We start from the raw sequence: 72089 nt of genomic DNA, 5'->3' as shown, positions 1-72089 counted from the left end.
AACTCTTACCGTTGTTAACGCTGCCAGTGTCAAAAGGCTGACTCTTTAGGAGTCTATTTTGTTCTTTTTGGTAGGGGTTATTTTTGTCTAATGATGTCTCCTTTTAAAAAAATGACTTCTGATCCATTATCTCTTGACCTTTTTCTGCATTTTACATCTTGAGAACTTTTGCAATGTCTTCCTAATACTTTTCACTAAAAGCACCTTATGTATGGAAAGGTTTTATACTTTCCTCATTTTTCTAAAATGTTTTCTGAGTAAAAATAAAAAACTTTGAAATAGTATCAGTTAGTATTATAAGTATTCAATTTTGTGAAAAAAATGACATGGGTTTTGTTTCTCAGTTTAGTACTATAGTATTAATCACAAGGCAATTGTTAATAAAACTAAATAAATTGGTGTGACCATTCTCTAAGAGAAAGCAATAAAACACCTAACAACAGGTTTAATGTGACTTCTTCATAAGAAACATTATCAAACATTTATTTAAAGCATCTAGTATGCAAGCTTTTATACACAGTTCATACTCAACCCGATTAAGGTGTTAAAGGGTCTTTGAACTTTATTTTTTCTTTCATGAATAATATTATTATTTTATATCAATGCTGTCATTGGTACGTTAAAATTATTAAAGAGTATGAAAACATTTCAAATTTTAAAACAGGAAAAACTGCAAATTATTTTTCTGTATTTGAAGTGCATATTTATAAATACACTTATAAATAACATCTATTATTATTATTATGTTAGTAATTTAAAAAATAAAATTTAAAAATCAGTGAGAAATATGAAAAAGCAAACTACTGCTGAAATTATTTTGCTTTCATTTTATTCTTCCTTTCTTCAAAAATCTATGGTAACATTTCTTGAGATTCGGTCACTCACATTTGTCTTTTTGAAGGATATTGCTTTCAGATGTGGAAGATAAGAATTTAATTTTTTGTTTTCTTCTTTTCAAATAATTTTGCATTCCTATTATAAAGAAAAAGTCAAGGGAACAACTTTGATTTAAATAGTATTAACATATATCTTAACAGATATTAAAACACATCACTGATGCATGATTATAAAAAGTTAGTGAAATTTAATGATGGAGTTGCCAATAGATTTCAAAAAATAAATGAGTAGTAACTGTGGATAAAAATGATGATCGTGTTTTGAGAGAAAAAAATAAAGTTTAAAGTATTGCTGAAAGATCAAACCTTCTCAAATGAGGTTAGTGTTAATTGCATGTGTAAGGATTGAAGAAAATATACTTTAAGAACAGAGATTAAATCATAAAATGAAGTTGTTAATAATAAATAGTAGAATTCGACTTGAATTTATCAAATTATACAATTGCAATTCCCAAAAAAAATGTATTGTGAAAGGCATGATAGAACATGATAGTGTTTTAAGCATAAACAGATTTAGGACCTATATTTCAGGAAAGATCTACAATCTAAATTATATACATAGAATAGAAATATATATATTGAAAGCCATTGTGTAAAAATAACAGTAAAGAAAGAATGTTAGTTATGTTTATTCAATATTATCTTAAATGAACCTATTGAAAAAAGAATTATTTGGTATCACATAAAACTAAAATAACTACACTAAAATAATAAAAGAAATCCTCACTATCATGAACCCATTTTATATCTTTGGTACTGCTTTAAATTTCCTTTGAATATTTGATCCTAAACTAAAAAAAAAAAAGAAAGAAAAAACAATGTAGTGATTTTAATTATTCGATGATAAGAAGGAATCAAGGTAAAAGAGGTTGCTTTTATTTCAAGGGCACAGAACCTGATATTTACACTTTAAGTAATTATTATTGAGCTTATAGATGTTTTTAATTTAGTGTGAAATATTTCAGAAATAGACTTTCATAGGGAAGGTAAACCAGTTAGCATGATTGTTCCCCACCCTGTTTCTGTTAGTCTTTTGATTCCTGTTCAACAAGTCATAATTAGACTATTCTTTCTACTAAAAGCACATGGAAATTAAACACATATACATGAATCACATTCATAATTGTAGTTTTTAATATTTGCTGAAATATTTGCTGAAAATATTTTATTTTGCATAATATAATCACAGAACTAAAATCAGCATCCAAGTAGAACTGATTTCTAAAATTTACATCAACAAATTTTACTTAAACTTAACAAAACTAGTTTTTCACTACTTGCTGATCTCATCCTACAACTGCTAACATACCTTTAAACGGGTAGTAAGATCCACCGTCCTTTAGTGAGCATATTTGTAACAATGGATTGATCTATTCAGAAATATTGATTGATACAATACATTTATAAAGATATATTTATGGCCATAATTAATTAATTATTTTCCAGGTTTTATAAACTATAGAAAAACTATTCAGAAAATTGTGGACATGAAGCAGAGAGAACACATGCAAGCTATGAGGGTCCTACCTTCTTTTCCTCAATCCCCCGTAGTCCAGATGGCCAGAGGATATTTTCCGATTTTATGTGTTAGTGGTCATGACAATTTTGGGGCTATATGAGAGTCAAACAATCTTTTTAAATACATAATTTTACAACCGTGTTCTAAATCTAACATCTGTAATATGATCATATTCATCAGTGCTTGCTATGGAAGCCCAGTTCAAGACCCAGCAGGAATTCTTACTAACTGAGAGAACTAACCGTGATTGAAGTATGATTCAGAGCTCTGACAAAATCACTGAGCAAAATAGCAAGAGTGTGGAAGCAAGTCTGCTTGAACTCTTCGAACACCAATGTTCAGTCTTTCAATTTTACAAAAGGCTTCTTTACTTTAGATGCAAAGTCCAGAAAACTGGTTGCATTACTGACAACTTTTAAACATTCATACTTAATAATTAAAAATAATGTTGATTTTCTGAGGCTTTCTTGAAGCAATAAAATTATTTAAAAAAACATATAAATATCTAAGTACTAGTTAGACTACTGCTTCCTCTAATATTAGCAGGCAGTGACCTCTTTCATGTTTTTTCTCTTAATTATGCTTTTGAAACTGACTTCCTAGAAGGAATGACTTTAAAACCTCAGTTATTGTGATAGTTTATAACTGGAATTCTGATACTTTCTTTTCACTAATTTGATATCAGTTTTTGATATCAAAAATTTTCTCATTCATGAATTTTAAATAATGGTCCTGAAAATAGGAAACGTAGCTTTAACTTGCTATTAGGAAAAAAAATCTTTTTTTCAACTGATTTTGTCTTTAAATTATAAGTTAGAGTCATGTAGTAAGTTGTTTATAAAGGAAATCAGAAGTTTTATTTGTTTGGCTGAAAGGCAGGATGTCAGATCTTATATCCATGGATAAAATCCCACAAATACATAGGTAGAACTGCACAATCACTCATGGAAAAAATTCGTGTGGTTCCTGGGACTTCAAAGAGAATTTTGAAATATCAGTTAAATATAATCTATCACAACGTAACATATATGTCAACATGTACTTATTGGAAATCTATAGAGGCATATATAGGCATGAATATTTGCAAATAAAGTAATCACATTAGCATATAAAATATATGTACATGCATATAACTGTATGTAAAATTAAACCAATTTTTGGAAGAGTTTTATATAAGAAAATATAGGTTTAAAAATTTCCTTAAACTTAAAAATATCTGTGATATCTGCATGATGAGATTCAGTATTTTTAATTCTACACTAATGCTAATATTTGAAGAAATCATTTGAAGTGAATCTGGAGATATTTATCATTTCTGCAAAGATTTCTTTTCAACATATATTTGTAATTTATTCTTATGTCTTAATATAAGCTTTAATGTGATGTGACAGTATTTTCTTCAAATACATTTCAGAAACATTGGTAAAGAAATAATAGAATCTACAAGCTTCTGAAATATTCACACTTCACTTCACATTTATGTGCATTCTCTAAAATATAAAAGTGAAAGCCATGTCTAGTCAGTATTTATACCACAGACAAATCCACCAGGAAGTGTTGATACAGAAATTAAAAATAGAAGTTTCAACTTTTGTTTTGTCCTCACGGACTGATGAAGCTGCTTTCTCTCTTTGAGAAAAGTACAATGGAGAGAACTTTCAAGCCCCCATATGTTTATAATAATTAATTCAATTTAAATAGTTTTAAGTCTAAGCTCAATAATTACATTTTGTAGTGCCTGATGAAATTTACTTAATATGGCTAAGGTAGGCTAAAACTGTGAGGAAATGGAATGACAATGTAAATAATACATAAAATGAATTAGCATAAGTTTAAAGTCACACTTGATGATTCCCCAGGTCTAGTCCCTATCCTCAGGGTTGCTCTGATTTTAGAGAGTATTTAACAGATATCTGTGCCTGATTGTTGTGTTTTTTCAAATAAAAATAAAAAATTAAACTATTTCCCAAAATTTTTCAATGCAGCTCAGTGTTGCTTCAAGCGTCCCAGCACAAGCCTACTACGTATGTATTTTATGTTTTCTATACATATACCCACATACAGAGTATGTGCATTTAGTGATCTACTACCTCTCCCATAAACTTGGAATTAATTTCTGTAGTGCCACCACTCCCCTGTATGAAGAAGAAGGTACTAAGAAATGACTTTTCAAAAACTTTAGAAACATCATCTTCTTACTGAATGATTGTGATATCAATTTTATCAAAAGCCCATTAGTAGTGAAGAGGCAGACAAACATAAATGTATGTGGTTTTCTTAGAAGATAAGTATGATAATAATAACAATCATATATGGCCATTTTGACCCAATTAATTAAATGAACACTTTGTTACTAACTGATTAAAATTTCCAGTAAGAGCTATCATATTTAAGTAATTTAACAGGTTTAGTAATTATCAGAAATTAAACTTCAGCACCTTTCTCTGAAGTACCCATGTTCTTTGCTGTGTGAGAGGTATCAACTTGATAGCTTGTTTAAAAATATCTATAATCATTTCATCTGTATGGCGAGAACCAAGATAAAATTAGATTTTTCACAAAACTAGCCACCTTATTAACTGAATTCCAAGCCTTCTTGATACTGTGTAAATCTACCAGAAATATACTTACAAGGATGCAGTTAGGAATTGTTCAACTATCTGATGACTTAGAACACGATCACATGTATTGTAAGACACACATGCACAAACATCTAATTCAAATAATTGCTTTACTAATTTTCCAAAGGTGTCTGGTCTATCTCTGGGTGGCTTAACTATTTTATATTAATCTGTATCATTTTAACTACTAAAATATGATACCTAAATGAGACTTAATTGGTATTGTTCAAACTACTTAGAGATAATACTGTGTCACATTGTAATCTACAGGGAAACATAACAACTGCAAAGATACTGATTGTGCTGGAACTGATCAGCAACAAGATCCAGTGTTGAGTTCAATGGCCCTGACACCACTGAAGCCTTTGTTGCTCTATCTGTAAAATGGGCAGTACATTTATCTCTCAACTGAACGATTATCTTCTAGGATGCATCACTTGGGATAAAGTTTTAAAATATATGTAGAGTGGCAGATATCTTTCCAAATTACTATTGCCATCTTAATGTTTGTCATAAAGACAGTAAACACTTACTTTTGAATAGATACACTTGATTTGTTATTTGAAGACTTATAGGTTCTAAATTTTATATAAATGTGTATATAAATATTTACAGAATAAAATTTTATATAATTTTAGGGAAAGAGGAACATTCATTCTACAGAGTCTCTTCAAAGTTCTGCTAACTTTTGTCGAACTATTTTAGGAAATAACTATGTCTCTCTATTTTAAGTTTACAGAACAAAAATTTAGTTGTATTCAACCCGATAATGTTTACTTAATTTTAGATTCAAGTTTACACACACATACACACACACACACACACACACACACACAGTCATTAAAATTGAAGCACACTGACATGTTTCATGCTCTGCCCCACTCCCCCCCAAAAGCATTGGTTTTAATGCAGCTCTTATTCACCATAATCTCTCAACATGGACATAGCTGATATTTTTATATGTGTAGGTTTAATTGCCCATTAATTTATAAAAGAAACAATTTAGAAATGTTCCATGAAAGTTAAAAAAAGACCTTACAGAACTGAAAATTTGAGAGTTATACTTTAGCCATATTTCAGTTCATATGCCACTTTTTTTTCATAGATAGCAGGAAATGCAGTGTTGCTGATAGAGCAAACTCCTTACACATATTCTTTCCTAGAACGTGATTAAATCCGGATAAATGAGTGTTAGGTTTCTTCTACTACCGTTTTCCCGTGCTCCATCTGCTGGATGTGAGTGTATCTCCTGCAGCAAGTGAGGACCCCTCAAACTAACATGAATTAATTCAGCAGGTGGCTTCAAAAGGCTCGGAAATGTGGCTTGTGGAACTTCTAATCACTTTTACATTCTTCTGTTCAATCCGAGTTCCTATATTAATGTAATGGGAAAAGGAAAGGGGAAAGGCAGTCTATAATCTCAGGGAAGATACATTTCGCAAAAGGTGAGTATTAGAGACAAGAAATAGGCTATCAAGCCGCTTTGAGCACTGTTTCCACTCTACTGTTTTTATTGGTGTCTGTGTGACAGGTCCTAAAGCCTTCCTCCTAACCCAGAAATGGAAATTGTATGCCAACAACTTTTTTAGAACATTTAAAAGATGACAGGCAGAAAAATATATCATGCAACCGTGACACTCCACAGAATTAACCAAGTTATAGGGTGTCATTTGCTTACTGACCCCGCAGCGTCTATGTAGGCAGCTCTTGAGTTCACTCCTGGACAAAGCAGCCCCCGCTTTCCCTCTTCTCCTGGTCTCAGACAGGACCACATGCAGCTGCGACCACCAGCCAGGCCTCCTTCACTGCCACCACTGCTGCTGCTGCTTCACACTGGTGGTTGCTGCTACTGCAAAGAAAGGGTTACTCCTCCCTGGGAGTCAAGTGCCTGCAAACTTCCCCTGTTTTCCTGTACGTTTTCCCTGCAAACTTGTAAGCCCTTTCCTGCAGAAGGGCCAAGAAAACCCTTGACAAGCGTCACAGTCAATAGCATCGTAACCGACACCCCCAGAAGGTAAAACCTGCGATTCTATCCGAAAGGCAGTCTTCATCCAGATGGGAAGCACCTCTTTCAGCATCAACTGTCCCCACTCGGTTCCTATCAGCAAATTTTCCAGTAGGAGCAGTCTCCACTGCCACCGAGTGTGAAGGTGGAGGTAAAGTTTGACGAATGGTGACCACCCCTGGCTGGGAGAGGATCTAGACATCTACCTACCACGCGGGCTGGGAGGCAGGAGATGCCTGTAGGAAAAGTGTCACGTACCTTTCTCCGGTTACCAGGTTGCAAGCCCAGGACTCCGAGAGTCTGCGATGTGGCGGGGCGAGCGTCCAGCACTGGCCGCGGGCTCCTTTCCGGGGTGACCGGAGCCGACTCCGCCGCTGCGCCCGGGCGCGGGGCCGAGCAGCCTGCGACGCGCCAAGGGCGCCGGGCACTGCCAGTCACTTGGCCCAGAGAAGTTGGGTAGAGCCTCGGTGGCGAGCCTTGGCCACCCGGGAAAGCAACACGTTTAGTTTGAACTTTCCAGCTCCAGTCCCAGCGAATACACACTCACGCACACACACGCGCGCGCCGAGAGCCTGTCACAGGCGAGCGGACTGGCACCGGTGGCTCTCTGGCCGCGTCTTTCTTTCTCCCTCGCTCTTATTGGCGCGGAGGTTATTGTTTTATTTATTTATTTCCTCCTCTTGGCTCCATCCCCCGCCCCTCATCTCCCGCCCTGCCTTTTCCTCCTCCCTCTCCTCCCCCCCCCCAAGTGTCTCTGAGCCCAGCGGTGGCTGTCGCTCCAGCTGCGGCGATGCGGGCTTGCGGGCTGGTCCCCCCCGCCCTCCTCGCGTGGGGGCGCGGGGACCCAGGCGCCCTGGGAGGGCGGGGCACCAAGAGGGAGAGGACACCCAGGGGTCTTTGCTTGCTGTGAAGGAGGCGACGAGTGTCAGTAGAGGTGAGGGGACTTCTCTTCGGGTTCCCCGGAACAGTGCTGTGTGTAGCTCCACCGCCCTCTAAGAGGGAGAAGCCGGTGATCGCTGCACAGAGACTCTCCACCCTGGTGGTGGATGCTCTTGAACCGCGGCGGCTGCCTCTAAGAGCGCAGATGTACCAAATCCAGCACCCCACAGGAGAAAGGGTTCAGTCTCCAGCTGCTGGGCTGCCAGCCTCCCCGAGGGCTTTCCCAAACCCCAAAGAGAAGCTCCCATTCCCATGTGGGAGCTTAACCTACAGCGATTCGAGTTGTCATTTTTGTAAATGGTGGTTCAAGTGTACGTAGTTAGGCTTCCTCAGTCCCTTGCCAGCCTCTCCTCCTACTCTCCGGAAAGGTGCCTTCCACCCTCAGGTGTAGCACCCATCGCTGGGGCGGCCCAATCCTTCTGCCTCTAGGCGCAGCTTGGGACTCCTACATTATACTCCAAACGGACCTACAAGAGTTGATCCGGCATGCAATGTGTTTGGGGCTCCCGTTGGCTTCCAACATGAGTTCTTAAATGGCAATTGACCGCAGGTGCCCCAGTTTTTTAGTCACAAACTAACCTTTTCCCAAACCTTCAGAAGAGATGATGACCTTAAAGCCAGCCGCCCTCCCCCACCCCCTGCAATCGGAAAGCTAATCTCCACCAACAAGCCCCTTTTTGGCTAAAGGAAATCCTTCCATTCGCATGGAGTACTCCATTGCCTGGCGGCTTTTCCGGAGTAAATCTTTGCAGGGTTCCCAAAAGGAGGCGGGAGGGGAGATCAAAACGAAATAAATCTAGGCCACATCACGATAAATAAGCAGCCAGTAAACAAGACACCATCCCAAAGGATGGGATGCAAATTTTCCCTCCTTGATTTGGAAGCAAGGTTCCTTTCCTCAGCGTTTTGCCCTCGGAAGCTCTAGAATTTTTTTTTTTTAATAAATACTCTTGTTAAAGCATCTGTTTAATACTAGGGTCCTTACAGTGATCTTTTATAATACGTATATATTCCAACCCGTGTGTATTTGTTTTATATTATGCCCAATTATTTTTCCCAACTTTCTGAAAATTTTCTGGTTAGATATTTATTCACTGTTTGTTTTCAATATTTGCTTAGAATTTCCATATTAACGTACAAATACCCCTTAAGGACCTGGTAATTTTTTCTACTTTACATTCTCATTGACATCCCAAGTAAGCCCCCCAGAGGTCAGTTGAGGAACAGGTGAAGACTGATGTGGGAGAAGGGAAAAGGTTCATCCTTTCTGCTCCCTTACTGACTGAGCAGTTGTCATTTGCAAAGAAGGACCTGCACTTCCAGGTCCTTCCTCACTCAGGAAGCATCAGTTGTCTGAAAAGGGGGCCTCAGATGGTTAATATCTTTTTACTAAAGGGGAGGGCACAGTTATAATCAAGGAAGAACAGCGCAGTGCCTCACTGCTCCCGAATGATGAACATGAATGTTTGTCAATTTCTGAGAGCACATACTCCAGGAACATAGTGACAGCTTGACTCGAAATTAGCATGAGCAGTATACAGTTTTAAACCCCAAAATTGGAGAAGCATACATTTTCTACCCATTCACAAGATAACTGGATGCTTAATATGTTAGAGAGCTATCTGACTGTGGGGCTTTGAATTTTAGGTACAGGTTCATATGAACCTGTACCTAAAATTATTCATATCTATATTTTCTGTTTATAGATAGATAGATAGATAGATAGATAGATAGATAGATAGATAGAAACTATATACAGATATATAGAAAGAGTTGAGGGCAGTGGTTCCTCTTGTATCTATCCTAATCCCATGTCCACATATCCTGGACTACAGCTGTAATAGCTTTCTTTTTTCCCATGTGAATTTTGGTCTTTCACCACATTAGCCCTCAGTGTACTTCTCCTCAGCAATACCCCAAAAGAAAGATGTTTATTGGCAGCTGAAGCCCATGTAATGTTGCTATAATGACCTCAAATGCTTATTTGTTATTGGAAATCATATTAATCGGAAAAGATTCAATAGGAATTATTTTGTTATCTTAAAAAGTAATTAAGTGGCATCCATGAATATTAGCACTGAGCATGTTGGTACACACCTGTAATCTCAGCACTTAGTTAGGCCAAGACTCACAAGTTCTGGACTCCTATGGACTACATGAAGAAACTCTATTTTTTTAAAAAAAAAATCTACCAATAGGCAGCATCAATATTGTGTTTATGACTCTACACCCAGTCTGATTCAAATAAAACTTAAAAATGTGCAATGTGTGAGTGACTATTACAAGTATATAAATGATGCAACATTTTATCGGTTGAAATTCATTGTATTTATTAAAAACTGCAAGGTATGGAATAGTAGCTTAGTATTAATTTTGAGAAACTTCATAATTTCCACTTTTAAAAAAGGAGTATACAGTTACAAAATTTCACCAACCTGGTTAAGCTTATTTAATAATAATATTCAATTTTTACCAAAGAAAATTCAAAGAAATGGAAAAGACAATAGGAAGGTGACATACCTAAGAGAGAAGGAGGTGGGGATGAGAGAGATGATATCTTGTTGAGAAGCAGGAAGCATGGATGTAACATGAAGGGTCTGCTTGTTTGTGTTTCTGTCCTGCCCGCCCAGCTATTTAATCCCAGAGAAAATCACACACAGATCTCTGTAAGTTATAAAGCTGATTGGCCCATTAGCTCTAGCCTCTTACAGGCTAACTCTTCACATCTTTATTAACCCATTTTTCTGGTCTATGTTAGCCATGTGGCTCTGTACCTTTTTCAGTGGGGCAGCTTACATCTTGCTGCTTCCGGTGGTCTGGGCAGGAGTGGGAGGAATCAACTTCCTCCTCCCCAGAATTATCCTGCTCTCCTTGCATCATTTCCACTTCCTGTCTGGTTTTCCCACCTACACCTCCAGCCTGGCCAATCAGCGTTTGTTTAAAACATGATTGACAGAATACAGACAATTCTCCTGCACCACTTCCCCCTCCTTAAAAAAAAAAAAAAAAAAAAGGAAAATAGCCATAGTCCATTTTTTGGGAATGTGGGTGTAGTGTTCCAGGCTACTTCCAGCTGGTTGGGGGCGCTGATAATCTTATAGGAACCTAAAGGAAATTTAGAGTTATGATCAAGTCCTGACTGAAGTATCCTGTGAGTCTTGATCATCTCGGGCAGCAGTCTTGAAACTGTTCTGGATGAAGAACTCAGACATCTGGGCCATCTATTCCTGTCGGAGATTTTTCAGATGGCCTCCCTTGATCAAAGATGATTTTTTTTTAACTCTGAATAAATCCAGAGCCTCTCATTTTCTGTAGAAACAAAAGCAAAATCTCTTCTCCAAAGTAACATACCTTTGACTTCAATTTTGAAGTCAAGGTATTTTCAAAATACCTATATTGGATTAATTCTGCAGCATTTATAAGCAAATATTTTTTAGCAGCTGTTGCTCCTTCCTCAGCATTTAAACAGTTCAAAGAGAGCATAACGGCAAACAGTATCAAAATTCTCTGCGTATTTTCCATCTTTACGTGGATTTATTTTAACCTCTATTTCTTTTATTTTTACTTTTAACTTTTGGCTTTTTGAGACAGGTTCTCTGCATATCTTTGTCCTGGAACTCCCTCTGTAGACCAGGCTATCTTTGAACTCCCAGAGATCCGTCTGGCTCTGCCTCCCAGGCTACTCGTTCTTTCTTTTTTCTTTTTCTATTTTTTTTTTTACTCTGAGAACTTTAACCTTCAGCCTGTATAAATTTTTAACACAATGTAAACCATTTAGAGGTTTTCTTACTCTTTGAATCTCTCTTTACTGTATATCTCCCTTTTTCTGACCACATGGGTCTTTAATTTGCTAAGGAATATGAAAAAGACAACACTCAAAAGCTCCTATGGATTTTCAAGGTCCTTGCCAGGAAGCAAGCTGCAAGTGTTTCCATAGTCCGGACTGCTTTCTTGAAAGAGTCAGAGTTTTCCCTGGTAGGACAGCCCAGAAAGCCGGCATTTTAAAACAGCGCTGCTTTTTTCCTGCTACGGCTGAAAACCAAAATGCTTTATTCTAGTCTTTCTCGAACTTTCTCAGGCTTTCTGTGGATGCAGTTATCCACGTGGGCACCATTCTGTAACATGAAAGGGCCTGGCCTGTTTGTTTGTGGGTTTCTGTCCTGCCTGATTCCCCCAGCCTGTTTAGCCCCAATGAAAAATGTAGACGGATACATCATGTCTGCTGAGACCAGCAACATACACAGAATGTTCATTCTTAACACACTACATAATATACCAAGTTTAGTGCGTTTGCCTAGAGATTTGTACTGTTGTGTCTCCATTGTCAAAAAAAAGACAACATGGAAAGCCTGCAATCCTCATATCCAAGTCAAGAAATGCTCTTGTCTCAGTTTGTAATATGTGATATTATGAGACAAATTTTCATTTGGTTCAAAAATTTAATCATTCTAAAATTTACTAAAGACATATCCACTTACTTAGAATCATTAATTCTTAAACAATGACCTCTTTATTTGTGTGTGGGTGTACAGCACATTGTCAACATGTAGCCTTACTCTGTGTGTATGTAATTATCTAGTTTAAATATGTGGAAACTAGAGGTCAGATATAAAAAGCAATATGCTGACTGCTGTGCTAGACACAGCAATTTTCTCTATTTTGGAGCTAAGGGTGATCTTTTATATTTTGAAAAATAACTGTGCGAATTATTTACAAATATTACCTTAATATTTAACATGCTTTATCTCCTTATTTTCAATGTTTTCACTGCTGGGCAAACACCCGTAATGCAATGTATCCTTTGTGACATAATTGCACATTGTGTAGGCAAGTCTCTACCGTCCACTCCCGTGTACTCTTTATCTAGACAACTAGGAAAACAGTCTCTTTCTGCTATACTCCCCGTGACCAACCGTCTCATTTTGCTTTTATTTTTTTCTCCTTCCTACAGCTTCAATAAGCCTTGGAAGACTTTGGGGCAAAGACTAGAGAGATTTTTAATATGGTTTTCGAATATATTTCAAGGGAGCCCAAAAGAAGAGTGGTCATTTTGCTGTTAAGAAAGTCAAGGTTAGAGATATCCTAGACAGTTGCCAGAAAGATCCCCTTCTGTGTAAAAACAGAAATCTGTTTGCCAAATGTGACTTTTCTCAATATTGTGGACACCAGCTCTTGAATGAGACCCTCCAAAGAGTTCATTGTGTCTATATATGTCACACTTAACAGTTTCTCTCTATCTTCCTATATCACAAGATGGGCTCTTTTGATTCTGTATTGAAACTTATTCCTCTTGGACCATCCTCAGTGCTAATCTATCTGTTGAGAATATAACCATTTTTTTTTCACCTCACCAGCTAGAGGACCCCTTTATCATCTCCAGTGTCTGCACAGTCACACGGCTTGATGGCAAACACCACCTTGTTAGATTTGGATATATTTTTCAACAGATTACAGAGCAGTTTGAAACTGCGTGCATCTGAGACACATATGGGAACATTTTTATGGCATTGCAATTTATTCCCATGGGGAGAATTTTCAATGTGCTGTTGAGCTGTAGGGGAGTGCGTTGACCATACAGTAGATGCCCCAAAGCGAATAGTTCTGTGTAAAATATTGATCAACACATTTTTAAGGGCCATGGAAGAGATAGATAGTGTATTATGAATAATTTTATTATGCTATCATTAATAAACCACAATATTATTTTAATAAAATGATACTTTTGTCATTACTATAAAAAGCCCTGTTTTTCCACTTATCTTGTTGTTTCTATAAAACAGCACACTTTGTCTTATTATAAACCTTAAACTCACTCTTAGCATCGATTTTGATAATTAGAAATCATAAAAAATACAAATTCACAGCATGTTGACATCCTAGAGGAGGAAGACTTTATTCATGATTAATTTATAGCTGTTTTGGTTTGGAATTTAAAAGTTTCTTAAAGGAAAATAATTCATTTACATTCTAAAATAATCATTAACTACTTAATTTAAGGGCGATAATGACAGGTAGAATTTACTACTATACAGAAAGTTTACATTGGAGGGAAAAGCTGCTTTAAGTCATAATCAGTAAATAGTATATACTGACTTTTATATAATGAATATTTCTTTATATAACATTTGTGATATGAGATTAATTTACATAGCACTTTTAAATTCAAAAGGATCTATGGGTGATAGGACTGCATATGGAGAAAGTGATTATGTAGATAGAAGTGGGATGTACCCTTTAGAGCCAAACTTTTTCCGTTTAGTTTCATTTACCTGAAATAGGTTATTTTTGCATATAATATATCCTGATTATTGTTTACCCCAACTTCTACTCCTAAGAGTTCCTCACCAAACCCTCTATCCTAGGGATCTACTCCCTTTCTGTCTCTCATTAGAAAATAGCAGGTTTCTCAGGGATAACAGCTAAACATGGCAAAATAAAATATAAGCAAAATAAAGCAAAAAAAAAAAATCTTATCGAAGCTGGACCAGGAAACACAACAAGAGCAAACAATCCCAAGAGCAGAACCACGAATCAGAGGCCCACTTGTTCAAACATTCAGGATTCCCATATAAAGTACTATCCTGAAAGCTGTATTATACATGCAGGGGACTAGATGCAGACCTATGTAGGTCCTGTGCCTCTTGCTTCAGTCTCTGTGAGTTTCTTATGAACTGAGCTTAGTTGATTGAGAGGGTCCTGTTAAATCCAGAAATCTTGATGAGAATCAGTAGAATCCCAGAGATTTTTTGTAATATTAGGATCCAAGAGTGCTTTTCCAATGTATTCAAATAATCAGTAAAATTGTCATCACAAGAAGAGGGTCCATGTGCTTTCAAAAACCACTTGTTTTCTGGCATAGGTATGTAAAAAAACCTACTAAGTATCTTTGGGAAAAATTTACAGTAGAAAAGGGTTAAAAACTACTGTCTCAAATAATTTAAAATTGTCTGATTTTAAATCTCAGAAGGTTCATGGATATTTTATCTCTGCTATCTTAAAAGGCATACATTTTCCTATATAATTTAAAAAGTAAGTTTATTAGTATTAACACATAAAAGATGGATATATTTACTTTAAAAATAATTTAAATTTCAACTTTCTCATTTATGATGCTAGTGTCAAATATAATTTAAATGATTTATAGTCTGGAAATATTTCCAAGCATCATTTCTTCCTTATTTTGGTGATATTTTATTTAGCAATAAACCAAACCAATTTCAAATGTTCTCTTTTGTTGATCAAAGGGCTCAAATACACTAAGTTGAACTATATCAAGAGTGTACAATTTCTTTTCAACAGACAAAATTAGCCCACAATTTTCAGATAACCTTTCAAATATTACTTTTGATATTTATTCCTACAAAACCAATTTCAGGACTAAAATATTGAGCACTATAAAGACACACGAGGAAAACCAAACCAAGTTTATGCAAGAATATCAACCTGCTACTTATTTCACACAGCCATATAGAGTTTTCAGTTACTAGCTGAGCTATTTTCTTTGCCTCAGAGAAGGAAAGAGAACATGTGAAGTTTGTGAATAAGGAAGAAAAGGAAGTAGATGTGCAATATTATTTTGTACTATTGCATAATATACACTTGTTGGTATAGTAAAATTACCATAATCTATGTAACAAATGTTCATTTCTCATAAGTCAACCAGGTTCAAAGCTCAAGATCAAAACAAACCAACATTAGATGTCTGATTAAGGCCGTTACCAAGTAGATAGCACCTTCTACCTCAGTCTCCACAAAGCAGGAGTTCCAATGTGTCCCCTTACGGACTAAATCCATATAGGTGGACCTTCCTGATCACTCAGCTCCTAAACTCACTTCTTATCATTAAGGCATTTGGAACTAAATTTACACAAAATTTTGGGGATGATGCAAACACTTGTACCATAATAACTACAAAGGAACTAATTATCTGGGACCCTAATATATGGGAATAGGTATAAGTTCTTATAAGGTTATCAATTAAATTGTATCAGTGGAATTATAACTAAGTTACATAATTTTAAAATTATGATACTATATATAGAAAATAATTTTTGTTGTTTTTAACTTTTTAACAGTTTATGAGCACAATTAAAATTCAAAGTTACAATACAGAGTATATTGTATATATATTTATTTTGTTTTTGCAATTATTATTTCCTTCCTTTTCTAGACATTTCTCATCTTTTCATACTAAAGTTGTCTGTTCATTTGTGAATGATATTCCAGAGCTCTCGTTCACCAGTTCACAACAACCATCATGTAAATGTCCTATGTAACCCCTAGACACGCAACTGTGATGGATTTGCCCTCTCATGTCAGGCTCATTTCACTCACCATGATGTTGTCCGGGATAGATGATGATACAGCATATGATAAAAATGAGTTTTTGTAAAAGGCTGACAAAATCCCTTTGTTCGCAACTAATAAATTTTTCTTGACCATATTTTCACTTTTGGACATATGAATTGTTTCATTCTATTGGCCCTCATGGATAGCATCATGAACATGCTATAGAATTATCTATTAAATGCCTCTGTTGACTATTTTAATAGAAATCCAAAATATAATAGTCTGATAATTGTGTTAACCTTTGGAGGAAACAACATATTTTTTTTTATAACAACTCTTATTACTTTCCATTTCCGCCAAAAGAAAATAAGAATTTCAGCTTCCCCATATGATAACCAACAGTTGTCACGTGCTCATTTTTTTATTTGTTTTTAGATATTTTCATGGAATTGGAAGGATATCTCAATTTGATCCTGTGATGAATTCTCTTAATGATTGGCAGCATTGAAGCTTTTCTATTTATGCATCCTTTTTGAAAAAAAAGTTTTGATTTTCTTATTGAAATTTGTTTGTGTTCTTGAAAAGTAGAAATTCTATGTTATAGATAATACCAAACACATAATTTAAAAACATTTTATCTTATTTGATAGCTGCTGTTTTCTTCTTGATTCAGTCTTCCTCTCTCTCTCTCTCTCTCTCTCTCTCTCTCTCTCTCTCTTTCTATATTTCTTTTTCTTTTCTGGACTTTCAAGCCAGTGTTTCTTTGTGTAATAGCTTTGGCTGTCCTGGAACTTGCTCTGTAGACTAGGCTGGCCTTGAACTCACAGAGATCCACCTGCTTCTGCCTCCAAAATGCTGGGATTAAAAGCATGTGCCATCACAGACAGGCTCGGTTATCTTATTTGTGTGTGAAGCATATCTCACAGTACAAGAATTTTAAAGATCACAGTAAAAAAACTAAAAAAAAAAATTAAGCAGGTCTGTATCACTACTTTTAAGTGTATGTACCTCAAGTTGAAACACAGTTCAATTCATTTTGTTACATATTTTCTATTCTATAAATTCTAAAAACAAATAAACCCGTGGATTTTAACACTTACATTATTATTAGAAGATTAACTACATAATAAAATAGCTTCAGATGCATACACGGTGCATTAAATGGCATTTGAAGTTAAGTGCACATTTCTCTTTATTTATATTTCCTTTATTTTTTGGAGAAGGTAAAGAACAAAGTTCAAATGCTCTTTGTAACCTCTTCCTTTCTGCATTAATGTGACTATTCTTGTTTCATACAGAATTGTTTTATCTCTTGATGAACACGGGAACTGGCGGTGCTGCCTCAGGAAGGCAGCCACCAGGGAAGGGTGAAAAGCCAGAAAAACTGATTTTATGCACACTGATTGCCTTAAGATTCTGTTAACCCCCCAAAACTGTACTTTCGTTTTAATATATGGAAATAGAAAAAGTGCCAGTAATTCCCCTGGAAGCCCACATAAAGTCTGCAATATTAATACATTTAATTGCTGTCATTTAGACTTCTAAATCTCAGTTTGTGCTTTCTAGGAATTCTATCTTAACCACCAGGGACAGCATATAGAGATATACACTACTGAACGGAACTGTTCTCTCTTCGTTGTTCTACAACTCTGCGCCTGGACTTTTGTCAAATGAAAACAGTACACTTTCTAATATACATTTCTCTAATGTTTCACATTGTTATGCACTGAGGCATCCTATATTAAATGTTTGGATCAATGGTCGACTCTGTTTTGAAGCTAGTACTTGAGAAAGCATTTAAAAGGAATGGAGTTCATGCTCTTAACATCCTTAGAAATCAGTCCTCAAAGACCAGTGCTTTACTTGTCAATCTCCAGGACGTTGCCAGGTGACAACAAAGACCATGAAAGTTGCTTGTAAACTGCTTTGAATTGGAGCCATTTACTTTTCACTAGACAAGAACAGAGGATTTTTTTTTAAAGTGAAATGAAATTCTATTTTATAAAGCTATCTAAATCTTTTTAACTACTTTCTTTAAACGTGCATAGTAAAATCTTTCATGTGAATTTCATTAAGCTTCAAGGTCATTTGGGAGACAATGGTAAGCATATCAATGACAGGAGTGCTCTGTATTTATTGCCGATGTTTGCCTATGAAGTAGATGTGTGGGAAGACTGGAGACTCATCCATTCACTTCCTTTTCATAGCTAAAAAAATACTCAGAAAGAAATCTTAATGTATTCTTACTTTGATTTTTGTAACCAAACGACTAATTATTTTGTAATAACAATATTCTTGCTCCTGGGGTTATTTTTACTTACACTGAATAAATGAGGAAAAGAGAAATGGAGAGTAGAAGCAAGGAAGCAAAGGAAATGGAAGGAGGAGGAAAACTGGAAATACACAAGTATTTCTAATTATATCTGCAGATTTAGGAATACCCCAGCAACTTTGGCTTTATAAATGCAAAATATTTTATAAACATTTTCAAAAACAAATTTTTCACAACTTGCAATTCAGTATTTATAATATATATTTAGATTTCATTGTAACTTGTCAACAGATAAATATTGAAAGTTTAAATAAACATATTTTTATGTTTCACTAATTCTTGAATTACTTGTATTGTCATTTTGAGGACCTAAGATTTTTATAGAATAACTTTCATATATCTATCTCCTAAAAATCATTTTAAGTAAATATATGTATATACACTAACATAAGCTACTACTGAATAAATTTCTATCATTGAGACATATCAAGATGTAAATTTTGTATCTAAATTTGTGGCATAACCTTCTGGATTTCAAAGATGATCATGAAAATTTTCATCAGATAAATAAATATTTTGAATGAGAAGTAGATTTGTGTGAGTGTTTGTCTCAAACTGGTTAATTAATGTAAGTTGCAGATAAGTGATGTAAAAAATACTTACACACTTGAACACATAAAATCATTTATAGAAAATGTCTATAACTAAGAAAATAATATAACTTTAAGTGAAAATGAAAACAAGTGTTTTTTCATTAGGCAAACAGAATAGTATCTATAATAGACTATAGTTGATCATTGTTGCTTTTGAAGAGCCATATACAATTCATTAAATCTTGATGAAAGCTTAGTTGGCATAGCTCTTATTTATTAATTTTCCCCAAAATATGTTAGCTTTGTTTTCAAAATTTTTTATTGGAAAATAAATTAAATAAATATTTCCAGCAACAGAAATTATAGACAGTGTCATTCAGTACTTCAGCATTAAATTGAGAATGTACTTTTTTAAATAAATGGTTTGCAAACATAAACTACAAATCACTTAATTCCAGCTTCCTTTCTTATTAATACTTGGAAACCAAGCAGAATTGGCGTGGGATAACCATTCTGTATCCTGGAAATATGTGTGTCTTTCATTGACTGATAATGAAAGCTGGTTTGAGCTATAGCAATGCAAAATAAGGTTATGTTGGAAAGTCAAACTGAAAATACAGGGTGGAAAAAGATTGATTCAGAAGAGATGAGAAGCAGTCACCAGGGGAACAAGATGTGCCAGAGAAAAGGTAAAGCCACAAAGTCATGTGGTAACATGTAGGTTAATAGAAATTATTTAAGTTGTAAGAGCTAGTTAATAATAAGCCTGAGCTATAGACTGAGCATTCTGTAATTAGTACAAGTTTTATGTGTTTAGGTACCAGGTATTCAGGACAAAAGAAAATCTCAACCTCTGCTTAAATATTTTGCTCCAACTTAAATCCACATGCTGACTGAAAAAACTTAAAAAGGATTCTAGACACACAAAAAGGGAGCCAAGAGAAGCTTCATAGTACATATCTCTCATGCAGAGGCTTGAGCTGCAGCGTGATAGATTCTGTGGTGCTACAAAGAGGCTTATCCCACTCACTGCTTGCTGGATTGAGAGACAGCTGCACACTGTATGGTGGATTTAGGGTTTTTGCTCATGCAGACAAAAAAGGTTAGGGATACACAGCAAGAACAAATTCAGACAAAAGGGATTCTAAATGGGTCACAGTGTGTTTGAAAAATGTGTGCAGGCTTGGGAGAGAAAAGAAAAAGGGTAGAAACTGTCATTGGCTAAAAATGATTTAAAATAATAATTAGAGAATAGAATAATAATAAATATAATAAGCTACATAAAGATGCTAAATAAACAGAGATCCTGTTATCCATATTTGACTGTGTTGTTGTTGGATTTTTTTGACTGTTAATGAGTGGATAAAAATTACTGAGAGACACTTGAATGTGACAGCTACTAAATTAAACTAACGTATATATTGTAAAATAATCTTGACTTCAAATTTAATTGAAAAGATATGTCACTTTAGGGAAGAAGTTATATTTTTGTTTCCACAGAAAATGAGAGGTTATGGATTCACTCTGGGTTAAAAAATGTTTAATCAAGGAAGACCCCATAAAAATCCTGACTACAGACAGGGAATATAAATCTAATGTAACTCTAAGAATTGTGACATATATTTAACCTACACAAACACTAAACAAAAAATTATCTTTGGCTGGTTTCTATACAAAATGCACAGTTTATATTTGTATTAATAGAGATATGTTTGTTACCTTTAAAATTTACATATTTTTCAGGTCAAGGGGACAAGATACCACCCAAAATGGCCCAGATGATCCAACATCAAAAACAGTTTCAAGATCACTGATTAAGATGATGCAGCCAAACAGAATACTACAACCAAAACTTAACAATTATCTTAAATTTTCTCAGGGTCCCTCAAAGATCACCAGTACCATCAATCAACAGGAAGTAGTCTAAAAATCTATGCCCACCTTCTCAGAATACTTATTATAAATGTTGTTTCAATTAAGAAGGTTGGTTACAAATTGCTATTGTTCTAAGTCTGTCTCTTTCTAAAAGGAAGGGAAATATGCTATACAAATGATGGGAAAAGGGTAAATACTGAATCTACTTTAACCACAAACTGTCAATCTCAAAATATTTTATATTGGTATAGATTTTAGATTATTGATTTAAATTTAAGGACAATGTTGTCATTCTATATGTATATTTCTACTCTTGTTTAAGGTATTGTGCTTATACATCTAATATAAAATGTAAGGTATCATTAAGAAATTCAAAATTATAGAAATACAGATAATCATCTATCATAGTCATATTAATAGTCATGTTAGTTAAGTTTTCTAGATATACAACGATATATTTTAGATAGATAGTTATTCTATAAGCATTTCAAAGCCCTACAGAATATTTCACTTAAAATGGTTTAATACTTAGACTTTTCTTAACATGAGATGTGTCTACTCCTGGTGGCACCAATCCATTTATAAAGAGAATGATAGGCACCAAAGACACTCCATAAAAAACTTATTTTGTTTGTGTCTGGAGCTAGCTATGTGTACAAAGAAACTTCTCTTACTTCAACTGCTAACAATTAGTGATAGGTTGAACCAGCAGGATATTAGAAAGGTGACTGCTAAGCTTTGCCAAGAAAAGGTAGGACAGTCCTTCAAAATTTCCTACTTCCCAAGAAAGTCTGTGAGATGTGCTAGGTCTATAGGCCAAAAAATGAATAACCCAATGTTACAGAGGATTTATCGATGACTGTCCCAGTAGCCAGCTGTTATTGGCTTATTCTATGTCTCTTGGAAGTTGCTTGCTTGCATTTCCTGCTTACTCAGGAAATATTTATTTGTCGGGTCTTTGATGGAGTTGAAGAGTAGATAATTAATGCTGTATTGTTCTTAGTTATGAAAAAGGTAAATTTAATATAAAATTTTAAACTCACCAAAATAGGATAGATAACTATTATTTTCTCTAATTTTGTCAAGTACAAATAGACTAGATATTGTAACGGCAATTCATACTTGATAAGTGTTTTGCTGCTTAAAATTTCCTATATTAAAGTTAAATTTTTTCTTTTTCATTTGACAGAAAGGGCAGAATGTTGTGGGATTACCTTTCATATGCTATGAATATGTGATACTCTCATTAGTTGATAATAAAATCTGATTTGGTCTACAGTAAGGCAGAAAAAGGCTACACAGGAGGGTCGACCTGAAAATACAGATGGGAAAAATGGCTGAGTCATGGGAGATGTGAACCAGCCACCAGAGGAACAAGATGTACTAGAGAACAGGTAAAGCCTTGAAGCAATGTGGAAAAACGTAGATTAATAAAAATAGGATAATTTAAGTAACAGAGCTAGTTAAAAATAAGTCTAAGCTATGGATCCAGCATTTGTAATTAATAAAAGCTTTCGTGTGTTTGTCTTGGGAAGGGGCAGTTGGAACAAAGAAAGATCTGCCTCTACTTATCCAGAAGTGCTGAGAATGACCACATAACATCTATTAATCAAATATATTGTATTATTTATATTTGAAATTAAAATAATTTCATTATCATTTATTGTTAAATTATATTAGAGATTATGTTAGCTACATGGCTAATAAATGTCATGAAGCATAAAGAAATTTCTTTTGCTTTTTCACATTAAACTAATTTTTAATCTGTGTATTGGTTATTTTTTGTTGTTGTTATTGCTAACTTGACACAAACCTGGAAAAGGAACTCTTGGTTGAAGATTTGATTCCCTCAGATTTGTTGTAGACAAAATTGCTGTAGGTATCTTCATGACTAATTTAATGACACGGGAAAACACCATTATAGGTGTTACCACTCCTTGGTGGTGATTGTATCAGTTACAATACTTTTGCTGTGCTAAAACACTGTGTACTAGGCAACTTAAAGAAGAAACATTTAATTGGGGCATATGGTTTCAGATGGTTGGAGTCTAAAATGGTGGGACAGAGGCACAGATATATGGAAATGGGTGCTGGGAGAGGAAGTTGGGGGTTCATATCTTTTCTGTTCCAATTTGTTTGGTATTCTGTAAGCTTCCTTTACACTTAAAGGCATGTCCTTCTTTTGGTTGGAAAATTTTTCTTTTATCATTCTATTACATGCATTCTACATGCTTTGAGTTGGTTTTCTATTCTTCTATTTTTATTATTCTTATGTTTGATCTTCATAATGTCCCGGATTTCTTCAATGTTTTATATTAGAATTTTTTTACATTTAACATTTTTTCTTGACTAATGATTCTGTTTCCTCTATTGTGTCTTCAACACTTGAGATTCTATCTTCCATCACTTGTATTCTCTTGGTTATACATGAAGCTGTCATTCCTGTTTGCTTCCACTCCTGGAAATCCTGCTATTTGTGTTTTTTATTGTTTCTATTTTGATTTTCAGATCTCGAAATATTCATTTATCTGTTTGATTTTTCTTCATTTTCTTTTAACAAGTTATTTTATTTACTTCATGTTTTTCTTTTTCTCAATTTCTTTAAGAGATTTTTTTTTCTATATCCACTATAAAGGCCCTATCATTTTCATGAAGTCATTATAATGATTGCTTTCTTGTGTTTCAGTTGTGTTGTATTGTTCAGGTATTGCCTTTATAGGACAGTTGAGTTCTGGTGATAGCATATTGCTTTTTCTGTTATTGATTGTGTTCCTACACTGGCATTTAGGATCTGGATTTGTAATGATTTTAGATCTTGGTGTTGATCTCTACATTTGTCTTTTTGGATGGGTTTTTTGTTCCTTGAGTTCTCTTTCTTTCCTAGTATCTAATTGGGTCCTTTAATACAGACTATCCTCTGATAAAGTAGAAATCACCTTCCACAGTTGTAGACTAGAATATGGAGACCTGGAGGTATGGGGTAGTTGTAGTGGTGGTGATGGTGGTACTGTTGGTGGTGTGAGTGACATCTTGGATTGTTTGGCAGGTTTAGGTTTTTCTGGGTGCTGGGCAGTGTCTTATCTGGGGTAAGGTTGCCAGAGCTGTGGATTCTAGGTTGGAGTCCAAGGGAGGGGTGTAGACTGGGGTTAGTAGGCAAGTTTTAAGGAATGTTAACTGGTGGTGGGTTGGTATAGGAGGCCCTTCAGTATTTGTGTTGCTTTCATTGGTTATTAAAGAAACTACTTTGGCCTAGTTGATAGGGCAGAAGTCAGGTAGGCAGGGAAGACAAAACAGAATGCTTGGAAAAAGAGCAGAGTCAGACAGACATCATGAAGCTCCTGCCCTAGATGGATGTAGGTTAGAATCTTTCCCAGTAAGCTATGACCTCGTGGTGCTACACAGATTATTAGAAATGGGTTAGATCGAGATGTGAGAATTAGCCAATAAGAGGCTAGAAATAATGGGCCAGGCAATAATTTAATTAATACAATTTCTGTGAGATTATTTCAGGGTTAAGCTAGCCAGGTGATGGGACGCGACCCAGTCACCTCATACTACAGTAGGCAGGGCCTTATCTGGATTTCTTAGGTCCTACCTGTTCTTTGGGGGGAGCCAAAAACTTTTTCCATTGTGGTAGTCTTGTATATGGAGCCCAGGGAGAGGGGTAAAGTCTGAGTTTGTAGGGCAGGCTTAAAAAGATTCACTTGGAGGTGGGCTATGTCTTCCCTTGGGTCTCTAGGAATACAGTGGCCTCCAGTAAAGCTGCTGGAGCTGTGGGCCCTAGTGTAGCACCATTGGAAGGGGGTGAAGTCTGAGCTTGCTAAATAGTCTTTTGATTTTCAATTTATAATATCATATTTATCATTTTTATTTGTGATTTTCTCAATTTGTAACTTCGCTTTCCTGCTGTAAACAAATATCATACAGCTTTTAATTCGAATCCCAATGCATTTGTTTATTATGAGTTTCTAGATATAAATGCAAATTTAATAAATAAAGTTATCATTCAGTCCTAAATGTAAACTGTGATGGATTTTGTCTACCAAAAATTTATAAATCTAGTTCAAGGCAGAGTCTTGGGAGAGTTCATAAAGTTTTCAAGATACCACAGGGAAGATGAATACTGTCCTCATGTTAACATGCCACATTTCCTATTATACACACACACACACACACATAAGGATATATATATATATATATGGATCCCACTCTATTGCCTGAATTCAGCACCTACACTGTCCAGCACTAGGCAAAATAGTCCCATTGCCCCACTCAGAGATCGCTGGTCTACCTGAAGCACACAGCACCACTTTTCAACACAGTTGTGCTCGATGGCCTACAATGTAATCTTGAGTAGCAGAAATTTGCTTTTTGAAAATCTATGTTACTTTCCTGAAGCTGTCATAGCATGTTATGAGAAACTAAATTGCCTATAGCAGTACTGTTTCTTTTTTTTTTTTACACTTAAATAGTCAAGGTGTCAAAAACTATATTTCTAGGTAAAGATCAAAGTAGAAGTAGACATTCTTTATTCTAATAATTGGTGAAAGCTCTTGGTAGACTTGATGTTTCTGGTTCTTCCCAGTTGATGATGCCTTTAAAAACAGTCCCAAAACATTTTCATATCTCCTCTTCATTCTTCATACTATTCCCCCCTTCTTTTTTGTTTAGACATCACTCTGTTCCCCTTTATTGTTGTCCCACCTGCATCTCAACTATAATGATTCTCTCCTGCATGTTCTTTAATACTATATGCAGAAATGCTTACCTTCTAAAATTACATGGTCATAGATTATTGAGATTAAGGTGTGAAATGTCTCTTTCACTATTATAATGGGGAATATTATTATACCTGCCACTAGGTCAAAAAGAATAAGGAAGGAATTTACATGATTCAAAACATATTCCCCTGGAATTTTGGCTTCTAAAACCATGAGAGTAAAAGTTAAAATAAAATAAAGAATACTTGAGGTATTTTAAAATGAGCAGACATTTAAAGAAATGTACAAACACAGGCACATGCATAAATAAGCACACAACAAAGGCATGCAGTACGATTTCTCAATTAGTCAATTTGAAGAGAGATAATCACATTTTAGTCCCAATTCAGCTTCAGAGATCAAGGACAAAATTACAAGGTGACAGAAATACTGAAGGACAATAAAGGGACTGTAGGTGCTGAAAACTCATCATAAAAATGATAGGCATTCCAGAAGATAAAGTGGAACAGATGGAAGAAAGGCAATAATTAAATAATAGACGATAATTCATCCGTGATGACAAAGGAATCACATCTGCAGACAGAGAGGGCTCACTGAGTTCCAGGTTGTATTGATGAAAAAAAGACCTACATTTGGCACATCTTCTGAGCCTCTTGAAGGATAAGGACATAGAGAATAATAATATAAGCATGGAGTAAACTTTCCAGATTTCTGTCAAAGATAAAATAAACTAGTAATAGCTTAACTTGCTTTGTAAACTTAATGGCTAGAAAATAGTGAACTCATCTATAAGCATGTAAAGTGTGTAATATCATAATGCTCTATGCACAGGCAAGAAAGTAGTCATGTGTCTGGGAGAAAGAAATATGAACACATGGAACCATGGAATAGTCAGTCATGTGCACTATCTGTTCTTAAGAAAAGACACTTAACAAATACTTCATCTGCAGCACAACTCCAAAAACAGGATTTCTTAGAAAGAAAAGGTAGAGAGAAGAACAGTGATCACTGATTATATGATGCCTTTGATCACTGAGTATAGAAATTTAATCAAGTAAATGGTAGATGATGGTGCAATAAAATTGTGAAACAAAATTTTTCTAAATTTCAGAGGCTCAGTCTCCAAGGTGCATATTACCCAAGCATGGAAACACAACTTTAGATAGCAACTAATCACGTAAAATGCCAGTTTAAATGTAATCCTAGTTATTGTACCTGTGGATAGAGAGACACGGAGTTCTCTGGAGTTTACCAGCCTACTAGTTTAATCAACTGATGAACTCTAGGTTCAGTGAGAAACATCTTCCCAAAAATTAATGTGGAAGGTAGTAGGGGAAGATACCTGTGACTGATCTTTGTGCTTACCATGCATGAACATAGTATGGACACACATAACCCCCCCACCTCCCAACCCTTTAGAGTGGTCGTTGCTTACTAAAACTGCTCTCTGACAAAAGTCTGTGGAAAGGAGCAGAGAATAGCTGTAAACATGATATAGAAATCTTAATGATGGGAGTAGAGAATATTAGGGAAAATGCAGATTAAGAGAAAATAATAAATTAATAAAATGGAAAATGGCCCTTTAAGGTAACCAAAGAAAAATTAGAATTGATGGCCGTTATATCAAACAAGCAAAAAAGAGGAACTTGATGAAATTAACTGTCTTCAATCGACTTAAAGATTTCCACATCTCAGTCTTCTGAACTGCTTTTACATTTGAATTCATGTCATTCCCTTAATAATGTAAATTTGTTTAAAACCGTCAAATATTATTTTGGAGCAAGTATTTTCAGTCTTGCTAGCTCCTGGACATGTCTATCACTAGCAACTATTTACTGAATCACCATCTTGCCAAAAAAAAGCAATCAAAACACAATGAAGTCTGCGAAATCAAGAAATAAAAAGGGATCTATTGAGAGATTCTAGCATTTATATTCAAAGTGGCAAGGAAATAGGACTCCCTAAGCCAAATATGTTTTCAAGTTGAAGATGACATTCCAGAGAAACAATTACAGCTAGAATTTGGAAGATAGAGCACAAGAAAAAGAGAGAGAGAGAGAGAGAGAGAGAGAGAGAGAGAGAGAGAGAGCTGTTCAAAGGAACATAGTGGTGAAATTAGGGAATAGTTTTTGAGATGTGCTCCAGGTCTCTCTAAAGCTAGGTACAGATCGACAAAAGCCAATGAGAAGCTATCTGGACTAGGAAAAGAAGTAGATGAAAGACTTTTAGGTAGTATATCTGAAAATCAGATGTTCAGGAACTTCACAAGGCCTCCTTATCAAATGTGAAAACCATATACTTAGTGGGAAGGATAGGAAACTCAGATCGATGCTGATCGATTAGGATCATCTTAAAAAGCAGATCACTATGATTATCTGAACTCTGTAGGTTTGAAATATATATATATTGTACACTTGAGATGTACAGTAGAACATATCTTAAAATGAAGAGATTAAAAATATACTAAGTTTAAACAATCTGCGTTAAATTAGCAGAGAATTAATGTACAAAAATTTATAAATATAAATATATAGAAAAAGAAACCTTAAAAAACAAAATATAGGAAGACAAAAAGGAAAAACTGAAAAATTCCAAACACTGTGGAAAAACTTCAAATTACCAGTAATGTAACATCAGAAAGGAAAGAACAAATGTTAAAAACATGTTTTCAGAAATGTTTTCTCTTGTTTTAATAACCTTAGAACAATTAAGATAGCTATAGTTAAAACTTTACACACAAAAAATTAAAGGACAAAGAAAAAAAATAATTCTTTTTTTGAATCAAAAATTAGATTTATTGGTTAAATAAATCTCTATTTTTTTCAAAATTTATTAAATTATAAAAGTTTCCATATCTGCCCCTCCTCCAACACCCTCCAACTCCCCCCACTCCCTCTCCTCCTCCCTCTCCATCCCTAAGAGCAGTCAGGGTTTCCTGTCCTGTGGGAAGTTCAAGTTCCTCCCCCCTCCCTCCAGGTCCAGGAAGGTGAGCATCCAAACAGACTGGATCCCAAAAATCCAGTATATGCAGAGGGGACTGGGATGGGGGGGAGGGAGGAAGGATGGATATGGGATCAGGGAAGAATATATCTCAACTAAGGGAGTCATTTTAGGGTTTACAAGAGATGTGATTATAAATGGGATCCCAGGTCCAAGGAGAGATCCCCAGATTGTTCTCTGGACAGAGGAGAGGGTGCCTGAATCGCCTTGGCCCATAACCATACTGATGAATATTTTGCTTATCACCATAGAACCTTCATCTGGCGATGGATGGAGATAGAGACAGAGACCCACATTGGAACACTGGACTTAACTCCCTAGGTCCAAACGAGTAGCAGAAGGAAAGAGAACGTGAGCAAAGAAGAAAAATAATTCTTAAGATAAATGGTGAGAATATAGTTTAATTAAATTTAAGAATAAATAAAACCAACATAAAAGCAAATAAATGTTAAAATGAAATTATTCATAAAATATTGACAAAAGGTAAAGCCACTTTTAAAAACAGAAAGACTAAAGTGCCAGAGACTTTCATTTATGAAAAGAGTAAATATGAATAAAATGGCGTAAGATTTAGAGTAGTAACAGAAAGCAAGCATCTATAGCATGTGGCCATATTCTACATGTAAATATGCCTTTCAAAACCAAAGATGCACATGCAAACCTTGACAGAAGACATTCTTCACAATCATAGCCTCAAAAATAGGTCATTGTTAATTAATGTGTTGTTTGCAAATGAAGATCCGCATGAAATCACAAAAGAATTAGGGCTAATAGGTACGTATGAAAATGCATTTTCTGCTTTTAAAGATACTTAAATGTGGTTGACTTTTTATAATAACAATAAGAATATGTTTCCTCTGCATATACTGGATTTTGGGGTTCCAGTCTGTCTGGACACTCACCTCCCTGGACCTGGAGGGAGCGGGGAGGAACTTGAACTTCCCACAGGGCAGGAAACCCTGACTACTCTTAGGGATGGAGAGGGAGGAGGAGAGGGAGTAGGGGCTCATTTGGACCTTGGGGGACTCCGTCCGGTGCTCCAATGTGGGTCTCTGTCTGTATCACCATCCATCGTTGGATGAAGGTTCCCTCTGATCTTGCCTTCCTTGCTCAAGTTCTCTTTCCTTCTGCTTCTCCTTTGCACCTAGGGAGTTATGTCCAGTGTTACAATGTGGGTTTTACTCAGCGGTAAAAAACAATGACATATTGAATTTTGCATGAAAATGGATGGAAATAGAAAACGCTTTACTGAGTGAGGTAACCCAGACCCAAAAAGAGGAATATGGTATGTACTCACTCATAAGTGGATTCAAGCCATAGTTAAAGGTCTTTGAGTATAGAATTTGTGATCCTAGAGAAGCTAAATAAGAAGGTGAACCTGAAGAAAATCATATAGTTATCCTCCTGGATAGTGGAACTAGGCAGGATTGCCAGGCAAACTCGGGTGCATGGTGGGTGGGGGGGGTGGAAGTAAGGGAAGATGGTCAGGGAGAGGGGAGAGGGGAAGGATTGGGGAAGGCTTGGGGGAATGGGAGGGAGGAGGGAGGAAGGATGGTTGGGGGAGCAGGAAGGTTTATATCTCAGCTAAGGGAGCCATTTTAGGGTTTGCAAGAGACTTGATTCTGGAGGGGTTACCAGTAAAAATTAAATATAAAAATAAAATTTTGAAAATGTGTTTTCAAAAAACACATGAAAAAACAAAAAAAAAAAACAAACTGAGAGAAGGAGGCATCAAGATGTTGAGTGAGGAAAATTTGATAAAATTAGTTTTTATTTTAACTCACAACAAAATACCAGGTTAATATAGGGTTGCTAAACCATAATCTTAAACTGAAAAATTTTAAATTAGTAGAAATTACTCTTTTCGAATACTGTCAAACCTTACCACCATGGACTGTCCATTCATGAACAAATGGAATGAATAAAAGCTATTACAAACCGGAATAGCAATAGAAACAAAAGATTAAGTAAAACATAAAGATTGACAATCAATATGTGCAAAAACCAGGGAATCCCATACTGCTGCTGATCAGCTTGGGGAGGGAAAGGCAAGAAAAACTTACGTTCTAAATATTTTTGATTAATTAATTTATTTTACTCCCAGCCATGCAGTTTCCCCTCCCTGATCTCCTCCTAGGCCTTCCTCTCCTAGCCCACTCTGTCTCCATCACCCAAACCACTCCTTTTCTCTTCAGGAAAGGGCAGGCTCCTATAGAGATCCATAAATTATGACATATCAAGCTGCAGTAAGACTAAGCACCTCCCATGTATTAAGGCAAAGTGTCCCTGTATGAGGAGTAGGGTCCCCAAGGCTAGTTCATAGAGTTAGAAACAGCCCCTGCTCCCACTGTTAGGAGTCCAGCTGTAGCATTTATGCAGAGAGTCTAAATCAGTTTCATGCAGGCTCCCTGGTTATTAGCTTCCTCTCTGTGAACCCCTATGAGCAGGGGTTAGTTGATCCTGTGGATTTTCTTGTGATGTCATTGAGCCCTCTGGCTCCTAAAGTTCTTTCTCCCCTTTTCTGCAGAATTCCTCAGCTCCATCCTCAGGTCTGCATCTGTTTCTATCACTTGCTGGATTCTATGTTTCTTATGACAATTGGACTAGGTACCAACACATTCACAGGAGATGGCCAATTCTGACTATGTATCTGCGTTGGCTAGGAGTCTTAGCTGGTGTCATCCTTGTAGATTCCTGGATGATTTCCTTGTGATAGGTTTTTAATCACCTTGAAATTTTAAAAAGTCAACCAAACTCACAGAAAAGAGATCAAATTCATTGGCAGGGCATTGAGAAATATTGTGAAGTGAAAACTATAAAACATTCAGGGATGAAAGATATAATCTTTATCTTCATCATAGTAATAGTTTAATGGATGTCTTTAAGCCAAGTTGTGTCAACTTTTAAAAATCTACACTTTAAATTTGTTCTGTTGATTATTGTGTCATATATAGCACAATAAAAGAGAGATAAAGCAGAAAACTGCAAGTAGTTCTCAGCATATAATAGCCAATATAAATTAGAGAATAAAACTCATTAATTAATAAAGACCACCACTTTCCATTCATTCTTACTTTTAAAGAAAATGACATCTCATCAGATAATATGTACTTATGATACGTACTTATGATCAGTCCATCATGGCATTATTCTACTGACTATGCTAAAGCAAAGAGGGATCTAGACTGCCATTTCCTTACTATTAGACTACTGACATAATACTCAAGTTCAAAAACAAATTAATATTTCCCCAAAGGCTTAAAATAGCTAAGCTTAAAAATGGGCTACTACTAAATTATGAAGAGGAAATTATTTTTAGACATCATATATCTACATGAAATACTTTTGAATTAACTAAGAATTCTGGCCCTGAAGTCTTACTTCCTTTGTGATGAGAAGAAAGAACACTGGAAACAACTTTTTATATAAACAAGCAATGCCATATGCAACCAGCCAGGTATTCTACTTAAAATAGTACATTATAATTGGATAGCTGGAAGTTAAACAAGAAAATAAACAAAATGCTGGGTTGTCTCATTGTAAACAGTGCCTCATAAAATGAATACAGTTTGCAAACTGGAACTAAATAGACACAATTACTTACTCTTAAGTATTCAGATTTATTTGAGTAGAGTTTTGCAACTTTCCTTGTAACTGCTATGGCCAACATAAAAGCTTTCATTTTTGTGTGTCAACATAAGTAGCATAGAATTTTCCTGCTGAGTGAATTGTTATTCTTCAATTCATTTGAAAATTGCAACTGAAAAAGAAAAAAAAAAGGATGGTGTCAAATACAACTCTTAATTTTTTTCTCTCTGCTTTCATTGTGTCATTACAATACAGTTCCCTTTTTTCCTTGTTATCATTGTGATTCAAGTTGTTCTTCAATGTTCAATGACCATTCGCTCCTTTAAAATAGTTAAGCACCTGAAAGTGATAAATGCTGCCCTAGATAATGAAGACACAGTAGTAACAGAGTAGGTAGAATTCTTCCTATGAATTCATAGTCAACAATCAGAGGGGAGGTCAGGAGTCAACAAGTGTAAATACAGTGAGGTCAGAAAAGGCGCCTCTCAAGAATTATTCATCCTAACTATAAAGTAAACATGTTTTTTTCTCACAAATTCGAGAAGAGATCATCTTACAAGATTATAAGATTAAGTAGAACACCTAAGGACTTGCTACAATTAACAGATGGTTCACATGGAGACAGAGCATGGATTCCATGAAACATTCCCCTCTTGACAAAGTAAGCAATTTCGATTGCATAGACTGATAGCACCAACCTGCTATTCAGGTTACTACCTTGCTGCAGGAGCTCCTTCCGCTCCTTCAGCCAATAGCCGCTGAGATACCAGCCCATTGGGGCGTGGTCTCTCTCTCTTTAAAAGAGCAGCAGCTGTCCTCCATTCTCTCTCTGGCTTCTGCTCCAATTCTGGCTCCTAGACTCTTTTCCTGATCGCACAGAGGGCTGTTGTCTGGGACAGTGATCTGTAAGTTTTTCCCCTTTTAATAAATAACCATTCTATTAATCATAATTCCAAACTGGTGTGGGATTGTTTGTGATTTATGCCTTCACTATCTATTTTATTGCTTGATTCTATAGAATTATTGAGCCAAATATTAAGTGTGTTATACTTATGAAAATACAAATTATTAAAACAGTTTTTAATAGTGGAAGAAATCTAAGAATAGAAATTATTCCTTCTAAATTGTCTACCATCCATTCGTTTGTAGTTCACTCTGATTCACTTAATCCAAGGGAAGATGCTATAATGGTCATATTTATATCAGCTTTCTAGGATACAGAATTAATGCCCCTTTGAATCTGTCATCAATCTGAAACTATTGATTCTTTTAAAAATATATATTGTATCCATGTATATATGTATGTATGTATGTATGTATGTATGCATGCATGCATGCATGTATGTATGTATGTATGTATTTGTGCATTTGGGGGTTTTTTGAGACAGAATTTCTCTGTAGCTTTGGAGCTTCTCATGGAACTCACTCTGTAGACCAGGCTGGCCTCGATGTCGATCCCCCTGTCTTTGCCTACCTAGTGTTGGGATTAAAGGTGTGTACCACCTCCATTCTCATATGTTGTATTTATAAAATTATGTCTGTGAAATAAATTTTAGGGTAGAATTGTTAACATAAAGTAACAGATCAATAGACAGTCTCTGAGAAGTAGAAACCTATAATCAATTGAAAAATCATCCAGGAGAATTTTTCAAAAATTTAAAAAATATTAGTTATTATTATAATTATTATTATGACTGTGTGTGAAAGATAGAGAAGAGAGAGAGGTATGTGTGATGGGGTGTTTCTATCAGAGCCTGCATGAGGGAGTTAGATAATAACTTTCTAAAGTTGATTCCACTCTTCTTTCCACCTTTCTACATGAGTTCAGATAAGTGAACTCTCTTTATTATATGTGTTCTTCAAACACTTTGCCTGCTTAATAATCCTAGTAACTCCAGTGACTGATATCTTAATAATTACATTCACATTGATCATATTTTTATGATCATATGCATTAATTTCAACTAGACACAAAAATCACCATGTCCACATTGTATTTCAGTCTTTGAAAAGAAAATACATTGGGCCAGGCACCTGTGGCACAAACCTTTAATCCACCACTTGGGAGGCAAACACAGGAGGATCTCTGTGAGTGCAAGATCAGCCTAGTCTCCAGAGTAAGTTCCAGGACTACCAGAGCTACACAGCAAAATGACATCTCAAAAAACCAAAAGAAACAAACAAATACTAAATCTAAATCTGTATCTTACAGGATATCCCATCCTATTCTTTCTGGATAAAATTAGTCATAATTCAAACAATCTTTGTTCTCCAATTTTATTGTATGTTTCAAAATAAAATATATTGGTTGAATATGTTTTTAATATCATTAAGTCGCTCATTACTCTGTTTGGTAAATTAAACACCATGAATGAAAAAAATCCTTGGAAATCTTATTCTTGATTCTATTATGTTGAGTTGTTTGTCCCTTAGTCAACTTTGATAGATTCTACCCTTTAATATTATAACAACATCTATGCTTCCCAGTCATAAGCCTGAATTTACCTTCCTACATAGTAGGTAATAAGATTTTGAAGCTTGATCCAAAGTTATTTGCATCCTTCTGTAACAAAGGACAAATTTCAAATTTGACTTAGAATACACTGATTTTTTTTTCTGTGAAATAATGATGAACTAGAGAACTCGGAATACAAAGAGGTGCAAGAAGAGACAACCATTTTCTATTAGAATATTGGGGATAGTAAAATTATGATTAAAGGTATGATTTCTACTTTTATGAATTGAACCACTGCACTTAGATTCCAAGAAAAGACATCTACTTTTTGATTTTGTGTTGTGTGAGAATATGCTACAATTTGAACAAACATGCAGGTCACATCCAACAGAACTGCACACTGAAAGAAATTAGGCCTTTGGCTGCTGACATAATGCAGTGTTTCTTGGGCTGCACATGAAGACTGATAATACAGAAATTTTGAATGAGATGTGAGAAAAATCCACTGAGCAGCTAATTCAATTTCAAAAACTAAATTCCTTATTCAGAAAAATATTTATTCTGTACTCATTTTGTAAGTCATACTATCAGTACATAAATGACAGTTCTGACAAAGACTTTTCTAGAAAAATAGGGGAATTCACATAAAGAATGAACGGCTATATTAATGATAAAAGAAGTTTCTCTTTCCAGAGATGGAAAGGAACTGATATGATTTGCTGGCCACTCACAAATACAAATCGGGGATTTATAAAGCGCCTTAACATTCGAATAAATCTTTTGCATTTGTGCAATCAACATTTTCGCCAGCAATAGCTTTCTTAATATTGTTTTGTCCTCTCTTCTATGGTCACTTTACATATGAAATTAGGAGGCGTCAGAGGAGTGGCTGATTTAATCTCTCACAAAGGTTCAAGAGGGTTATCATTTCTGACAGATTCCTCTTCACAAATCTTCTGGGGATTACAAAGTTCTACATAAATGTTTTACACATCATCTGTAACCTATCTCCCCTAATCTTAGGAACTCATCTATACAATCCTCCTCAACATGTGATAGTCCCAGATACTCAAATCATACTCTTTTAAAGCTAGTATCTGGGAGACTACCCAGGCTCCAGCAGATGGTACTGCATGCAAGCATATACAAGCACATTAAAGTTACTCAGTGGCAAAACAAACACTCGCACATACATAAAACAAAACAAAACAAAAAAAAAAAACAAGACAAAACAAAACCCAGCATGAATTAGGGAGGAAAAGCTGGTATCAGGAATAGGTAGAATTATAGGTGGAGGGTAGGCAAAGGAAGTAAAGTTGATCAAAGCACTTCATGTCCATATGTGCAATTAGCAAGCAATAAGCAATAAATTATCAAAAAATAAATAGTATATGAGCAGCTGTTCCAAAATTAGTATCAATTTGTATATTTGCCCATTTTTACTGAGACATTACCCACTAAGAAGATGCTCAAACAAGGGAATAAGAAAAAAGTTAAAAACTCGCTAATAGGGCAGGTATTTAACATGTCTGCAACTAAATCACAAAACTAGGAAGAAGTGCTTAGTAATGTGCCAATTTAAATGATAAAATCAAACAACTTACATTCTTCAAAGAACAGTACATTTAAATAATTTAGAATATTAATTCATTAGAACACACTTGGTGTATTCATCAAAACCAGAGCCCAGTTTCACAAATTCTAACTGATTAAAATAGTAGATTTAATGGCAATGTACAGAGTTGCAGAAATAAATAGTACAACCTATAGCAACCAACTTTTTCCCCTAGCTAATAGCAGAGAAAGCTACAAAACTTCAACGTTTAGAAGTAGCACTGTTGATTTAAGCAGATGCTTAAAAGAACAAAATACAAAATGACTCAAAACTATTTCCAATAAATAATAAAGATTTACAGCATGAACATTATGGAAACCAATTTAAGTAATGTTTAGAGATTTACAGTATTAGATAAATGGACCAGAAAAATTAAGACAGTAATGTAAAGTATTACCTGAGGAAGTTAAAGAAAATTAAAACTTAAATCAAAAAGCAATATTAAAAATAAAAAAACAGTAGATAATTGCTAGATAACAACATCTGAGTGGCATTACTGGAGAGGAAAACATTAAAATTATAAATTTTTGCTGCACACAACTTTAATTCCAGTAGTAGGAAGGCAGAGGCAGGTGGATCTGAGATCAAGGCTAATCTTCAGAATGCTTTTCAGGACCACAACTTTTACACAAAACAAAATAAAAAAGGTGAACCTTTTGCCCAATAATAATGTGTTAAATTTTAGTTATTATTGTTATCAAAAATTACAATATTCATGAAAGGAATTAAACTGTGAAAAAAATATAAATGGACTTAAGAGGTCATTTTGTACTAAATTTGTAAATTTAATTTCTACCTATGAATGCCTTAAACTGCTACAAAAATTACCCTATATATACTGAAGAAAAAGCTATAGCACCAAATATTGTTGCGAACAAACCTTTAATTTCTATGGAGACTTAAAGAAATAAAAAAAAGAGAAACATCAATTTTTAACATAAGAATTTAGCAAGATGAGAATATCAACATTTATACTACTGTAAATGAAAATTAAAATTAGAGCCAGTTATGTTAGCACACCCTTTTAATTCCAGCACTTGGGAGGCTGAGGCAGGTAGATCGCTGAGTTAGTGCTCATCTTATCTACACAGTGAGTTCCAGGAAAGCCAGGGCTACAAAGACAGATGCTGACTCGGATATTTAAAAAGAAATAAAATAGATTTACATTAAGAAAATACAAATAGAGTTCTAAATTATGTGACGAAATTCCTTGAAAATCAGTTTGATTTCTTATGAAAAACCATGACCACCAGCTTAGGGAAAATACTGCCAATCATGGTCTGCTCTCTGTCATCTCAAGTAACATCAAGAAAATATCTCACTGACTTGTCTATAGGCCAATTTAATGGAGACATTTTTCTCAGTTGAGTTTTCTCTTCTCAGATTAAGCTACTCTGTGTCAGAAAAATGAACAATTAATGAACTAGAACTAAAATGAAGAGCTATCTCCCCAATCTTATTGCTGATTAACAAGTTCTCATTGAAAAATCAAGTGTTACTTTAATGTGGTTGACTTTGTATGTGACTTGCTTGATCCTTTTTCCTTGAAACTGTTACATTTCAATTTTTTCCTGCACATTGACTGTCTTATGATAATGTGTTGAGAAGATTTTCTTTTCTACTCAATTCTAGTTGGTGTTTGTATGCTGCTTTCACATTCATGAACATCTCATTCTTTAGATTTATGAAATTATCTCCTACTTTTACTTAAATTTATTTTTTTGTCACTTTGGTTCAGTATTTTTTTCTCCTTCCTCTAGGTCTCTTATTCATACCTTTGTCTTTTCATAGTACCAAATTATCTGGAAGATTTTTTAATCAAGAGTTATTATGTAATAACATTTCTTTTAAAGAATGATGCTTTTCTTCAATTTTGTCCTTTTTCTTTTTCATTGTCTTACAATGAAACACATTTAATCATGATTTTACCAACCCTGTTGAAAGAGGAGCTGCTTCTTCATCCTGACCACACAAAACTGAAATAATCACACAGAAATTGTATTAATTAAAACACTGCTTGGCCCATTTAGCTCTAGCTTCTTATAGGCTAACTCTTAAATCTTATTTTAAACCATTTGTATTAATCTGTATATTGCCACGTGGCAGTGGTTTACAAGCAAAGATTCAGCATGTTTGACTCTGATGGCTCCATGGCATCTCTCTTTCCCTCTGTCCTCTTCTTCCCAGCCTTCAGTTCCATCTTCCCCACCTACCTAAGTTCTGCCTTATAAACAGACCAATGCAGTTTTTTTATTCATAAATGTAATCACAGTACACAGAGGGGAATCTCACATCACACCCCTACTTCAACTCTTAGATCCTCTCTACATTCCAACTTCATGTTCATTTTTTTTCCTCCTCTCAAATGGAAAATTACAAAAAATATAAGAAACAAAGGATGAAAATCAAAAGAAACAGCTAATAAAACTTTCAGCTTTCCAAAGAGTTTAAACTTGCATCTAACCTGCTAATACTAACAGGAACAATATTCTCTAAGTTCACTGTCCATTTCACAATCTCGAGGACCTCAGTTTGCTATGAAATAAACTTCTTTGTCTCGTACACTGAGATACAGTGTGAATTCTACCAGCAGAAATTGCAAGCAACTAAGAATACGGAGGAATACAGAGAACTCAACTGAATGAAGTAAATGGAAAAAATCTTGGTTGAAATACATGTGCGTATTTGTTTGAGTGTGTGTGTTGATATAGGAAATGTGGGTTTCAATTTACTAATTTAAAAACTACAGTAAGTATCAATGACATTTTTCTGATAGAAATGTATAATTAATTTTACTTCCTCTTATATGTAAACATCTATTTTAGATGAAGTGACTATTAAAAGATTTATAAAAATCAAAATATCTTGGAGGATTTTAGAAGACAAAAGGAATACCCTAAAGCAAAATGAATGCATTAAGAATTCATAACAGAAAATTTTTGATTACAATAAAATCTATAGAATTTTTTAATAAATAAAATGTAAAATTATTGAGTGAAATATAGTATTATAATAATAAAAATATATAGGTTGAGAAATAATTAACTGTTTATAATTTATCCACCTTGTGCACAATACTAATAATATCTTTAATATCATTTAGTGTACCCTATAATATTATTCCAATATAATATATATATATATATATAGACACACACACACATATATATATAAATTGAATCATATTATGTTGAAAGGAAATCAATAATGAAATCACGGCATCCTAGAATAATATGAATTGTTTTATGAAACATTCCTAAAAGTAAGGTATGAATATATATACAGTCAACATATATTTAAGAGTATTTATCAAGCATTTTTTGGAAAACATAAATAAATAGAAGTGAAAATTAAAATGTACTAAGATAGAGAAACAGAAATTTTAAATTGAACTAGAAGATTTAACTATGGGTAAAAAGAGCAATAGTAATGATAAGATTCAAATGCTGTGACTGAGGAAGGAAGGGTAATGAACATTAGTAAAATCGTGAATTCATACATATCCTTTGGGATTATAGTATTTCTATCTTATTTCCTCTCTGTCACCATAAATGAATACCAGAGACCCTGTGTATCATAAATAACAGTGCCTTATCTGCCCCATGGTTTTAAGAAACCCAACATATGACACCAACATGAAATCTGTATGTGGTTAACACTTCTTGATGCATCAAAACAATTCAAAAGGAATCACATTGTGAATAAGATCAGGCTCCCAATGATACAATTATTTCTCCTCACACAAAACCTCTGATGCAGCCATTGGTTAACTGCTCAGCAACCCATTTAATTCTAATCACTTCACAAAGGTTGTCATCGATTGTTTATCAGTGTATGAATTCGATAATTAAGTAGCTAATATATTAACTATTAAGAAAGACATTCCAAACACCTCATTACGCATGTTGCAAACCATACTCTCCTGTGAATACTTATAAAACTTCAGAATATCTACCATTATGCATGCTAAAATTTGGAGAAGACATCAATTAAGCGAAGGTCAAGTAGACTAAGTTCAATGAAAATAGCGAGCAAATGAGCTGTAACTCAAATAATGGAAATTACCCACAAAACTACGAATATCACCCTATGAAAATAGCAGTGTTGGTACAATTGAGGAAAGCAGATGCTAAAATCTAACTGTGGGTAAAATTCAGGTTGCAATAATATGTGTAGGAACACAATTTCAAATAGAAAAATACCTGTACAAAGTCTTTACACAATTCTCTGAAAAATGCATGCATGAGAATCAGGGAAAACAGTTACCAAACTCCTAAAAACAGATGATGAAACACAAATGTTGGCAAAGTTATAACAGAAAAGTTGTTAAAGAAAAATGCAAAATAATATATGTGAATACACATATATTTATTTCTGTATCGCACCAAAAATGAAAGTTGTTTTTTTCAAGTAATTGAAATTTTCAAGTGTTTTGACTTTCCTTTTCCATTTTGCTACATTGCTTGAAGTATTTTAAAAGTCATGAATTATTTATATAATCAGAAAGAAAGAAGGAAACATTTTATTTAAAAAGTAAAATGTGTAACCATGTGTAATACGTAAATTCATATGACTCAGAATAAATTAACCATTATAGTATCCCTTCCTTGTTACTTGTCAGATGGAAGATATACAGAAATAAGTTAGTTTTTAATCTAATGTCTTTCCCTGATCTCTAATCCAGGCCAGTTTTTGAATTGATAATATGTGTAGTCAGGTTTTTATCAAAACAATTTCTCTTGGCATACTTTTTAAACAGTGTCCTCTCTTTCGATTTGCCATCCCACATATGATATCTGTGGCTTTCTGTCATCATTTTATTCTGCAATTACTCATTTTTCTTCGCCTTTGATTTCCTTTAATGAACTTGCTCTAAAATTGCTCACCTTCCTCATGGTTTCCAACAGCTTTCTTTCATCTCATAAATAACTACTGTTCATTAGGGAGTATTAAGTATTACCTAATGATACATTTCTTTTCTGGCTGTTAAACTGTTGTAACTGAACTCATGGATCTATTGTCTGCATTGTATGTAGAAAGTTCTCACTGAAGAACTAACTTTTGAATTTTATTTTCCTACGTATTGAAATGACATTAAATATCTAAAATAGTCCCTTGTGAATTATGGTTACCTTGCAGAACAGTGTAACCTTGTAGTGGATCAGAGTCACAATGGGGGAACAATGTCAAAGCTTCCCTTGAGACACATCATTCACTGTCTAGGAACATGTCAGGTCAGCCTGCATGACTGTGCCAACATACGTAATATTTCCAGAGGCTTCGGAGAAACAATCAAGTTAGACATGTCTCCGCTCATCCACTTCTCAGTTTCCATCTGGACTAAATCTTGCCGTAATTGCTGGGCAGATGTCCCATAGTAGGGGATTTGCTTGAGGTGAATTTTTATTTATGGGACAGAGCACTGAGCTTCAGCTGCGCTCAGTGCTGCCAATAATGACAGCATGGTGATAGGGAGAAGGCTTACGGTGTAAGCCGACGCTGAAACGATTACTCATCCTGCTTGTACTGGAATATCCCTTGAATAAATGGCCATATTTGTGGAGACAAATATGGGTATATTTTGCTTGAATGGAGACTTTGACCGTTTAAGAGCCATGCGAAACCTTTCAGGTGAGTAGCACACTGCTTAGAAGTGTTCTTGTCTGTAAACTTTATCCCTCCAATAACAACTTCTCCAGTTCTTTTGAGAAGTTAACCTTTGGTGTTCATAATAGAAAAAGCTTATTGAGGATAGGAATCAAAGGTTGATAGAAATTGATATGAACTAAAATATCTAAAGTGAAAATTCTTTAAATAAACCATCGAGTAAATAAATACACAAAGCAGAGCCAAGCCCTTCAGAGATGAACAGCACTCAGAACGTCTCAATGAGTCGTCCCTGTTAGCTCATAGATGAGGGCATCTGTCTAGCAGAAAAAAATTCCCAGTTTTACAACCTTAGAACCTGTTAACATGGGTCACCCTAGTCTAAAATGTAGTAGTAGATTATTAGCAAGGTGATGCCCATAAAAATGGTAGCTTCATGAACCCAGAATTGTAAGAGATTCCCAGTAGAACCAAAAACAGTATATTTGCCAAAATATTAAGTTTGTGGACTTTGGAACTTCAATTTTATAAAAAAAAATGTTTTTTATATGTAAATCTAAGGGTGTCTGAATTCTTTCCCTTTAATTGAAAATAGATTTTGTTTCACATAATATATCCTGTTTGTAGTGTCTCTTCCTCCCACTCCTCCCCAATTCCTCACCACCTCTATTTCCGTCCAGATCAATCTTTTGATTCTCGTTAGGAAAAAAAGTAGGCTTCTGAAAGTTAACAATAAAAATATAGGAATACAAAACAAAACTAACACATCTGAATTGGACAAAACAGACAAAAGCAAACAGAAAGGGGCCTCAAAGGAAGGCACAAAACCAGAAACTCCCCCTAATTCCTACACTTAGAAACCCCATCAAAACACAAGGATGGAGGCAATGATATAAGAGCAAAGGGTGTATAGGATAAAGAGGAGGAGAATTCAGAGAGAAGAAAAATGAAATAAATTAAATAAAAATATAAAATACAAAATGATAAAATTATAAGATGCCCTGACATTACGAGGCAAGGGACCTCCAGTGGTATCACTGGTTTCAATTTTTTTGTTGGCTATCTATTTCTGGAAATTCACCCTTCCTTAAGAGTAGTTTTCTTCCCTAGTGAGGCTCCTTTGAAGTAAATTAAATTTTCACTTCCAAGTGGTAATCAATTGGAGATGCTTCTGGGTTAGGGATGGGGATATGTGCCCATTTGTCCTTACAACTCTAGGTAGTCAGTTCTTATCTTTCTGAGGAAGTCACACTGACTTCTATAGTGGCTATACAAGTTCTCATCCTTCCCAGTAATGGAATTCTTCCACGTATTTCACATACTCAGAAGCCTGAGCCATGAATTCTGTTATTGATCTTAGTCATCATGATGGGTAAAAGATGAATTCTCAAGCAGTTTGATTTATGTTTCTCTGATATATAAGGACTTTGAACATCTCTTTAAGTGTTTCTCAGCCACTTCAGTTTCCTCGTCTGAGAATTCTCTGTTTAGAAGGGTACCTAATTTTTAAAATTGGGTCATTTTCTTAATATTTAGATTTTTGAATATTTAAATCAGTAGCTTTTAACCTTACTTATTTTGTGAGTCTTTAATTAATACAAGTCCTAATGTTTTAGTGAACCCAACACAAAATTATTTTCATTGATACTTCATAACTGTAATTTCACTATTGTTATGAATCATAATGTAAATATCTGTATTTTCTGATAGTCTAAGGTGACACTGAGAAAGGATTATTTAATCCCCAATGGGGGTCACAAACCACAGGTTATGAAGCACTGCTTTATGTATTTTGTATATTAACCCTTTCTTGGCTATGTAGTTGTCAAAATTCTTTACTCAGTCTGTAGGCTTCCAAGTTTTCTGAATGATTGTATTCATTGCTCTACAGAAACTTCTCAGTTTCCCAAGGTCCCATCGATCAATTGTTGATAGAGATTAGTGCCTGTGCTAATTGTGTCTTGTTCAGAAAGTCCTCTCCTGTGACAATGGGTTCAATGATATTTCCCACCTTCTCTTCTATTAGGTTGTATATAGCGTTTTTAATCAATTCAGAGTTGAGTTTTTTGGATTCTTCAACATGCAGACATTCAGTTTGACTACCACCATTTGTTAAATATTATTTTTTCAGTGTGTATTTCTCTTTATCAACAATCAACAAGAAGTTCTTCATGGGTGTGTGGCTTTATGTCTGAGTCCTCTAATGGCTTCCATTGTCATTGATCAAGGTGTCTATTTTGTGCTAATTGCATTCTGGTTTTGTTCCTATAGCTCTGTAGCACAAGTTGAAGCCTCTACAGCTCTTTCAGTATTTATCACTCTTTTTGCTGTATGGTTGTTTTAAGTTCTCATTTGAAGCAGAGAATTGAGAATTGTGCTTTCATGATTGGTGAGGGATTTTTTCCTATTGTTCGTTTTAGTAGAACTGCTTTGAGTTTCTTTCCATTTAAGTTGAGGTTGTCCATAGGCTTGCTATAAACTGCTTTTATTGTGCTGAGGTCTTTATCTTGCATTGGTAATCTCTCAAGACTTTTATCATGAATAGATATCAGGAATTTTGTCAAATTTACTAAGATTTATCAGTTATTTGTACATAGTTTAGTGATTTTCAACTTCAGACATAATCATTATCAAAGACATAATTATTCACACAGGACTCAAATTTTTCTTCTTCTTTTTTGTTGTTGTTGAGATATGAAGAATTACTCACATCATATTACACAAAAATTGAAAATGTGCTCTTGACTGGGTGGTGGTGATACACGCCCTTAATCTCTGTATTTTGGAGGCAGAGACAGGCAGATTTCTGCATATTCAAGGCCAGCCTACTCTACAGGGCTGTTTTAGAACAGTTAGGGGTGTTACTCAGAGAAAAACCTGCCGTGAGAGAGAAAGAGAGAGAGAGAGAGAGAGAGAATATGCTCTTGGATTTGCCTGACACTTTGACAGAATCCAAGATACAATACTGTGTTTGTTACAATGATTAAAACTTTAATAACTCATGATTCTAAAGTATAAGAATTCAAAGACAGGGAGATCAATAATTGGTGAGAGAATAAGACAAAAAGTTAAAACAATAGTTGATAGAATAGATAGATAGATAGATAGATAGATAGATAGATAGATAGATAGATAGATAAATAGATGATAGATAGAATAGATAGATAAATAGATAGATAAATTCTCCTTTCTTTTTCTACTCATCCATCAATTCATATACCAGTTTCTTATGAAATCACATCAACAAAAATATATCACCAATTTTCTATGTTTTATTTATTCTACTATATTTTATTTTTAAAATTAGCAATTTTAAATTTACCACAATTTATCAATTTACCCTATTTTTATTTACCTTAAACTCCAATACCTGAGAATTTCATACATATGTATAATATGTTCTGATTAAGTCCGTAGTTTCTTCCCTATCCTCTACAATAATTTCCCTTTAGCTTAAATTTTAGTTTGTTTAAACTCACTCTATCTACTGGGTGCTGCCTGTATGTGTATGGTTGTTTGACCATCTGCTGAAATATGAGTAGCCTGTCAGGGACTATACAGCTAGAAAACTGACACACTCTCTCTCTTCCCCAAGAACAAATTGCCAACAAGTAGGCTCTCAGTTAGGGATTGAAATAATGAGAATCTCCTCAACTAATTACACTATTTTGATAGGCTTGATTTTTTTACAGATCTTGTACATGTAGTCACAACTTCTATGAATCCATGCATTCACAAGCACCCTCATATTGAGAATATACTGTTTCCCTGTAGATTTTATCTTCTTTTGGTTCTTAAAATCTTTTTGATTCTTCTTATGTTATAGTTCTTGGATATTAAAAGGAGGGGTTGTGATGTATGTGTTCTATTTAGAACACAGAAAAGGACTATTTCTTGTTCTGTACGTATTGATTAGCTATGAGTCTAGTAATAGACATCTACTATATAATGAAACTTATCTGATAGAAGCTGACAGATGAATTATTCTGTGTAGATAGAGGTAAGAAATTTGGGAATAATTTATCAATATGTCAATATGGGTTCTAATCTGTGACCAATACCTACCATGTCAGTCACTAGTTTTTGTCTCAGTTAATGACACAAGGCTTAATTCCCATCTTATAGAACAGATTTTAAATCTCATCAGGAAATATTTATTTATTCCTGTAACATTCATGCCACTATTACACAAATGGACAGATCTTTCCAAGTCGATCATTATTATAACTATTGGGATCCTCAGCTAGGTGATACTATCCATTACTTTTCTTCCCTATTAGCACAAACAGAACCTTTTAGCTTATAAAAATTAGCTAGACATCCAAGTTGGTATTAGCTTGATTTCTTATGTGATGGCATCATTGTTGGTGTTTTCCCCAATAGAATCTTATTATTAATTAATAGATGATGACCAAGAGAAGGGACAATAGCCTATAATGTTTGGGAGTATCTATGAAAAACCATTTACCAACAAGTCAAACAGAATGACTTATTCCTATTTTGCTATCTGGAGTAGACTCTTATTGAGTAACTTTGTGTGTTTGTATGTGTGTGTGTGTGTGTGTGTGTGTGTGTGTGCGTGCGTGCGTTTAAAGAAGCATCTATGATAGCAGATTTTCGTATGACGTCTTCAGTTAGTGTTATTTATCCTTCTAATATATCCTACTCTATCCTGCCCTCTCATCCCCACCCATTCCAGCACTTCTCAATCCATTATTTTTCTTTCTCTTTCATACAACCTGTACTCTGTTACACTTCTTTTGATTCTACTGTTAAAGGAGGTCCCTTGGCTGCTTGTTTGTTTTGCAGCCTCCCAGACCCTCAAAATAATCATGGAGAAACTGTATTAATTAAATCACTACTTGGCTCACTAACTTCAGCTTTTTATTGGCCAACTCTTAAATATTAATTTAACCCATTTCTATTAATCTGTGTATTGCCACATGGCTGTGGCTTACTGACTAAAGTTCCAGTGTCTGTTTCAGCCAGGGCTATATGGCTTCTCTCTGACTCCACCTCCTTTCTCCCAGCATTCAACTTTGTTTTCCTGCATAGCTAAGTTCTGCCCTGCTATAGGTCCAAAGCAGTTTCTTTATTCATTAATGGTAATCACAGCATACAGAGAAAAATCCCATACACTCTCCCCTCCTTCACTGTCAGTTCTAGTTTTTTTTTTTTTATTTCTATGGACCTTTTTTTAATATACATGTAACATGAGGGGCCTGCTCATTGGGGTTTCTGTCCTGCCTAGTACCCCACAGCCAGCAAGTCCCATAGAAAATCACACAGAGGTCTTCGTAAGTTATAAAACTGATTGGCCCATTAGCTCAGGCTACTTATTAGCTCTTGTAGCTTATATTAACCCATTGTTCTTATCTATGCTAGCCACATGGCTCAGTACCTTTCTCAGCCAGACAGGTTACATCTTGCTTCTTAGTGGTCTGGGCAGGAATGGGGAGGGAGCTTCCTGCTTCCCAGAATACTCCTGTTCTCCTTGCCCCACCTCTACTTCCTGTCTGGTTGATCCACCTATACTTCCTGCCTGGCCAATCAGCGTTTATTTAAAATATGATTGACAGAATACAGAAATACAGAGAATTCTCCCACACCATTTCCCCCTCTTTTTTTTAGGTCCCCATAAAATTATCAGTGCCCCAAACCAGGAGGAAGTAGCCTGAAAAACTATGCCCACATTCCCCCCCAAATTTTTTTAAACGGGACAGTGTTGCGGGAGAATTGTCTGTATTCTATCAATCATATTTTAAATAAATGCTGATTGGCAAGGCAGGAAGTATAGACGGGTCAACCAGACAGAAAGTAGAGGTTGGGCAAGGAGAACATGAGTATTCTGGGAAAAAGGAAGCCGATTCCCCAACTCCTGTCCAGAAACCGAAGAAGCAGGATGTGACCTGCCCTGCTGGAAAAGGTACTGAGCCATGTGGCTAACATAGATAGGAATAAAAGGTTAATATAAGCTACAAGAGTTAATAAGTAGCCTGAGCTAATGGGCCAATCAGTTATAACTAATGCAGATCTCTGTGCTATTTTCTCTTGGGCTTACTGGCTGTGGGGTACTGGGAGTGAGAGATACCCCAACAAGCAGGCCCCTCATTTGCATATACATGTCTAAACATTCAAAGCTAGAATCAACACATGAAAGGGAACATTCAGCACTTAGCATTCTTGGTCTGGATTGTTTTTTATTCAGAATAAATATTGATAGCTATATGCATTGACTTATAAATTTCATAGTTTTATTTTTAATAGAAAAATAGCAGTCCATTTTGTTTATGTATAACATTTTTATTATTCATTTGTTGATATACATATAAGTCTTTTCCATTTTGCTGGATAGTGTGAATATTTCAATAGTTTGAACAATGAACATACTTGAGTAAGTATAACTGTATTAGGGCATAAGCTAAGGGTGACATAGCTAGATCATATGGTCAATCTATTATTAGATATATGAATAACTACCACATATTTCCAAAAGAGTTATATCAGTTATTGCTCCCAGTTGCATTGAAGAAGTATTCTCCTTTCTTTTCACATATACACATCAACAATGTTTTTTGTTTCCTTGTTTTTGTGGCTCTTAACAATTCTGATTTGGGTCAGAAGGAATTTCAACATTGGTATGTCCCTGGTGACTGAGAATGTAGAAGGTGTTTTCAATATTTCTCATTAAAAAAAAGACATTATCTGTTTTCTTTGGAGATCGCCCTATTTATTTTCATGTCTCAATTTTAATTGGCATTTTTATTTGTATAATCTAAATATCAAATATCCTTCAGTTGTGCAGCTTGCAAAGATCTTGGGTTTTGCGGTCTTGATTGTACTTTTGATGTCAAAACCCTTTTAAATTTAATGATGTTCAGTTTTTTTTTAATTTTATAATTTAAAAATAGTGTGTCATAATGTTTTCCATGAGGTAAAAAAAAAACATTTAAAATTTTCTGACAGTGTTAACTGCCCATCTGTAGGAGTACACTGTAGCTCATTGTTTGTAATTCATACTTTAAAATAATATATCTTAATGAAAGCATAGATATACACAGATACATGTGCATACATACATATGCTCTATGATATATTTAATTAGCACAGATTTGTAGTTTCCAAATATTATTTAATAAACAGACACTTGGTTGACTTACTTTATTTCTACAAACTGTATTTTTTTTCTCCTTCCTTGATTAATTACTAGCTCAGGGATAAATCTTTGTGATTTTTCTCCTCTCTTAATTGTTTTTCCCCCTTTTGAGTCTTTATTTCATTCTTCAAAGATTTATCTTTCATTTTTGAAATTTTACTCCTTGAGTCATTTCGCTCCACTGGGTGGTACATCATAGGTATGTTTTTCTATCTTTGTCAGATATTTTTTCTGATATTTTGTAGCAGAGATCTCTTAGCTGTAATACATCATAATAGCACATTCATTTCATCCAAATCAAAGAAAAAACATCTAAATATATTTTTTAAAAGGCTAAAATATATGTCTGTGTGAATGCACATCATACCCTATAAAAGTAAAACTTCTATGGTTATAAACGTGCCAGTTTGAATGTATTATTATTACATCTTAGTATGGGAATCAACCAGGAGTATATTTTGCACTATAATTTGATACTTTTTTAAAGTATGTTTTTGTCTGATCCTGGCTCTACATTCAACACAATTTTCCAGGTAACTTTTGTAAAGTACATCTAACTTTTGCGTACTTGAGGAGAAAGTGTCTAACCACTACAGCAGCAGAGGCACAATATCTTTCTGTCATATATCTAAGTTCTTATTTTAAGATGAAGGGGTACAATCTATTAAATATTGTTTAGTTTTCAGAAGACATAGATCATTGAACATTTTCCTTTCAAATTACTCTGTGAAGAAATACTACCAATAAGACAACTTAATACATTGTTACTAAGAATATCAGCAGAGTGAGCATCTTACAAGATAGAGTGGGGATGCCTGGGTTTCACCTCAGAGAGACAGGAGACTACTTCTACTGTGTTGGTTTGGGTAACTCATTCAATGGTAAAGTTAGAAACTCTGAAGATCAGCGCTAAATTATACTGACGCCTGATTGTCCTGTCAAACTAGCAAGGTACTACTTTCATGAGACATTGAACGATATTTTTTTTTCAAATAAATTCTCATTATAAGAATATTGAAATGGCTTTGTGATGTTATAGTTTTGGTAATTTCCAACTATTCCTTTCAGTATTTTTAGGTTAACCCTGTTCTAGAGTTGCAGCATTATCATATAAAAAGTAATCTGAAAAATTCTGTAATTTGCTAGATAATTACATGAGATTACATGAATGATAATAAATTAAATGTAATACCAGATATAAGTATTCAAGCATCTAAAGTTAGTACCACTGCATGGCTTCTGGAATCATATCACATAATTCTTGTGTGTTATTTTGCTTCCTTAATGATTAATACTTCTAGAAATACAGAGCAGGTGTAAGAATTATGCTTATTAAAGTTATTATAAACCTAAGAGGTATATTTAGTTAAATGTAAAGAAAACTACTCAAGGTAAAAAATTTAAAAATTAACAAATATAAATCTGTTATTTTCCTGTTATACATGTGTTGGTTTTCACATCTGGTTTATCTTGACATGACTTCATTATTTTCAGACATATTTTCAGTCTTCTTTTATACATGAGACTTCGTGTGATAACTTTTATTCAATTCCAGAGAAATGATCCTCAGGTGTAGTTCTCTTGAAAACCCTGGCAAAAAAAAAAAAAAAAAGTATGTGGTACAAAACTATAAAAATAAGGGACTCACCAGAGGGTTTGGAATTCACACATTATCTACAAGCATTCTTCTAGGCAAACCCACAGTATCCACCAGGGGGTGCCTGCCTTGTATAGAATGGTGAATTGTGTTTAACAGAGGGAGAATTGCAACTTAAAGAGATTACAAACTAAAGACAGTTGTGATGGTGACAGAATTTAAGGATTTTTGCTAATGCTTAGGTGTAGAAATCTTTTGGAGAATGAAGCCATACAATTAATCTTTTGGAAGCCATCAAAACAGGTTAAGTCTTCAACTAGTTTAGGAGTACTGAGCAACACCCTCTTTTCACCTGTCCTCCATCCCGTACCCTGAAGGCAAATTTATGTTGTCCCAGGACACTCCACTCAATTAAGAGTCTGATTCTTTCTGTAAACTGTAAGCTGTTAATTCTTAGTTCCCCCAGTAATTTCTTTATTTCCCATCTTGAGTAAGAAAAGTTTTGGTGCTTATTTTTTCCAAACAAAACTAAGTAATGTCATGCTGAGTGCATCAAACTGAACCTCAGTGCATTAGTCTTTCTTTTGTCATTTGTGTTCTCTAAATTAACTTTAAAATATTCCCTGGTTCTTCATAAGATACACTTTGCTAGCAGCACACACACAAATATGTAGAGAGAGAGAGACACACACACACATGTATCTGGGCTTTTGAAAGACAACACAGAATTATTTAAAAAACAGAGTTAAAATAAATTAATAAAGACTGAGCTCTTTCTTACTAACAAGCAATTATGAAAACGATTATTTTATGAAATTTAAGAGCTTAAAGCAGCTCCTGCTGTAAGAGATAATTAATCACTTCTTTTTAAAATGTATGGATTTAAAATACTTTAAAAATCCTATTTCATTAATGTGATTACCATTCAAAATTAAGTTATGGAGAGTATCTCAATTTGTTGTTCATAGGATATGATCTCTCTTCATTTTAAATCACATTATACCCAGGAAAGCTTCAAACTATCAGGTTAGCTTGTTTGTCAGATTGCTAGATTAATCCCCTAATTCCCTGAAATATCTATTACAATTTTCTAAAGAATTGACTGTAATGAATTAGAAAGCTAATCTCATCAATTTATCACTCAAATGAGGTCATCACACTTAGCAGAATGTTAAAGACTTCAGCCCATTACCAACATTTTCTTTATGTACATGAAATAAATGTATGAAGACATATAAGGGTATAAACTTATATTGTCTTGTAGTTTAATAAATTAAGGTATACTAAAGAGCTACTATATAGCCAAATAGGAATGGCTTACTTGTCTGTTAAAGTTGATATGTGGACTCTTCTGTTTTTATAAAGAGCAACAAAGCACAAGTTATAAATTTTAAAATACTTCCAAGAAAAATGTAAAGAGAGTTTAAACACAATCTTCTTTTAAATCATGGTTATATTTCCATCAAATAGCAACAACATTAAGTCTTTCTATGTGTGTGTGTGCGTGTGTGTGTGTGTGTATATATATATATATATGCATATATATTTTAAAGTGATACTGTTTATACTTAATTGAAATTTATTGAACATTTAAATGTTACTGGTATTTCTAACATACATATTTACTTGGAGTTCTTTTGTCTTTGAGACATTAACAAAGAAACCCTGGAGCCTGGATTATAAATGGCAAGTACTTAATTAATAATTCATAATGAGCAAAAAATCAGCAAATATGAAAAATATGACTAATCCTTGTATAATCCCAAATAATAGACTTCAATTCCAGTATTCTAGGAATCAAATGTATCAATTTGAATTTGAACTTACACATTAGTTTTGTGTTTCTCTTTTGTTTCACCTTTTGTTTTTTCATGCAGTTTCTGATGACTTTATTTTTAATATCTAAATAAACAGCCTTCCAGGCTTTCCCTTATCAAGCAAACGCTTAGACAACTGTGTGTAGCATACTTCACAGGTTGTAGGACTGACTTCTTGATGATATATAAGGACATAGATGAATCTTAAAGACAAGAGAGAGGGTAGGTATGCCTTCAAAGATATAGTTGACTGCTTTTGCAACTTTTCAGACAGCAGTGTTTATAAACAGAGAAGGAGTTGTCATGAGATGAAAGGAGAATCTTGGGTACAATTTTAGCAGGAATCCTTGTTGGGTAAAAAAAAAATGGACAATAGCTTGTTGATTGTGGCTGGCATACAAACCAAGGTAAGTGATAAGATGCACAGAAAATCATACATGCACAAATAAACCAGAAAAACTGAGGAATGCAAATAAGAATGTAAGATTTATTGTTGCAGAATTCATTGTTAATAATTTTTCTTTTACTGAGAATAAATTTTTACCATATATTGTGTCCTCTCTCTATATATATCCTCTATGCTTTCAGGTTTCACCCTTCCTCCCCTCCCATCGGAAACCACCCCCTTTTCTCACTGTCCTTAGAAAACAAACATGTGAGACCGCAACTATACAGAGAGGACCTAGGGGTGGGTGAGCAGTTACCCAGGTGGACAGCCCAGTTCTGGGCCCTAGGTCCCAGACCAAAATCCAGTCACCTCCCTCACCTGGCTCAGCTTTACTAGCTAGCCTGCAGGAAAGATTCCTGCAGGTTGACTGCTTCAATCCCACCCCCATCAATAGGACCCTGTAAGGTAAAAGTTCTACTCAGCCTCCAAACCCGCCTATCGCCTGTGACCTCAGAAAAATCTCTGACATATTGACTGTCACTTCACAGAAAGAGAACTACAGACCAACCCCTTTAATGATCATTTATGCAAACAAAATCAATAAAATACTGGTAAACCAAATCTAAGGACACAATCAAAAAAATATCCTCTATGATCAAGTCAGTTTCATCCCAGTCCTACATGGATGGTTCAACATATTAATATACTGTAGCATAATATATAATGTACCCTGTACAATGTAGCATACTATAATAATATATCTTATTATAATACACAAAACAAAACAAACAAAGGTGAATAGGACCAGATGGGATGGAGGCCACTAAGGAAACAAAGAGTTGCAAATGCAATAGGACTGATGCCCATGTGCATTCAGGGACTAAGGCAGCATGCACATGATCTTGTAGAGTGTATAATAGATAGGATTCTAGAGTTGAAGGCAGAAGTGGACACATGCCCCCTCCCCAACACAGGTTTAATACCATATTGATAACTACTTGCAAATGAAACTTTACACTAAGGAAATCCCACTAGGAAAGCAATCTACCTAGGAGTAAACTGCATGCATAGCAGTGCACAGCCAAAAGAAAACCGAACACAGGTAAATAGGACCCATACCACAGCACAAATACTTTTACTCTATTTCGTGCTAATAATTTTGATTTTTTTGCCTCAATCCTGAGATGTCATTTACAACCTTATGCAAAGTATAATCCTCTAGATTTTATATCTATTTTAGACAGTAAGCTTGTCTTCTTACACCAATTTTCAAGATTTTCTTCAAACATAATTTTTCATTGTGTAAGAATCCTTTGAAATCTACTCTAATTTTCCTTTGTTTTGGATAACATTAACTGTCATGGTTCTGGGGTGTAGTGTACTAAGTTATTGACAGAGATTTTTGCTGAGCCCTTCATTAGAAGGTCATGTCACCTTTCCTTTACTTTCTGGTCATTCAAGGATATAGTATTTCTCCAGCTGTTTTCAAGAAGACTATATTCTGTTTTGTTTTTTGTTTTCAGAAGTCTAGTTGTTATGAACTTTGATGTAGATTGCTTAGGAACAGTTCTGCTCAAAAATAGTTAAGTTACTGACTGTGCATAGTTTGCTCATTCACAAAGTTTTAAATCGTCATCATATTTTGCCCACACTTTGTAGCTTGTACTTGTGTTAACAAATGTGTGATATTCTGATAGTCGATTGGAATGTTAGATCTTTCATTTGGCCACCTGTGACAAGAAAAGAATGGGTTCCTCTACTTTTGAAGAAAGCTTTTATTTTGTAATTTCCTATAATATAGTGTACACATATTTAAAAAACCTTTTTACCTAAAGTTACCCTAGAATGAAATAAAACCCAGTGGTGTATTTTAAACCATGTTATAAGTGAGTAAATCTATCTGTAACTCATCTGATAGACTCTCATAATCACATTCAGAGATATTTTTCTCAATGTACCCAGCTTTAGTACAGCAAATTTGAGCCATATCATAGAGGATGGGGTACCTAGATGCAAACATAAATAATTTCCTTAATTAAATATACTAATAGAATGTTGACATCTGTTTAAGCAAAATGCTGTCTTAAAGTATTATAGAAAGAAATTGTGAACCTTTTAACTGAGTATATGGAGTGTTCCATTTATACTGGCTATTCATCTTAAAGCTTAATCATCACTTTTGAAAGTTTTGAAGCCAAGTAACATTTTTACTACAGCATCAACATGATGAAGAATTTTGTTCTGCTTTTGAAATGGATTATTTACCTGCTGTTGCTGATTTTTTACAAAGCTTTTCTGTGGCAACAACTTCTGTAAGAAGAGGAAAATACCAAATAATGCATATTAAGGCCTTGCAGTAGCGGTACCTTCTTGGATTTCCTTAAGCCTTTCATCTCCATCTCAATGTTAAGTTAGTTTATGACAGGAAATTGCTGTTTTATTGTAGAATTTGGTGTGCAGCTTTCCAAGTCTATTTATTTATTGCGATGTGTTATTGGCTCTTCCATATCATAAACAAAATGCTTACACTTTGAAGTACAAACTGTACATTTTATTCCTTACAAAATGAATCTAACAACCACATTAATTGTTGTAGGGTCAGGAGGCAAAGTTGTTTTTTCCTTTTTTCTTTTTCATTTTTACATTCAAATGTGATGGCTTCTGCCTTTAGATCACTTTTACTGCCTTTATTATATTTAATCATGATTGAGAAAATAACAGCTTGGGATGACATATAATATGTTATTCTTTACCTCTTAGTCTGATTGAGAAATGATTTCCTTACAGTTTTATAGCTATTTCTATTTAGAATTCTAAATACTTTAAAAGATATATATATATATATATGTGTGTGTGTGTGTGTGTATGTATTTATATATATAATGTCTCACAAGGAAGTAGGAAATAAAATATCACAACATTTATATGCATTGTTCCATATATTTTTCTTTAGTTTATAGTGGGAGTTTGTAGTCTTTATTTTCAGGTAGAGTTGGCATGTCAGTGTCCCTGAAAATAATGGGTTTTGTTGATATTAAGTCCACACTTCCTTTGTGGTCTAAGAGTTCAGGCCTATGGTAAATAGGAGGTAGGAATTTGATTCAATATAGCAGAGGATAGTTTTTCATTTAGTGTACCTTCACCTTTCATAATGATTATTGTGCTCTATTGTTTAGTAATGTTTATATCTATAACATAAATTCCCAGCACCATTCTAATGAGAATTCATGATCAAAACATAGAATCTAGCCTGTATGGTTATTAGGTAACTACATTGTTATATATACCAGAATGTATTTCCTACCATTTCCTCTCTTTCTACCAGAGAACTCATGGCTCAGCAATCATTTTCAGTTAGGTAGCCTTAACTATAAACACAGTGTCTTAAAATTGACGGTGTAAATACAGGAGAATATTGAGTCCATAATGAACATGAGATTTTAATATCTGGCCTGAGGGAGTTCCTTTCAATTTTATTTTACTTGAGAGAAAACTTTATCTGAATCATTTTTGTGTGAGAGAGCAACTGCCATTCTTAGTTTTTCTGTAATTTAAATCTGAAGTACGTTTACACGGATATAATTATGAGATTCCCAAATAAATCCAGGAAATTCCTTCTCAAGACAAGAAAATAAACTTAGTTAGATCTTAGTTCAGAGTAAGGTTTTAAATATAATACTTATATTTCAAATAAATTATTTTAAAGACAAAATTATTATTAAAAATAGAGAAAAAAACAGAACAGTTTTCTATATACCCTCTAATAAGGACCTTTATTGACCACAGGAGGTGAGGTGAATCTGAGCTGCTACTGATAAAATATATTCAGGATATCTTATGAACCAGTGAATTACTTTCCTACAGATGATTTTACTTATTCATTTTTCAGGTGAGGAGCTCAGCTGTAATAAGAATAACCAAGTAAAATATCAGTCTTCATTTATGAGATAAAAATACTTGTTCTAATTATCCTGTAAATGAATAATGAATAGATTTTTTTTTGTTTTTAGAGACAGGGTTTCTCTGTAGCTTGATCTCACAGAGATCTGCCTGCCTCTGCCTCCCGAGTGCTGGGATTAAAGGCATGTGCCACCACCGCCCGGCCCATTTGTAAACTTTCAGTTCACTTACATGAACTTTAATACATGGGTTCTTAACAATTTCGTTTGGATTGTTCATAAAAATTTCATAAGACATTAAAACAAAGTTCGCCATCATCTCAAGTTATTTTCTTGTTAACTATTTTTGCAGCTGGTATTTGTTTGATGCAGGAGAATTGTCTATATTCTGTCAATCATATTTTAATAAACGCTGATTGGTCAGGCAGGCAGTAAAGGCAGGAAAACCAGACAGGAAGTAGAGGTGATGAAATGAGAACAGGAGAATTCTGGGAAGCAGGAAGGTTCCTCTGCCACTCCTGCGCAGACCACCAAAGAGGCAACATGTAAGCTGTCACACTGAGAAAGGTACTAAGCCCATGTGGCTAATATAAAAAAGGATAATGGGGTAACATAAGTTATAGGAGCTAATAAGAAGCCTGACCTAATGGGCCAATCAGCTTTATAACTTATAGAGATCTCTGTGTGATTGATTTTCTTTGGGGTTTGCCAGTTGTGGGGTACCGGGCAGAACAGAGACCCCAACAAGCCGGCAATCATGTTACATTTGTTAGGCAAGTATCAAAAAGGATTAAAAAAAAAGCAAAAACAATGTAAAACAAAGTATTTTTTAAAGAAGTCAAATACATGAGATTTTGTTTATTTCTGTGCCTGATAAACATGGAACAGTATACACCAAGCAATTCATGTTTATTGCATCTTTACTTTTGCAGCTGCTCTTAGACATTGAGAACATATAAATACAAATAATTGTGAGGTAAAAATAATGAAAGAAAACATCAGATCCATGTAATGTTTGTTTCTACCACAACCTCATGGTGTTGCAAACATCACAGTAACCACCATAACTATAGTTAAAACTGAAACCAACTCTCCTTTTCTTTTTTTTTCTTTTTAAAGTAATTTTATTAAATTATAAAAGTTTCCATTTCCGCCCCTCTTCCCAACACCCTCCCACTCCCCCCCCTCCTCCTCCCTCTCCATCCCTAAGAGCAGTCAGGGTTTCCTGCCCTGTGGGAAGTTCAAGTTCCTCCCCCCTCCCTCCAGGTCCAGGAAGGTGACTATCCAAACAGACTGGATCCCAAAAGTTTCCAACTCTCCTTTTCACTCCCAACAAGCCAGTTGGCAGTTTTCCTTGCTTAGACACAGAAGTAGTTTTAATAGGGGATCTTCTGAAGCCACAATGTACCCAAAGTACTGTCCCATACATATAACTTGTATAAAATTTCACATCTCCCTAGGTGCCACCCAAGGTGAAAGTCAGTAACTCCCTAAAGTTAATTGTATCTCCTCTCCTAATATTAAAACATAAAAACCAACCTGTAGCAAATTTGAGCAAATTTAAACCACAGTTTTTCTAAAGTTATTTCCTCTTCAATACTTCAGCTACTTTAATTTTAACACTTAGAATATGATATATAAAGGTGAATAAAGAAAGAAAGTTTTCTTGGAATTAATTCTTTGAATGTAGCCCATATGAATTTAGTCCTTGCTTGCACATAAGAAGCTTCAAAATTATTAATATTTACAATTTCCTAAGATACCACCATAGACTTAGTATTCAACTCAAAAGTTATCTCTCAGTTACCCTCTTTAGTGTTTTGGATAGTTCTGAGGAAAAGACGATTCTTTTCTTTTGTTTTGATTTTGAGACAGGATTTCTGTGCATAGCTCTGTCTTTCCTGGAACTCACTCTGTAGACTCGGATTGCCTCAAAGTCAGAGATTCACCTGTCACTGCTTACAGAGTGCGGAGAATAAAGTTTGCACCACAATGTCCAGTAAACCAGACAATTCTAATGAATTCAATTTTATTTTTATTTCCTAATCTCTAATCTGATGAAGACCTCTCCCATGTACCTTTATGCTAGTACTGTCTAAAAACTCACAGTGTTTTTTGTTTACTACAGATTTGCAAGATAAAAAACAGCATCATTGCCTACAGCAAGGAAAAGCCAAACCTGCTGACAACACTGGAAATCATCCTTCCTTTCCTACCAGTGGGTATTTCCAGTAGAACACTGGTGACTTCCCAAATAATGGAATGTAAAAAACTAATAGATGTCAATGCTACACTGGTATTCTTGTCATTCCCCAAATATTTGTTAAGGGTGGAATTTAACAGTTGAATTTTGGAGATTACAATAAGGTCACCATGTTAGTTATTATTCTCTAAGAAATAATTTGCTTTTTGCTATAAATATTTGACAACTATGACATACAAATTTAATTGAGGCTGTGTTATATAGAGGTATGTGGCTGTCATGAGATTTTCATGACCATTATAGGAGAGTTATGAATACTTTCATTTTATTTATTGTTAATGTTATTATTAGTAAAATAAACACTCGGTATTTAACCATGTTCCTTGGGAAAGCTAAGTACATGCACTACCATTAGCATGCCCTCTGTCTCTCAATTTCATTTCAGAGGTTGAATTTATTTTAAAGCTTTCTGTATAAAATATAGTGGCATATATGTGTGATGTCCCATAGTTTCTCTTCTCATTGTTCACCTGCAAGTTTCAGAACAGCAATAGTGCAAAAATTGTGAGCAGAAAGGTTTGGGCAATAGAATCTGGCAGTTTAGTCAGTGGAAGATCCTAACAGGGTGCAATGGCCCCATCACTGAGCCTTAGAAAGTCAGGTAGATAAGGGCGGGAAAAGGAGAGGAAGGAAGGCAAGCTGAGATGCTTCTCTGCATTTTCTTATTCCTTTCTTCTCCCTTGAGAAAGGCATCACCACATACAGCAACATGGTTTTTATTTTCTGATTTCTATTCCAATTCTTATTTATTTAATCACAATAAGTTGTATAGAACAACACTACTATATAATAGCAAAGATACTCTTTGTAAATAGTCTATTTATCAATTCAATATAATAGTTTCTGGTTTAATTATAATCTTGTCTATGTGGATGGCTTAGTACTGTTGTTCTTTTGGATAAAAAATGAATGAAAACATAATTATAATAAATGAGTTTATGTTGTCTTCTGTTACGATCTACCACACAGAGTGGCAAAATAAACAAACAAAAATAAAAGCAAAACAACAACCACAATAAGAAATCATGGAAATAAATAAATGACCATTCCTGCAGGAGGTTGATTTTGAGAAGCAGTATTTAAAAAACATGAATTGAATGGGTTCATAAGTCACTACTATCTGAAATTTTTATTTAGTGTGCATTGAAATTTTTATTTATTTAGAGAATGTGTGAGTGTTTGTATGTGGGTGTGATCATTGTATGCTTGCTTAATCACTTATTTAGGAACAGGATTCAGAGGTTTTTGCTGGGATTATATCCTTAATCACTTCAAACTTTTTTTCTTTTTGAAATAGGGTACCTCTCTGAAGCTGGAACTTGATATCTTCAATAGACTTTCTGACCAGAATCTTCATGGTATGTGTCTGTTTCCATCTCTTTCTCAAATATTGAGACAGATCGCAGGTGTGTGCTGGTATGCCCATTTTGTGTGGTTTTGGAATTTCAACTGTTGTCTTCATTATTGCACAACCAACACTTTACCCACTGACCAATCTCCCCAACAAAATTTTATCAAATTTTATAGCACTATTCATCAACACACCCCCACACTATATGAAACTTAAGGTACCAAAAATGTCTACATACTTAAGATTTATACTTCACAAGGTGCCTTTGTAGCTATTTCTACCATTAATATCCAGGTTATGACTATCAATAAATGACAATAATTAAAGCACTCATTAAAAAACACTGTAATAAACATTGGTTTCAGGTTCTCTTGTGTTAATATTTATCTATTAAGAAAAATGTGCTCCAAAGTAAATGCAAGTTTTATTTTTAAATAATCTGTGAGTTAAGTATGATGCCTATAGGTATAGGAATTTCTGTCCGTTATAGATAGTACTTTATAATATTGTCAATAGCAAATAATGCTTGGGGTAGTGGAACCCTGTTTGCAAAAAAATTCATAAGGAGTTAATCTATTAATTTTACTGGCGATTTTATCTGCTAGCTTGTCTTTTTGATGAACTGTTCCCCTTCATAGGCTTATTTCAACAAAATTTATTAAATATATTTACATGTATAAATTTTAAGAAAATTTTATAGTAGTAGGCTTCAATGTAGCTTTTTCAAAGGGTTTTTGTTTTGTTTTGTTTTTGAGATACTGTTTTTCTTTCCTGGAACTTGATGTGGGATTCCCCTCTGTATGCTGTGAATATGTTTTATTACCATTGGTTGCTAAAGAAGTTGTTTTGGTCTTTAGCAAGGGAGAATAAAGCGAGGCAAGAAAACTAAACTGAATGCTGAGAGAAAGAAGGTAGAGTCAGGAGATGCCATGCAGCTGCTGAAGGAGAAAGACACTGGAATAGTATCGACAGGCCACAGTGTCATGGTGATACACAGATGAATGGAAATAGGTTCATTTGAGATATAAGAACTACCTAGGAATAAGCCTAAACTGTTGACCAAGTAGTTGCAATTAATATAGTTTCTGTGTGATTATTCGGATATGGCTGGCCAGGAAATGACTGAGCTGTCTCCATTTACAGGAACTACCTCTTGTCTACCAGGCTGGCCTTGAACTCCCATAGATCATCTGCCTCTGCTTCCAGAGTACTAGGATTAAAGGCATGCACCACTAACAAAGGGTTTTTTAGTGTTGGTCATTCCTCCTGGACTTGATTTTCTAGCTGTGGTGATATTTTGTTTATGCTCTAACAAACAAAACTCCTCTAGATGTCAGAATGCAGAGCTAGCCACTCGTTAGCCATAGAGGCCAGGCACTCATGACACACACCTTTAATACCAGCACCTAGGAGGAGGTAAAAGAAGTAATATGGCTGGGCATAGAGAGGAAGTGATAAGACAGGGCAAAAACAGGAGCTTGGTGTCCTTTGGGCTGAAAAATTGGTGAGGTTTGAGGTGGCTGGGCTTGTTCCTCATTTCTCTGAGCTTTCAGGATTTGCCCTGCTTCTGATTCCAGGTTTTTGTGATTAGGATAAATTAGAATTTGTGCTCCATCTAGCTTTCCTTCTAATTTTCTTCCTCAAGTTTTCTTCCTCCCCTCCCCTACACTTCTATATCCCTTTCTGTTCCATTGTTCTCCGTTAATCCTGATTACCCCATGTGCTTTGTCCCCCTTTATTAGAACATATACATCACTAGGACCCACAAATGGAAAGAAATGTTTTTCTGAAATCTACTTCTAAAGTTCTTCTACTTATTAAATGTACCATAACCCTATTATATTTTTCATCAACATATTCAATATATATTTTTCCCAGTAGACCATATTTTCCAGTCACCTTCTATATTTCAATATTATTTCATCTTTCAATGATTGTGGCTCTGTTTGCATTCCAGGTGTGCTTCACGGTGGAGTAAGTTCAATACTCAAAGTCACTGGCACGCTGGATTGGGTCCCATCTATCCAGATACAGTAGAGTGAATGGAGAGCTATATGACAGCATTAAAAGTAATTTGATTTGTCAGTTCTCCCCTTTCCAATATCGTTTCTGCATGTTCTGGTACTATGCACTCTCATAGGACAGAAAGCTGGAGATTTTGTTATCAGACTCTGTTTTTTATATACATTGATGTCTCTACCTGCAGTCGCTAAGGGGAAACAAAGTTTGACAATCACATGTCTGTCCCGATTTTCTTGGGCCTAAAGCTTTTCTGAGTTGAGAGACGAGAAACTTGTGGTCACTCTCAAGTCCAGAAGATGCTGACAGTCATTTCCAGTTTCAGGCAGAATTGTTTGGTGTCTGGGTCATAAAAAAAATAATGAGCATGGAAAATGGCACACACATATGAGGAGGTTTCCATAAGAATTTGATCCTTAATAGGGTATGCTCTACCGCCTTTATCCTGATCCATGACTCTTCTTGTGTAATTCCGTCTGTGCCTTATTCGCTTATGAACATTTGAAACACTGATTTCAACTAAGTGATAGCAGGAGAAATGAAACATGACAAATTCATCATTTGGTGAGTGGTGATTCGAAATCTTGTTTCTCCCAGTCCTCTCTATTACTCCTTTGATGGCTATTTTGTGTGCTCTACCCAGCGTTTATGGCTATAGTGGACAGAGTTGGATAGAGTGTACTTACTTCATCTTATCCAGAATTAGAGCAGGAACTGTCAGCTTTAAAGTGTATATATAACTGAGTTGCGATCTTATATCATGTGGGACTGAAATAGGCAAGTCACAGCTTCAATAGGATTATATATTTTAGGGGAAGCCTATTTCAGGGCTTTGAACTAAAATGCATCTTGGACTAATACATCCCCATGGAGGGGAGCCAACAGCACAGTTTTACTAATGCAGCCAGTGAGTTGCAGCCATGGAACAAAGGACCAGGGCCTAACTCAATCTTAAATAAAATGATACCCAGCATCCAAAGTAATCCCAGTAAGCTCACAGTTTCAAGTTATCCTCTTGACCTTCTGCCTTGGATGTTCTGGTAAAGAACACAAAATGCAAGAGTATTTGTTTGTTAAATTGGAAAAGGACATTTTACAAAAAAATTTCAGAAAGAGCATGAGTTTCACTGTTTTTTCCAGCATGCAGTTTCTTGAGACACCAGATTCTTTCGGATGATATATACGACTAAAAAAGAAATAAAAACTCATAAAAATTTTTATGGTGTGTTATTCTAATGAAGAATGTCTTGCATATATCATGATAAATAAAGGCTTTACTTTGTAAGAGCATTTGAGATCTACATCAGATTCTACTATGTAAGCTTTTTAAGGTACAGCCCTGGGCACAAAAAATAGCACTGAGTTATGTTTCAAACACATGCTGGCTGTAGAGACCTGGATGCAGAGATGCCTGAGGATGAGCAACGCAAAGAACATTATTGTTGCTGCTGTCGCTTTGTCATTGTGTTTCTGCATGTCTCTGTGGGTCCATGACTTCACAAAATCAAATTGAATTTTGGTTTCTAATAAATCACAGGGAAGAACAAAATCTGACAATTTCCAAGTTTTAATTCCTTTTTATTTATTTGAGTATTTTTCCCATGAAAAATACCTTTGTGTTTTACTACAAAATTATTTTACAAAAGCAAAAAAAAGTACAACTTAAATGATGTGTAAAACAAAATTTGATTTCACTATATATGTTGTTATTTGATTCAGAATCAAGTATTTATTTCTATAACTTGCAGTTCAAATTAACACATCATGCACTTTTTCACATAATAAAATAGTTTGTTACAGGATGAAAAATTGGGTGAAAAAATATGTGTGGAAGGCATGAGTAGTGTAGAGGGACTAACTTGTTTCAAGTAACCAGAGAAATGGTAACTGCAAAGATTGCAAATACCTTAAACCTGAAAGTTTTTTGAACCAAAAATTGAAATGAGGAGGCTTCCATTGCATTTGTTCAGCTCAACAAATGTTCCAGGTGAATTTTGACGAATATGAAAGGAAGTATTTCACTGAGTGAGTAAACTAACAAGAATAGATTTTCCACTTTTGTTTCTCTCTTTTTTTTACAATAAAATTAAACAAATTCCTGATTCTCTCTGGTGGCTGCCACGATATTTATCATGAAATTCACCTAGAAAGAAAAACAGCTTAAAATGTAGGTGCATACCTTCCAAACATTGCTATTCTGTTTGGTTTAAGGATCATGTGTCAGTATAGCTGAGGAAGTAGACACTGCTGGAGGTGATATTTCTACAACAACAGAGAATAAAAAGAAAGCCCCTCTAATGGTCACATACTGTGAGAACTCTTCTTTGTAGAAAAATCCACATGTGGATTCCCTGCACAAGAATAGTTGATATTACTAGTTAATGTGAATAATCCACTTCAAATTAGGACTATATATAAACTATAGCCATCACAATAGAAAGACAAAATTCCTTTAAAATTACAATTTCCAAATACCATATTGTAATGTAATTCACTCAAAGATATTTATACTACATATTTATATTATTTATATCACATTTAAGGTATATTTAAATAATGATCACATATTTACCTATTTAGAACTCTCCAACAGTGTCAGAAGCTCCCATGAACATGTAGAGCTACATTGATTTCCTGGCGTTATCATGTAGCAATTTTGCGTTTATAATTCCATTAAGTTTTTCTCGGATATATTAGGTACAGTTTTGATGAGTCTGTGCATCTGTATCTACCCATGATGCCATCACCATAGCTGAATTAGTGAATATGTTGTATGTATGCTTCTGAAAGTGCTGTTGGGTCTCTAAGTGTTAGTGCCATTGTTGGTGGGTCTGTATTTAAGTATGATCACCAGTGACATGATAAGGTTCTTTTTAACATAAGGTAAAACTCACAACCGTAATGTGACTTTAGTTATTAAAATGTGTCACAAAACCCTGGCTACTTCATAGGCTATCAATGTACAATTTTGTAGCCACCATGGAAAAGAATATGGTGTTTCTTCATATATAACATAGGAAAGCTATTAACCTCATCCATGATGCTAAAGATCTGCACAACCTGAAAATGTATGCAATTCTGTCTAAGGAAAATAATCTCATGTCCACGGTGTTAGTTCATTCTTATGATCAAGAGAGGTGAAATTCTCTGTAGATTGTGCTGACCCCATGCAAGTTAAATATTTGAAACTGAGTGTTTTGCCTTACCATGCCAATAGCAACAGCACAATATTATTAAATATTTGGCAGAGTTAAAAGGAAGATGAATGTGTTTCCAGGAGTATATAGAGACAAATGGAGAAAAAAAGCAGTGTGGGTACAAAAACAATAAGTAAGGAATATATATTTAAGTCTAATTAATATTTTATTATAGAAAGTCACATCCCTGAATGTGTTGAGAGAGCATACCATAAATCCAATATTTTTTCTCTGTATGGAGACAGAGTTATGAAATTGAGTATTTTGTTTTATTTTGGCACTATTTTTAAAAATAAAGTACAAACGTGGTGTGAAGAAAGGAAAACTGCAAAAGTATTGTAAAATGAATATAACACTTTTACTTAGCTGAACATTCTACTATAGAACAAAATCTATAATAAAGTGATCTTATTTGAAAACACAGGAGAAGGAAGAAAAAACACTGAATGAGATTTCTTTGTATAGTTATTGCACGATGTTTAAAGGTCATAATAGTAAATTGTCAGTAAGTGATTACTCCTCTGAAGTTTCAACATAGCAAATGTCTGCAAGTAGCTTGTCATATTTCTAGTTTCATATTATATTTCAGTATGTACCTGCAGATGTTATTGAAATTCCAAAATACAATAATGTAGGAAGAATGTTTTATTTATCATCTATGATATAAAATTGGTATGTATATTTAAATCTTAATTATACCTTCATACAATTTGTTTTATTAGAAATATGACAATATGTAAGATTGAAATATGAAAGGAGAAAACCATAATTAATAGATTAAAAGTTGTAATATTAAATTGTTTGTACTAATATGATCTCCAGATAAAATAAACTTACTATCACTATTCTGATAAATATTTTTGTGGAGAGTTAAAAGTTGATATTCAAGTTTGTGTAACATTGTATGGAATTCTAAATAATTCCATAAAATAACTTCCTAAAAGAACAAAGGAAGACTCACATTTTCTAATTTTAAGTTTTCCTGAAGAGATGCAGTGGTCTACACAGTGTATTCATGCCAATGGTCCTGAAACTCTCATGGATCAGTAGAGTTGAACTGATATCCCAGATGTGGAGCCAAAAGTCTACCTTCAATTACTTTTGTTAAGAGGTACAAAAATCATAAACAGTGAAAATAATAGTCTCTTCAGTTGTTCATAATGGGACTGCATATCCCTAACAAAATGAGTTGGATTGTTGTCTAACATTAAATATGAAATTAAATAAAAATGACAACATTAGCATCAAAGGCTAAAAATTACAAAGGAACAAAGTATTAGCATATTCATAGAATTTTCTCAATAGTACAAAAATAAAAGACTGAATAAAAATAGTTGGTTGGCTTTTAATGAATTACAGGTGTTTTTATTTCATTCAAGGAAATTAGAAAATAATCTTAATTGGTCACAATAAACTTGTTTTGAAAAACTATCCTATAATTACGGAAAAGCTGACAATTTCCTACAGTACTTAGATATGTCAGATTAATTCTATTAACACACTGTGATTTTTTTTTATATTTTACGGGTAATACCATCGCCAGCAATCTATATGTGTTTGATTCGCAGTTACATCTATGGGTCTACATGTCATGGTGAATACATTGTGCTTCTATTGAACTTTGTTATACTGTGATACACATGTAATGAACTGTATGAAAACTGATTTTTGTTAACAACATGATTGCTCACATAGACATGTGAAATGTTAATAGCATGATGAAAGGGGAAACAAGGCCAAAGGAGTTCTAAAACTAAAAGTACATTACAATAACCACCAGAGTTGTAAAACAGATTGCTCAATCTTGTCTTCATTTATTATATTAGTGTGTATGTGTGTGTGTGCGTATGTGCTATGTGCACATGTACTCCTGCTTGTGCACATGTGTTTTATGAGGCTAAGGAAGGATTTAGATGCTCTACTGTATGATTTATAGGTTATTCCTTGGCAATGGTGTAGTGTCTCTCACCAATTGGAACCCCCATTTTCTTCTCGATTGAATTGGTAGGACCCCCAGTGATATTCCTGTCTCTTCATAGCTTCTATGTCAACACTAGGATTACACCACATGAGACTGTACCTGGCCTTTTACATGGCGCCTGGATATTCAAAATCTGTTTCTTATGTTTGCATGGCAAGCTCTTTTACCCACTGAAACATCTCACAAGCCCTGAGTCTATTCTTTCTGATTCATTAATGTTGGGGTATCATTTGAAATCTTACAGTTCTAAATTTTGACAGTGCTGATGTTTCTGGCTGCAGGATTTTACTTTTTGAAGACTGACCAAGAAATGAATGGATTCATTATCTTGAGAATAATTTTACGCTTGAGAATTTACACTTTCTACGGATATTCATTGATTGTTAAGGTGACATCCTTCCCTTGACCTACTTCCTTGACAGAATCTATATATTCTAAGATGACATTTATAGTTTGTATGTTTGAACCCTGAGGTTATGGTGGTACTAAAGTTATCAGGTCTTAGTTGAGGTCAGTAAAAGCCAATCATTGTCTTATTATTCTCCTTGCATGGAGACTGATTAAGAGAGATAGAAAGCACACTCCACAATTAGCACACACTGTTCCACATGCCAGTAATTGTCTTAAATTTGTCCAATCGCAACAAAAGCCAGGCATTTAATTTGATGAGCATTTGGCAAGAAAAACTCTCATTTTGTGCATGAACAAGGTGCATCACACTCATGTTTGTTACTTGAAATCAGTTTGAAACAATGAAACAAAGCAACCTGAAAATAAAGCAAAGGGGAGGCAGGCAAAAATGGAAATTGTCACCAACACAGTCAGGATCATTCCATGCCAGAAATACTGTTTAATGAGACAACAAATTGTGTTTTGTCCCAAATTTTAATATTGAACCAATGCAAGATAATGATGCCACACATTAATTAAAATTAAATTTCTGTTTTGTGGCATTTACTATAAGAGTTGAAAGTTATATTGAAGCAACAAATGCATTTCTACCTTCTCTTTTTACTATCCTAATTTTATTAGTCTTTCTCTAGATCTACATGTTTTAAACATGATAATTTGCAGTCTTACAGGTTTTAAAATTATCATTACATGTGTGAAAATTCATAAAGTCATATATCCTTTATGCATGTTTTGCTCTTATAACCTTGATATTAGGATCCCTGTTATTTCCTTGCAATTCCATCCATTAATTTTATTTACATAAGGAAGGTTTACACAATGGAAATAGTAAAAATTAATGTAAAAGGCTTATAGTCATTCTATTTGCTCTCTCCTTTGCAGACATGAATTTTGTTTCCTGATATTTACTTACAGATAATAACTTTGAAATGGACAGTCCAAGCACACTTCTGTCTTCAAAGAGTGTGTCTCCTATCCAATATGCCATGCTTTGGGTGTAGGAGTCAGCATTTCCTTATCCTGAGTCAGTAGTGTTCATTTCTTATATAACTGACTAGGTTCATAAATAATACCAAATACATTTTGGACATTGATCAAGGCATGAAAAGTATGACTAAATAATAGTCACCTAGATGCGTATAGGAGCATTTCAGACACCGTCTGCTGACTAGATGTGGTTGCAGGAGTTCATTCTGGCACACTGGACCAAGGTCCACCAGGACTGATGTTTCCAGGAGCATGCTGCTTTAGCTGGAACCAGGGACTCCCTGAAGCGGCAGGAGAGCACTCGGTGTGGCAGAGGTGTGATGCTTGATGACCGCATGCTGACTCCATCAACACCACAAGGGTGGTCAGGTTTTCTATAACTAATATCCAATTTTGACAAATATATACAGTAACTGCAACTCTAAGTTGAATTTTCTTTAAAAATAAAAAAATCTTTAAAAAATATCTTTAAAAATATCTCTAAAAAAATCTTTAAAAATATATAAAGTGAAATACTTTATTTTTTGATTTAACAAATACCTGTAATGCAAAATAATGCACAAGGGTAATTTGAATGACTTTAATTTTCATACCAAAACAATTCTATTCACTTTGAGGCATGATTTATTTAAATATTACTCATTGTTTAATTTTTATTTTGTCCATGCATGGATACACAAAGAATATATAACCAATCTTTTTTTATCTTTTTTCTCCAATATATAATTTAAATCTTTAATAATATTTAGGCCATATTAGTTGTTTTAATTTTATTGTCATTGGTGACCTTAAACTTGCTATCTTGTTTGTACATGGAAATCTTTCTGTAGGGTCAGAGAATAGAACAACACCTATTGTTCTACTTGTTTATCAGCTTCTACCAAGCTGATATGATGTTGTCAGACGAGTACTTCTGATTGACACAGCCTCCAGCAGTGTCCATGATCTGCGCTTCCGCCACACAGCACACAATGGATCATGTACAAATATTTTAAATAGTTCCAGTGTAAGGAGTATGAAAACATATCTCACTGCAATTAAGATTGCCTGATAAGAGCTGAGGAGGTAGGATCATTTCATAGATGTACAAAAATATCTGTCTACTTTGGGAGGCTACCTATTTATGAACTGGAGTTCTGCAGTTTTTGCCTGGTATATAATTATTAGTATGCTATTTACAGCCAATCAGCCAATCCCTTCTGTCTGATTTTTATGTAGTGTCATTCTCCAATTCTAAACGTGTGTTTGGTGAATATTGCTATTCATCATAAATCAGATACATACTGAAATCATTTATGTTGTTTGTATATTTCTTTCTTTTTAATTAATGTTCAAAGTCACAATTTAGTAATTTTATCTTCTCATGGAATCTCCCTTTCTTAAATCCTATAGTTATATTTTTCATTTAAAAATAAAATTTTGTTCTTGCTAAGTTTTGCCTGGCCACTGATAAAGTTTGCATCCATTGCCTTATTTATTGTGCATAAGCCATAAACTGCTTGTAGGTAAGATGTAAGGAAGACATATTTGAAGGATGGCATAAATATAGTAATGGCTATGATGACTTATACTAAAGACCTTCGTGGTTAAGCATTTCCTCTTTTAATCGTGATTTCCATGTATCTCTCCTGCAGCTCCTTTGAGGATGAATAACATCTGAGAGGCTGTAAGTCAGTCTCTGTCTCTCCTGAAGTATGTCACTCGTTTATAAATATTAGGGATTTTGTGTGAAATGTAAGATTAAAATGATAGAGCTATGTTCGTAGTATGTGATCACAAAGTCTAGATAATAAATATGTATTTATTTAATTGTGTCATTATCCTTTGACCAGACATTACTATATAAGCGTAGTTCCACAGGTTAAAGAAAAGGTGTATAACTTCTCCCAATTTTGCAAAAAAAAAAAAAAAAACAAAACAGCAGATCAAAGAAATAACTGTTGAAGCACAAGCACAGGCAATGCAGCCAGAGTTTCTCTCAGCATGATATTATTTTTAAATCTTTTGATTTAATGTCATGCAATTTTTAGACTAGCTTGTTTTATTCTGATAATCAAAAAGTGGTTCAGCATAATGTATTTGTCAACAAATTTATCAATAAACTCTAATTATTAGTTCACTTTTGTTTGTGATGAATTGTATAAAAAAATATCTAGAAATGAAATTAAAACACAAGAACTGAAAAATGTTGTGGAAGCCAAAAATACACCTCAAATAATTTGCAGGATATCTCCACCAAACTATATGGCTCCACGTCATTGTTCATATATAGTCATGTGCTGACACTGATACACCCACCCTTTCTGTGAGAAAATACTGTTATACAGAATCATATATAGTGGATAATTATTTCTGTTTTTTTATTTGAGAAATTATAGGTTGGACTTGATGGTATTCATTGATTTGTGAAATTATATAAATGGAACAAGAAAATTATGAGGTTGTACTAAGTGATAGTTGAAATCATTCACAACTGAAAAAATATATCTGCGTATGTTTAAAGTCATAAAACATGTATATGATTTAAGAAATCCAAAAAATGCTGCAACAATTAATTAAAAATTATTTAAAAATATGGAATAGATAATACTGTCATTCTTTTGTTGGTATATGCATTATGTGTTTTGTTAAACAGATTTTATTTTGCAATGATTCTTTCTAATCATAAGCAAGCGTTTTGATAATTACATTTTATTTGCCATTCAACATGCCTTGAATTATTTGTGTAGAATGAACTGCAATGTTGATTTATTCACAATATTACACTTAAACACACAAACAGGAACTTCCATTTTATAAACATAAATATATTAAAAAATTGACATTACCATTTGATATTTAAATTTACAGTTAAAACTGTTATGCTTTAATGTTATTTGAACATTTTGAAAATCTTCTTTTCTGTAATTTTTTTAATGTTTCATACTCCTTGTTTATATACTATGCTTTTATAGAGTCCTGATATTCTATTTATGCTCAACCCAATCTACTTGAGAGCAAGGATGAGTTTATGGGACATTTTGGAAGA

The sequence above is a fragment of the Myodes glareolus genome, chromosome 23 (genome assembly GCF_982192425.1).
Source record: "Myodes glareolus chromosome 23, mMyoGla1.1, whole genome shotgun sequence".
In the NCBI taxonomy this organism is placed as follows: Eukaryota; Metazoa; Chordata; class Mammalia; order Rodentia; family Cricetidae; genus Myodes; species Myodes glareolus.
This window is presented reverse-complemented; position numbering follows the sequence as displayed.